Below are 72,089 nucleotides of genomic sequence, written 5' to 3' on the forward strand. Positions count from 1 at the left end.
AGTGCCAGAGTGTGAGATGGGCACAGTAAGGACCATTTCACCATGTTCCCCTCTCTAGACTCTGCATGGCTCTTGATATTTGGTGGTGGCAGGATCATGCATTTATGAAAAAAATTATTTTGCTAGGGGACACTGGGCAAGTCACCTTATGCCACTTTACTGGATGGGGGAGGGGGATGAGACCCAGCAGGATCAGGACCTACAGGCTAGTATGTTGACCAGCCAGAGTCTATATAGAAACAATAATGTATAACATTGAATTAATTATTGAATGTATTACATGATACGACCGTGCTGCCATTTTTTCCCCTTTGTGTTCCCTGTATGTAGAATTACTAATGATATCATACCTGCCAGCATTGACTTTTATCACAAAATACACTTTGTGATTGCAAAATTTTATTACATACACTGCGAATGTTCGCAAAAGCCTTTCGGATGAAAACCTTGCGAGGAAATCATAATCTATCAAAAAGGACACAAACATGGTCTTTAAAAATGTTTTTTGTGCTACTGAACTAACTTATTATACCAATAAAACATACAATACTTATTATATTCCTGAAATATCAGTATATTACTTTACGTATGGAAGGGTTGTGTTACTTTTACATAGTGAAATACAGACAATTATAGTTTAGGGGGATTGAGAAAGCTGTGCAGTAAGTATTGGCAGCCCTGGACTGTGTTTCCCATTTTGCTGATGGATTCAGGAGTTTAAAGGCAACTTTGTTAATCATTACAGAAACCCCACGCTCACCCATCTAAGGTTGCCTCTCTTCCATTCGCAGGTGAATTGGCTTCTATTTACTTACAATGAATTTCATGATTATTTTAAAGAACAAGAGTGAAATAAAGACAATTACAAGTTCAATTATTAATCCAATTACAATGCAGACAAAGCCATGATTAGCATGCAGGGGAGCAGTAGGAGATCGGATAACAGAGGGTCAGACTATAAAATGCACTTGTGTTACAAAGAGAGTGAATATATAGCCACATGTAGCATAGTCCTTCCATACATCTGCAATAAATAGTCCCGTGTAGTATAGTCCTTCCATACATCTGCAATCTATAGCCCCATGTAGTATAGTCCTTCCGTACCTCTGCAATATCTAGCCCTATGTAGTATAGTCCTTCCGTACCTCTGCAATATATAGCCCTATGTAGTATAGTCCTTCCATACATCTGCAATCTATAGCCCCATGTAGTATAGTCCTTCTGTACATCTGCAATATCTAGCCCTATGTAGTATAGTTCTTCCATACATCTGCAATCTATAGCCCCATGTAGTATACTCCTTCCGTACAACTGCAATATATAGCCCTATGTAGTATAGTTCTTCTGCACATCTGCAATAAATAGTCCCGTGTAGTATAGTCCTTCCATACATCTGCAATCTATAGCCCCAAGTAGTATAGTCCTTCCGTACCTCTGCAATATATAGCCCTATGTAGTATAGTCCTTCCATACATCTGCAATCTATAGCCCCATGTAGTATAGTCCTTCCGTACCTCTGCAATATATAGCCCTATGTAGTATAGTCCTTCCATACATCTGCAATCTATAGCCCCATGTAGTATAGTCCTTCCGTACATCTGCAATATCTAGCCCTATGTAGTATAGTTCTTCCATACATCTGCAATCTATAGCCCCATGTAGTATAGTCCTTCCGTACAACTGCAATATATATCCCTATGTAGTATAGTTCTTCCGCACATCTGCAATGTATAGTCCAATGTAGTATATTCCTTCTGTACATCTGCAATGTATAGCCCTATGTAGTATAGTCCTGCTGTACATCTGCAATGTATAGTCCTATGTAGTATAGTCCTTCTGTACATCTGCAATGTATAGTCCTATGTAGTATATTCCTTCTGTACAGCTGCAATGTATAGTCCTATGTAGTATAGTCCTTTTGTACATCTGCAATGTATAGTCCTATGTAGTATAGTCCTTCTGTACATCTGCAATGTATAGTCCTATGTAGTATAGTGCTTCTGTACATCTGCAATGTATAGCCCTATGTAGTATAGTCCTTCTGTACATCTGCAATGTATAGCCCTATATATTATCGTTCTTTTGTACATCTGCAATGTATAGTCCTATGTAGTATAGTGCTTCTGTACATCTGCAATGTATAGCCCTATGTAGTATAGTCCTTCTGTACATCTGCAATGTATAGCCCTATGTATTATCGTTCTTTTGTACATCTGCAATGTATAGCCCTATGTAGTATATTCCTTCTGTACATCTGCAATGTATAGTCCTATGTAGTATAGTCCTTCTGTACATCTGCAATGTATAGTCCTATGTAGTATATTCCTTCTGTACATCTGCAATGTATAGCCCTATGTAGTATAGTTCTCTGTACATCTGCAATGTATAGTCCTATGTAGTATAGTCCTTCTGTACATCTGCAATGTATAGTCCTATGTAGTATAGTCCTTCTGTACATCTGCAATGTATAGTCCCATGTAGTATAGTCCTTCTGTACATCTGCAATGTAAAGTCCTATGTAGTATAGTGCTTCTGTACATCTGCAATGTATAGCCCTATGTAGTATAGTGCTTCTGTACATCTGCAATGTATAGCCCTATATATTATCGTTCTTTTGTACATCTGCAATGTATAGTCCTATGTAGTATAGTGCTTCTGTACATCTGCAATGTATAGCCCTATGTAGTATAGTCCTTCTGTACATCTGCAATGTATAGCCCTATGTATTATCGTTCTTTTGTACATCTGCAATGTATAGTCCTATATAGTATAGTCCTTCTGTACATCTACAATGCATAGCCCTATGTAGTATAGTCCTTCCGTACATCTGCGATCTATAGCCCAATGTAGTATAGTCCTTCTGTACATCTGCAATGCATATCCCTATGTAGTATAGTCCTTTCATTATTTTGATATTGAGGAGCCTATGTATATATTTGTTTTTTTTTGGATATTTTAGATGTTGTTACCCTCTTGTTGCTGTGTTTTATAATATGTCACATTGCACTTATTAATTACAATATATGCACAATCCACTCAAATTTATGAATATTGTTAGTGTTTCACAGTAGGAAATTTAGTATGTATTTTCATATTAAAAGCATATTGCAGCTGTGTTTTTGAAAAATATTGTACTACATTTTATTTATTGTATATGGAGTATATATTATTTAATGCATTGTACTGTTATCATTTGTTCTATTTAAAAACTATCTATCTATCTATCTATCTATCTATCTATCTATCTATCTATCTATCTCTCTCTCTCTCTCTCTCTCTCTCTCTCTCTCTCTCTCTCTCTCTCTCTCTCTATCTATCTATCTATCTATCTATCTATCTCTCTCTCTCTCTCTCTCTCTCTCTATCTATCTATCTATCATCTACCTGCCCAAAATGAATGATATGAGTCTTGCTGTGATTGTAAGGTATATGACTGACAGCATATGGTGCATGTACACTGGTGGAGAAGCACCCCAAACTGCCCCTCCTGCATTCCCTTCACTAAACAGTGCCAATACAATCTGTGTCCAATCAGCCTACATAGGAGTAGCAGCAAATAGATGATCAAGATTATATTACCCTTCATGGTTTGAGAATTCAATGTTTGACCTGCAGATGGCCAGCTTCAGATTGGTTGGTCTGGAGCCCACCAGGACTGCCTCCTTAGCCCCCGTGCCAATGAATATATAATGTAATGAGCTCAAGCAGATCCTGCATCCATGGGTCAATGTGCCCAACATGCTGCTACTTTAACACTTGGGCCAAAAAGCTTCTTAACCAGTGTCACAAAAGAGCCTGTGTGTGGGAAGATAAGTAATCTACAATACACCACTGGTTAATTAAGAGAGATATTGTGTTAAAGGTTAATCACAATGTGACTTTGGACCACTGAATGGATTTCTGATATATGGTGTTTGTGCTTTGAGGTGATCGCTGACCAGGCGAAAAAAGTAACTATAGAGTTTCCCCAACACTTAACAACTTTACATTATATTACATGCTGCTGTTTTCAAGTACAAGAAAACTGATTTTATTCCGACAACACCATCCCCCTTAATCACATTATCCCCAACTTACCTGCCTAAAGAATACATCTCCCTGCTTAACCTGATCCCTGGCTCCAGCGACTTGGAAAGAAGTGGAGCGTGACCCACCGCAGCTCCCATTAATCCTACAAGGGGAAGCGTTAAGATCCATGGAGATGTTCTCCTGAGTGTAATGCACAGATAACACCTCTGAGAGCACAAATGTAGGTTCCGTGTATGAGATTTCACTGGATTAACAGCACAGATCTGAGAATGCATTTCTTTCTAGAACAAGTGTCCTAGTTCTTCTCTTACACCCTCCTTGACTATAAGTGTGCTCATTTCTAGTTACCAGATGCTGTGCAGAGGCTTTTATTGCATTTGGCAACAATACACTCACTGCTCCTACATTAAACTTGTTGTAGACCAGGTGTTAAGTCCATGGTTCTTTCTGTTCAATTAGAAACCGTGTTAGAGTATCCACCCACCTACATGACTCCCATAATGACTTGGATGCAACTAGGGCACCATTACATGAGTTTTGTGTCTGTATTCAAGTATAGCTTCCACAAAGAAAAACCCACAGAAATACTGATGTTGAACCAGAAGTTTCAGTTGTTATGCACACTGTCTGGTTTAAAACTGCCTAAAACCCACACAAAGCTTTAAAACTGCCTAAAACCCACACAAAGCATCTTTGAGAGGAAGTCCTGAAATGCATCAATCCCTGTCCAACACTGTCCTGCTTCCTTACATCAGCACCCTGATGTCATCACCTAGCATAACAACATCATCTGCCTCCTGTCCAGTTTCAACAAAAAGCAAAATGTGGCACTTAGAGTGGGCCCAGGGGTGACAGGTTTTCTGGTGGGCCTTATCTAAAGCTAGCCATTCCCCCATGTGTTCACGTGGACCACATGGGGGAACCTTATAGAGCCATCAGCCTCCATCTGCATCAACAGCTAATTGTGGACTTCTGATGAAGGGTGCCTTTATTTACTTACAACAGTGAGAGCGATAACAAGAAGGTCACATAGGCGCAAACACCCTGTTAATTTTACTTGTAATCTAGAGGTCCTCCTATAATTCATCTTCTTAATAACTCTATCCTTGGAACATGCTTATGAGTCTAGAAATGTGTATATGTTTTATCACCATGATAACCTGCAGGTGTTCCTCTTTCAATAAAGGGCAGGGGGATCTCACATGTTTATTATGATTACTGGCACTGCTTCGCTTCCTCTGTTCAGATAATCCCAACCAATATTTGCACAAGTTCAGACAATAGTGGGATCATTTCAGTAACAGATCCAATGTCAGGTCTCAATGGGCACTGCACAGTTAGGAAAGAGGGATATCTCTAGAGAAGGACAGGTCAATCACAGTAAACAAACCAATACTTACCAAGACTTCACCTTTAGTCAACACTGCCTGTTTGCGAATCCTGGAGAAAGTAGCCCTGGTATAAAGATCTGCACTCATATCAGAGGTGTTTCTCAAACAAGTTAAGGTGAGAACTTTTCTCAAGTGGCATCATCTTAACAGGGCCAGCAAAAACTCACTCACAGGTATTATTAAGTGTCAAATAAAGCCTTGAAATAAATATGTTGTATTTTATATATGGAACTAATATCAGCTGGGATAACTAGAAAACAGATTTGTTTGTTACTGCACACTTCAAAAATGTGTTATCCTGTACTTCTCCTCTTTGCCCTTTCCTGCTTCCAAAAAACATTTTTTGCCACCTCCTCCAATAAGTCACAAAGGTATAGAAGTTCAGCCTTTCTACTTTCCTCTCCACACATGAAGTATATAAAGTACTCTGTCAGGTAACTCCTTTCATTCATTCAAACTTCGAACGTACAAATCGCACTCTAACTTAGCTAATATCTCCTTTCTATTGCTGGCAGCTGGGGACATTTCCGCCAAGCCTTTCCCTTACCCAATCCCAGTTCTATCATGGCCACAGTCTCCTACCTTTTGGGGTAAATTCCAATGTCACAGAACTCTTATCCCTATACTCAAGAACCCAGTTAATGTTGACTGTGCTCTCTCTGGAATGCCCGATCCGTTTGCAACAAACTCACCTCTATACATTACCATTTCATCACCAATTCCTTCAACCTACTTGCCAGGGCCGGGCCGCACTGCACAGGCGCCCAAGGCAAGTCGGCGGACGCGTCGCCAGCTTAGCCCAAGTGCGCATGCGCAAGGTGGCGCTCGCATGCGCATGCACAAGAAAAGCGGTAGTTTTTACTTCTTTTGCACTTCTGTGCATGCGCAAATTGCCGACAAATACATTCAGGCGCATGCGCAGGAGCACAAGAAGAAGTAAAGACTACACAGAGTCGGGCACCGGACTGGGGGTAGGCGACAGAAGAGGTGCGTGCCTGGCGCCCTAGGCACGTGCCTACTCTGCCTACCCCTAGTTCCGGCCCTGCTACTTGCACTTTCTGAAACCTGACTTTCTCCTACTGACACTGCTTTACCTGCTGCCCTGTCCTACAGGGGCCTACACCTTACTCATACTCCCAGACTTGGAAACAGAGCTGGGGGTGGGGTAGGATTACTTCTCTCTCCCCACTGTACTTCTAAAGTTCTTCCACCTGTTACTTCTCTGTCATTTTCCTCATTTGAGGCTCACTGCGTTAGGCTCTTTTCTCCTGTATCACTTCGCATTGCTGTGATATATTGACCTCCTGGACCAACCTAACAATTTTTTGACAACTTTGCTTCCTTATTTCCTTTCATCTGACACCCCAACCATCATATTAGGAGACTTTAATATCCCAGTTAACAATCTTAATAACCCTGCTGTCTCTAAACTTCTTTTGCCAACATCCTCCCTAGGCTTATCTCTGTGCTCAGACTCCACCTCTCACTCCAATGGTTACTCTCTGGATCTCATATTTACCAGATTCTGTTCAACCACCAATTTTAATAACTCACCATTTCCCCTTTCTGATCACAATATGCTCACATTTCCACTCTCACTAACTCCCTCCTCACCCCCTGCTATTCCCCAAAAACATACCTACTGTGACTTGCAAGTACTAGACATGTTGCATCTCTCTTCTTCCTTTGACTCTCTTCACTCTAATACAGGAATGCCCATACTTTACTAATGCTGTGTCTACATCCATAATAGCATTGTTAACATTCTGTTCCATGAAAAATATTACTTAAATATTATATTGATTTATGAGAGAATTTATATTGCTATATTAAACAACTATTTCTCATGTAACCTTAACATAATAAATATCTGAATGAAAAGCATGAAACAGGAGGGGGATTTAGACAAGGTGTTTGTGGACAGTGTCTTGAGATCACCAGCTAATGGTCTACTGGTAGATCTCGATCTAACTTTCAGACACCCCTGCTCTAATATCTCAGGCACCCCCTGTACTAATGTGGATACCTCTGTCTACTACAGCACATTCACTAATGAGCTTGCTCCTGCCAAAACTAGATGCACTAGACCCAAACTGCTTCAACCTTGGCAAACTGCTCATGCAAAAGCTCTCCAAACATACACACATGACTTGAGCATCGCTGGTGCAAATCCCTCTTAGAATCAGACTTCTTGAGCTACAAATCATCTACATCTCTGAACTCATCTCTAGAAAGCACCCCATTACTTACTACGCTCCTCTACTGACCTGCTCCTCAACTCTTCTTACATTACCTCCTCACATGCTCGCATTCAAGACTTTGCAAGGGCTGCACCCCTCCTCTGGAACTCTCTCCCACAGTCTGTCCAACTTTCTCCTGACCTGCTTTCTGCTTTCAAAAGATTTCTTAAAACACACTTATTTAGAGACGCCTACCCTTGCTCTGTTTAGCTACCAAATGCAATACCATATGCTACATCTCTCACCTGCTTATTTCTGATCTTGCCCACTCCCACACCTTGTGTCTCACTACCTTCCCCTTTAGATTGTAAGCTCTTTTGCACAGGTCCTTCTTCACCTTTTGTACTGATTACTATGTATATAACTCTGTATATTCTATGTATGTAATTCATGTGATTTTTTTTATACATTGTAACACGTTTATTTTACAGCGCTGTGCAATATGTTGGCACTCTCAAAATACATGTTAATAATAATAACTTACTGTACTAGAGTAGAGGTTCATCAGACTATAACAATGTTGATTTAGGCCAGGGCTGTCCAACTGGCGGCCGACAACCCCCCCTTCTGTGGCCCCCCACATGCTGTGTCTGCTTACCATATGTAACCTTTAAAAGGTTTCACTACAGAGATTAAAGGCGACCCGTCACCCAAAAAAATTATTCAAAATCCTATTTTATCACATTAGTCAAGCAAAATTAACTTTAATTACACTATGTCAATTATTTGAATCTTGCTTCATTCAGTCTGGGATTTCAAAATTATAGCAAGCAGGCAGCAGCCATTTTGTGCACACTGTTATTAAGACAAGACTTGCATCATCTCAGAATCTTGTTTGTGCACCAGAATGGGGGACCCCATGTCCATCCCTATACCCTAGCTACACAATTAAACGGTGAAGAGAACAGGGGAATATGTGGAGAGCAGTGAAATCTAGAAAGTGCTGAATGGAAAGTGAAAGTAATTGTCTGCTCCGCCTCTATGCCCAGGGCTGCCTTCCCTCCTTGCGTGCCATTCTCTGCTTGCCCAGTGCTGCTTGTGTATCCCATTCTCTGCTTGCCCAGTGCTGCTTGTGTATGCCATTCTCTGCTTGCCCAGTGCTGCTTGTGTATGCCATTCTCTGCTTGCCCAGTGCTGCTTGTGTGTGCCATTCTCTGCTTGCCCAGTGCTTCTTGTGTATGCCATTCTCTGCTTGCCCAGTGCTGCTTGTGTGTGCCATTCTCTGCTTGCCCAGTGCTGTTTGTGTGTGCCATTCTCTGCTTACTCTGTGCTGTTTGTGTGTGCCATTCTCTGCTTGTACAGTGCTGCTTGTGTGTGCCATTCTCTGCTTACTCAGTGCTGTTTGTGTGTGCTATTCTCTGCTTACTCAGTGCTGCTTGTGTGTGTCATTCTCTGCTTACCCAGTGCTGCTTATGTGTGCCATTCTCTGTTTGCCCAGTGCTGCTTGTGTGTGCCATTCTCTGCTTGCCCAGTGCTGCCTGTGTGTGCCATTCTCTGCTTGCCCAGTGCTGCTTGTGTGTGCCATTCTCTGCTTGCCCTATGCTACCTGTGGAATGTAAGCATGTTAGGGGTTTGTTCTTGGGGTTTGTTAGCATTTGGATATTGTTGTTAAGGGCCCCTAAGGTGTTTAATCATGTGTTGGGGGGGGGGGGTTGTTGTATTATCCACAGGGGAGGATGAGGCATATGGATATAAGGGTATGTTTTAACATGACTTCAATTTTTCACATATGAGTGATGAGGGATTTCCCTGCAGTGAGCACCAACCATTTGGTTTTTTGGTGTGCTATCCAGTGCCGATTCTGACTAAGGAGCCGCCTGAGGTGGCTCCTGCAATGCCGCCCCCCCTCACCAACTTACATGTTGGGAGGGGAGGCAGAAGCACTATTGTGGAGAGCGCAATTGCGCTCTCTCGCAATAGTACAGCCGAATTTCCAGTTCAAAAACCGGAAATTCGGCTCTTAAAGGTGCAGGAGCGGCTTTTTGCCGCCCCTGGAATCCTTTCAGGCGCTGCCGCCTGAGGCGAGCGGCTCAGCTCGCCTCATTGGCGGCGCGCCCCTGGTGCTATCACCATTAATGTGGATATGATCTTAAAAGTTCTTGTGGTAACATGGGTTTGGTTTACAGTGGGTGTGGTTTAAAAGGGGGAGTGGCCAACACTGACTTCTATTTTCGGCCCTCCACCACATAGGCCAGTAAAATGTTGGCCCTCTGTACCATAGAAGATGGACAACACTGATTTAGGCCTTCAAAGTTGTCCACAGAAGCTCCCCATCTTGGGAATTGTGACACTGTAAAATGTGTAAATGCTCAGTGAGCTCTACACTGGTGTTGAGAAGTTAAGCCTGTAGCAGGCCCATGCACAGTAATTTTCATGACAGCAAGAAAAATATGTTTTTATTCAATCCAAAGGCAGTGAAGGTAAGGTGGGATACCAGTTCCAATTGTCCGCTGTACTGGTTATATCTGCAGTGTGACAACCAGGTTGGAATACCTTCACAAGCCTTGGTTCTCAGTTTAAGAGCACAGTATATATACTCAAAGCTTGTCCGGGGCAATACCAGCCAGAAGTAAAATGGGGCTGTGCAATGATGTCAGGAGAGGAGTAAGGATATGGGGGTGGAGTCATGATGTAAAGATTTTAGAGCTGTGACTAAAAAGATGTTTTCCAGGAAATATCATAATTGTAACATCTATGGCCACCTTTTAGAGTGGGCGGACTGGATGGAGATTGGGTGAGTAGGCAAGGTTATAGAGCTGTTGTGGTGGATAGGGTGGTATTTTTCTAACTAGGCTGCTAAAATAATGGGCAGAGAGGGCTGAATCAAAAGCCTGGTTCGAAAAACTGCTATATCTTACAAACCAATGAACATAAGTGGCAAAAATGCTTGAGGTAGCACTTAGAGTAAGTTTACATCAACTCATTTTTGGGCTTTAGATCAGTGTGTACCCTGAGACCTGTGAATAACTATAACATCAGGTAATCTGATTAGAGGTTTCTCAGACATAATTTCTCTTCAATAACCTTTAGCTTGCATGTACCATTGGTACAATGTGATCTCCCGCACCTGATTAATAACACCATTATGTTCTTATAAATGTTTAATTACCTGGCTTTCTTTGAGCTCAGGAATGACACTTAAAGATCCTCCTAGATAGATAATCCCTAGAATATGTGAATAATTACCAACTTCTGATTAGGTTTTGGGAACAGAACTGCCTTATTAAAGGGATCCTGTCATCGGAAAACATGTTTTTTCCAAAATGCATCAGTTAATATTGCTACCCCAGCAGAATTCTGCACTGAAATCCATTTCTCTAAAGAGCAAACAGATTTTTTTATATTCAATTTTGAAATCTGACATGGGGCTAGACATTTTGTCAATTTCCCAGCTGCCCCTGGTCATGTGACTTGTGCCTGCACTTTAGGAGAGAAATGCTTTCTGGCAGGCTGCTGTTTTTACTTCTCAATGTAACTGAATGTGTCTCAGTGAGACATGGGTTTTTACTATTGAGTGTTGTTCTTAGATCTACCAGGCAGCTGTTATCTTGTGTTAGGGAGCTGTTATCTGTTTACCTTCCCATTGTTCTTTTGTTTGGCTGCTGGGGAGGGGAAAGGGAGGGGGTGATATCACTCCAACTTGAAGTACAGCAGTAAAGAGTGATTGCAGTTTATCAGAGCACAGGTCACATGACTTGGGGCAGCTGGGAAATTGACAATATGTCTAGCCCCATGTCAGATTTCAAAATTGAATATAAAAAAATCTGTTTGCTCTTTTGAGAAATGGATTTCAGTGCAAAATTCTGCTGGAGCAGCACTATTAACTAATTCATTTTGAAAAAAAATTTTTTTCCCATGACAGTATCCCTTTAAGTATAACAAAATGAACATAAATGCTTCTTTGAACAAGTCTGACGAGTGACAGGCGACATGCTGATCAATTTAATATGGGGCACTGTCATGTCAGATTTTACCCCTCTAAAACACAAACACTGGTTTTCTGTCAAGAATTTTCTCCATATGCATATATATATATTTTATAGCTTTTATAATCCTATTCCAGAGCTGAATGGCCTGCTGGTGAAATCAAATGCATCTAAAGCACAATTGCCCCACTGGGATGCGTCTTAAGCTGGAGGCTGGATACTGACTCTGGGCATGTAAAAAGATATTATATGTAATGACTAGTGATGGCTGGGTGAATTTGTTACAAAAAATTAGCAGAACACGAATTTTGACGCACACATCAATTTTGACACCGGCGTCAATGGGCGTCCGAATAATGTCGTCGTGCAACGGTTTTGACATGAGTGATTTTTCTGACACGCGTCCAAAAATTTTTTGACGCTGGTGAATTTTCACAAATTTATTTGCCGGCGGCAAACATGGAAATTCGCTGCAAATTTGTGCCTTGTGAATTTATTTGCCCTTCACTAGTAATGACCTTCGGATGAAGCCTTCTTTCTACCCTGGTATTCTGAACAGAAAACACATCTAAAGATGGTAACTCAATAGGAACACTCATCCCCATCCCACACTCCAATGCAGGCATCATAATTTTGCATATGTGGGGGCAATGGAAGTCCCCTTTGCAGCCCCACGTCTCTGTGGATAGAAATTACCATTAAACTGAAAATAGTTGGAGTTTAACAAAAAAATAAACTGTCTGCATAATGATATGAACTCACAATGAATATCAGAAACCATCACTAGCTATTGAATCAGTACTGTATAGTAAACCAGTCTGATTGACATTAGGCCAATTTTCAAATAAGCCACCAACTCGGGCTGAAGGTGCCAAATTGGTAGCTAAAATCTCTGCCTTTAGTCTTCACATAGTAGAGGACATAATCATCCTGGAAAAGTCCTAATTTTTCCATAAATTAAATTTAAAAAAATCAGCAATATAAATGACAGTGGTTCTCAGACTGTGGGGCAGGCCCCTTATGGAGCCTAGAGCAGTAGCAAGTGTGGCCAGCATGAAGTCTAGTTTGGGGAGATCTGGAGACAATGCTTATTTGCTTTTCTAGATACAACTGAAAGCCTAGTTTGAAAGTCAACATGGGACAAGATTTGGAATGGACACTTGCTATCAAAGATATTTTTGGAACTATGGTTAAATAGCTGATACTCCATAGTTTTTCTACGTCTGTTACCTTGCGAAGACATATGGTAGGACCTTGATCTGACAATAAGCTCATGAAAAACACATTTGAAGCTTCTGATAAACTCTGGCTCCCATGGATGATTTCCATAAGCTTCATACAACTGGGTAGTTAAGATTGACCGATCTTTCAACCAAAATGTGTCATTATTTGCACGCGTGTGTGTTTGTGTCCATACAGGCCAATGTCTGATTAGAATCCGCTTGGTACTGGAGTGTATATAAAATCATTGCCAAAGTTTAAGAACTGCACTCCAACCTGATCTGTTTGTTCAGGAAAATGCTGATTGGGTGGCTGTGGGCATTTAGTAGTCAATTTGGCTGCCAGTGTGTACAGCCAGTTTGGCCTTATGTATGGTATAAGGCAGATTATAAATGTAAGGGTGTCCTCCCACCCCATGTTAAAGGGATTCTGTCATGATTTTTATGTGTAGTTTTTATTTCTAAATTACACTGCACATAATTAATTCTACCATTTAAATTCTATTCCTGAACTGAGTGTATTTTTTTTAGTTGTAACATTGGTGTGTAGCAGCCATCTCAGGTCATCTTGCCTGGTCATGTGCTTCATGCACTTCATGATGGAACTGCTTTCAGTTAAGCTATTGTTTCTCCTACTTAAAGGAGAAGGAAAGGCTTTGTGCACTTGGGGGTGCCAAATGTTAAGTGATTGTATTGACTTACCTGAAACCCCAGGCCGGTGCCCCTATCAGCAGAAAACTGCACAGGCCCAGGGTTATACCAGTAGCATCGATCCTCTTCTGGCTTCTTCTTTCTTCAAATTTCCTGGGGCAGACGCATGCGCAGTTGAATGAGACAACTTTTTAGTTAAAGTTCAGCCTTTCGTTCTACTGTGCATGCGCAGCTGTGCGAAGAAAGAGGAAGACAGAAGTGGATCGCTCCGTGGTGCTCACTGGTATAACCCTGGGCCGGTGCAGTTTTCTGCTGATAGGAGCACCGGCCCGGGGTATCAGATAAGTCAATACAGGTATGGGACCTGTTATCCAGAATGCACGGGACCTGGGATGTTCCGGATAACGGATCTTTCCGTAATTTGGATCTTCATACCTTAAGTCTACTAGAAAATCATGTAAATATTAAATACTCAATAGGCTGGGTTTGCTTCCAATAAGGATTGGTTATATCTTAGTTGGGATGAAGCACAAGTAACTGTTTTATTATTACAGAGAAAAAGGAAATCATTTTTAAAAATTTGGATTATTTCATTATTATCACTTGGGGGTGCCTAACATTTGGCAAACCCAAGTGCACAAAGCCTTTCTTTCTCCTTTAAGGGTCAGGGCAAACAGACTAATCTCCCCAAACTGCCTCCCCTACCTTCCCGATGGCTAAAATGTAAATCGCTGGCAGAATAGCACGCGATTCATTACTTCGAGTGACTTCGGAAAATGAATTGCGCCAAGTGCCATCTCACCGGCGATTCGCATCTTAGCTGGCGGGAAGGCAGGGGAGGCAGTTTGGGGAGATTAGTCCCCCCGAAGAAGAGGAGATTTGTCGCCCGGCGACTAACCTCCCTGAATCTGCCTGTGTGTCCAGACCCTAATGTAACTGACGCAGTCACAGGGGGACAGCTGTTATCTGGTAACCTTCCCATTGTTTTGCCACTGGGGGGAAGCAGGTGGTTAATATCACTCCAATTTGCCGTGCAGCAGTAAAGAGCGACTGGAATTTATCAGAGCACAGGTCACATGACTGGGTGCACCTGGGAAAGTGACAATATGTCTAGCACTATGTCAGATTTCAAAATTAAATCTAAAATAATCTGTTTGCTTTTGATAAACAGATTTCAGTGCAGAATTCTGCATATGAGCACTATTAACTGATGTGTTTTAAAAACAAAAAAAGTTTCCATGGCAGAATCCCTTTAAGCAAGGCTAGTGAACTCTATCCATCTAGGTGCAATTGTTAATGTCTAGGGTGATATTGGCTACCGTCATTACACAATAACCACCTTGTTTTATTAGGCTATTCATTTGTTTTTTTACACAGGTTTTGATAGAGCTGTTATTTCTACCAAATTAGAAGTTCAGACCTCATATAGAGTTAATTATTTGAAAAGGTCAAAGAGTTTTGTTTGCCTGGATTTAGGTAATCCTTGTTATCATTTCAGTTTTTGTAACTCCACCAGCAAAATTCAGGGAGGTATTACAATGTGTATTTCAATTCTAAGTTACCTATTAAGCAATGCCCATGATACTGAGTGTAACACAAGAATGTCTGCCATAAAGTAAGACAGAACCGTTGGCTTCTGAAGATTTAGCCAGGAGAAGCAATGAGGGGCTAGGTGTGCAGCTGAATAAACATGGCTGCATTTAGAGAGGAGATCAGCAAACACTTCAATAAAAGCAACAACCTTGGCTCCAAGTAATCTATTGGAATTGCTGGTCATTACAATTATATGCATGCTTGAGTGGGCACAGCACTTATACACACGGTGCATCAGTGGTTTGTGTTTATGTCATGCAGCACTGATTTCTGTAGGACCTGGAATGCTCAGGACCTGGGGACTTCTGGATAAGGGGTAATTCTATAATTTGGATCTCCAAAACATAAGTCTAGTAAAAATCATTTAAATGTTAAAAAAAAACAAATACGTTTTGGGCTCCAATAGGTATTAATTCTATTTTAGATGGGATCAAGTACAAGGTACTGTTTTATTACTACAGAGAAAAATATATATCTATCTATTTTGCATACGCAGTGTTTTCCCCAATAATTCTGGCATAACTGTGGCCACGCTCCCGGTAGCAATTACACCCGATGTGTAAAAAAAAACACCAGGGCGCAAGGCTTGATTGATAAAATCCATTATGGTAATGGCGTTGCTACCGCCAGTTTTGGGGTGACAGTAGCACCAGGTTTCCCCAGTGTCAAAAGGCCAGTTGGGAATTATTCATTAGAAGAGGCGGAATGGTTGCAATAGACGCATTGGCAACAATTTGGAAGGGCAGGAGTGTGTTTACACACTCCATTGTCCACTTTACAGCAATCTCTCGAAAATGATCCCTTATATGTTGCTGATATAAAAAGTCAAAGTCAAACATTTGAAATATAGGATCCACTGGCCAGTGCTGTGTTGGGGCAACTTCAGTGCTGTGTTGGGGCAACTTCAGGGTTCCAGCAATAGAGAATAAATCTAATCCTGGAATTTAAGTTAAGGTCACACTGGGCGATTCGGGAGATTTAGTTGCCTGGCGACTAGTTGCCTCGTCTTTGCGGTGACCAATCTCCCCTAATGCCTTACCTCTGTCTTACGCCGGCTAAAATGAAAAATCGCCTGCGGCATGGCACGCACGTTGCTTCGTATTCAGAAGTCGCCCGAAGTTGAGGAAACTTTGGGGGGACCGGAATACCAAGCGACGCTTGTGCCAGGCCGCAGACGACTTTTCATTTAAGCCGGCGCAAGACAGAGGTAAGGCATTCGGGGAGATTGGTCGCCGCAAAGACGAGGCGATTAGTCGCCAGGTGACTATATCTCCCCGAATCGCCCAGTGTGACCTTACCCTTGGAGGTTCCTTGCACAAGCACTAATACAGATGAAAGGTTAGCAGCTCTGGTGTCAGCACTTTGTTGTTTATACTGTATGTGCTGGTATAGGAATTATTTGTAATTATGTATGTGTAATCACATCTCTGGTTACACATGCTATTAGACCAGTAAGACCAGACACCCCCACAAAGTTTAGTCACTAGTGCGTCAGAGATTCTCCCTGATTCTGGTTGCTGAAAGGAAAGGAGTGACATGGTTGGGTGCCAGTCAAACTTGGTGACAAGCAGCCTCTTGGGATAAACTATTGTAGTGTATGGAAGTAAAAAACAGATTATGATTAAAGTGGTTATTAGCGCCCCTCCCTGGAAGATGGTTCCTAATCCAAATCCGCTGCCCCCTCCCACTGCTGACTTCTCCATCTTTAGCTGCTGCTATTTTTGCACGTGGATTTTAGAAGGTACAGCATGTATAATTTGGTTATATTTCCATGGATAATTGTATAGCTGCCTTGTTCTAGTAAAAAAACAACTTGAAATAATAGAGTCCGACTCAGTAAATGGGAAAATCAAGCACCTGAAAGCTTCATCTAATTATAGAGTTTTATACATACAAAAACTTGTTTTGCAGAATTGGACTAAAATATAATAACCCACGATAATATGATTTGCTGAACATTTATAGAAAAAAATGCACACTGGGGGTCATTTACTTACCAAGTGCAGGAGCATGCAATTTAATGCTGATTTAGAAAGCACTTGTTTCCAGGGCCTGGCTGTGCTTGCTGAATGACAGGTTAGGGAGATGATAGGGGTTGGTAAGGGGTACACCTACACAAGGCCGGATTTACATAGCGGGCCCCCCTAGGCCGGCTGCAGTTCATCGGAGCTGTCCCTTCCCTTTCATTCGCTCAAATTTTCATCATGGGGACCGGAGAAATGGGGATTGGCACAAGGGAAACTTTAAAAACTATTGTATCTCCTGCGTTTCCCCAGTGTTTCTGAACCAATGTGGGTGTGGTTGGGCAGCATGCCGCCCCCTAAAATCCTGCCACCCTAGGTCCGGGCCTTGGTGGCCTTTCCACAAATCCAGACCTGCACCTACATACCTTCTCTTGTCCTCCAGGAATCAGACAGTAAAGCACAAGGACCTGCAGCAATCCTTCCAAGTTTAGGACAAAGCATGGCGGATTGCACCCATTTAGCAGAAAGATCTTACAAAGATGCCCTACTTGAGTCTACCACAGGTTGCTGGATATCTTGGGATGTTGTCAACAGTAATATAACAAGAGACAAAGGGATGCAAGTTAAATACATCCCAGCACTAGAACATGCTTTGTTCAATGAGAGAAGATTAACTTTGGGTATTTCATTAGGGATGTATTGTTGTATATGGACAGTAGGACAATCCTCTTATGTCTAGCTAAATATCAAGTGATTTGGATTGCTGACAGTCCTGCTGCTTGGTGTTACACAACATAGTGTCAATAAACCCAAGTCTGATCTATCCAAAGAACACAGAAAGATCTGCATGGGCTTAAGTATGTCAACAAACCATTCTATCATCCCAGATAGTAGGAGGGGATTACAGCTAGTTTCCTTAGGGAGGCCCATATATGTGTATATATAACGTCTCTGGACATGATCTCATCTTGTTAAATCTCTTGCCTCTCCTCAGCTCCAGGCACGTACAGCTGGCAGAACTCCCTGCTCATTCAGACAGTGCCACACTTGCTGTTCTCAGGTGTGTTCACTCTTGCTTTCCACCAGACATCATTGATATCAAGCCATCTAAGTATAGGGAACCTGGTTCTGATAACCTAGTCAAGACGTAGGAAGCTAACCAGAGAAAGACTCTCCAGACCTCAACGACTTTATTAAAGAGTTTTGATTTCAATCATGGAGACTGAGCAGGGCACCCCTAGCAACCAATCAGCAACTGTCACCAATTCTGAGAGCAAGAAAACCCAAGAAAAATGGAAGAAAGGAGGCCGGCTATTGTCTGGACTGGTAGGCTCCAACGTATTGCTGTTCAGCAGCACTTTGGTGACCTGTGTCTTTACGAAGGACTTGGAAATCTGGGAAACCGATTTGCTAATATTTCTGTGCATTGTGTTGATTATGTGCACCGCGTGGATGATCTTTCAGATGTATTTCTCCTGGAAGCACAAAAATGCCATTCTGTACAAAGACGGCCATGCGGGCCCAATCTGGATGAGAGGTTAGTGGAAGTAGGACAGGAGGGTTAGGGATAGGGAGTACTAATTTAACTAAACATTCTAGGATCCCATAGCTACCCTCCCTCCTCTGAAAACCTATGGTAAGATTATATATTGAGTACATGCACAACTGTGGATCAGTATAGACCTAACTGGACCCCCCCCCCCAGAAAGTGTTATGTTTGCTGCCTGATTATGGGAAATCGGCTAAAGAACATGACTGTTCAAATGTTAGTAGACAAGATGCAGCCATAGTTGCACATATCCAGTCCTCAGTCCTATAAAGTATAGCTTCCCGTCATGATGCTATTAGACCACGTATGCATGTAGTCTTAGCATGAAAGTCTCTGCTTAGATTATATGGCACTTCATTAAACCACTATTTACCTTGTTCCCACACCAGTAAATCCCTTCTATTCTCTTTGAACTCTGATTGCAAGTCATGGGAACCTCAGGCAACCTTCTGGAAACTTTCCTTATTCCAACAAAATGGAAATTAAGCTTTGCAAAAACACAACCAAATGTTTTTTTTTTTCTGGCTGAATATACCTAAATGAGGGTTGCAATAATGTTATTTCCATATCAATGTTTAGTAACATACGCTGCCAGTTCCTAGCGGTGAATGAAGCATCAGCTAAGGATTTCAGTGAAACAGCCCCCCCCCATTACTAAATTAGCATGAAAATATGTTACTTTCCAGGTTTACCCAAAGAAAAGAAGTAAGTATATTCTATCAGTGAAGTGGCATGATAAATGTGGGGGTTATTATGCAAAAGATGAAAAGCACTTTGCTCCATTGTCCTGTTACAGTAGGTAACAAGGTAATGCACATTACTTCATTATTGGTTACATGTAAAAAACAAACCCTCACTCCACACCTATTATTGCATTCACAGTCTGTCCCTGGAGCCTGAAACTTTCATTTTCAGTCCCTCTGTCATGCACCTTAGTCTCAAACTGTTTAAGGGGTATCGTGAGGGGCTCAAGGGTGCACTGTCAATTAGTAGACTGTTCAGAAAGGCCATGGAGATTTGTCTGTATTCAATTTAATATATTTACTAATCAGCATGAGCATTGGCAGCTAATAGAGTTCAGGTTTTGTCTGCTGACTGCCATGAGGGGGCACTAGGAGACTGCACAACCCAGCCCCAAGGATAATCCAAAACCTGGTGACAGATCCATACCTCTCCTTACACAGTAGGTAAATGTATAAGGGAGCTCTACTACATCTGTTGTGGGTATAATTGTGTCTGCCTGGGCAGGTTATGAGCAAATATAGGGGATTGTCCTGCTGAACTTACCTTTTGGGATATTTCAGTACCAGACACCATGGGGCAGATTTACTAAAGGGCGAACTGGCTAACAATAGCGACTTTTCGCCAACTTTGCCACCCACAAGAACATCGCCAATTCACTAACAGGCGCAGACGACAATTCGCTAGCAAACTGGACCATCGCTAGTGTTCATTCGCACTCTATCGCCCGGCGACTTTTCGATCTGGTGAACGATCGTTACTCCACAAATTCACTAAAGTGAGGATTTTATTGAGCTTTACCTCTTTCGCCAGAGTTGACTTCGCCGCCTCAGACCATGCGAAGTTCTAAAAAGAAGCTAGATCTTCCTCAATCTTCTGTCACTTACAGAAGATGGCGACTTTTCCTCTTTTTTAAGCGGGATTGGCTGCAAAAGTCCTAACTTTGTTTTTTGGGTAACCAGTTTCTCCTCACATTTTATAACATATGGAACAATTAATTTTACAGTGGGCTCATGTCTAGGGCATTATATTAACTCTCTTGTCTTTATTAAGGTTCCCTGTAATAAAAAGTGGTAACAAGCATTTGCACCAACATTTATATAAATTAAAATTAAATTAACTTTAAAGCGCAAGATGACTAGTGCATCTTTGCTATGAAATGCTCGCACTGCCGAAGTAACACTAGCGAAAAGTCGCCCACGTTTGGCACCCAGGACGAAACTTCGGATATTAGTGAATTAGCATAGTGTTTGCGAATTTGCGTCTGGCGAAGTGATGCGATGTGTGCGATGTGTGCGATGTGTGCGATGTGTGCGAATTGCGCTGGCGACAATTCACCATTTAGTAAATCTGCCCCATGTCTATCACGTTAAAGAGATAGCTCACCTTTGAGTTAGCTTTTAAAAGGATAAAAAGAATGATATTCTGAGACAAATTGCAGTTGGTCTTTATTTTGTATTGTATGTGTTTTTTTTTAAATAATTTCAGTTTTGGTTCAGCAGCACTCTAGTTTGGAGTTTCAGCAGCTATCGTGTTGCTAGGGTCCAGGTTACCTTACCAATCAGGGAGTGGTTTAATTGAAAGACTGGTATATGAATAGTATAGGACCTCAAAATTAGAACAATTTCGAAAAAGTAACAATAACGATTAACTTGTAGCCTCACAGAGCAATAGATTTTTGGCTGCTGGAGTCAGTGACCCCTATTTGAATGCTCGAAATAGAAAAAGAAGGCAACTAATTCATACACTACAAATAAATAATGAAGATCAGTTGAAAAGTTGCTTAGAATTGGCCGTTCTATAATATGCTGAAAGTGAAACACCCCTTTAAACCACCTGACCAAGAACATCTTAAAGAAAGAATTAAAATCCATCCATAGAACCTGTACCTTGCTGGCCCCTCATTCTGTTGCAGCAGTTAAGTGTATACAACCCACACATTCTTCTAGGCTCTTCTTTATCATCAAGGATTTGTCTATTCAAGTTCTTTTCCCCTTCATCGTGGCACAGGTTGGAAAAGTGTTAAAGTTTTACTTGTCTTTTCCCAGGAGGCATTGTTCTATTTGGAACAGGAACCCTCATTATGACTATTCTAAGGATTGGCCATGCTGTGGAATATCTCGACTGTGAAACCCCTATGAAAATCGTTCATCCTGTTATACAAGCAGTGTTTGTTATCACACAGGTGAGCCCAAACCTCTATGTCTTCACGTCTTGCTCAGAGTTTCTAGAAAAATAATCTTTCTTCAATGCCTAATATGAAGGTGGAAGTTGCTCTGGTGAAGATTATATTAAGACTTCTTTCTTCTGAATATCCATTTGTCCTATTGTTGCTAGTGCCTTTAGCCTGAACAAATACACCAAAGTAAGTGCGTGTGTGTGTTGGTCCCCCTATAGCAGGGGTCAGGGCCGCGGACCAGTGGTGTGCCGCGGGCTGTGCCGAACTGGGCCATCTCTGGTCCCAGCTGCAGTCTATAATAGCTGCAAAAACAATGAAAAAGGCCTTAATTACATGCAATCCCAGCTTCCTCATGTGCCACTGACATGACAACAGCTGTGTGAAGCCCAGGAAGCTTTCTACTGATTGGGATAAGGTCCAAAATACTGTTTGGACAGTTTTTTGGTAAGCCTGAAATGCATCTACATCCTTTCCTCCCCTGGTCCTCATAAAAATTGTCTTGCTTGAAACTGGTCAGTGATGCAAAAAAGTTTGAGGGCCACTGCCCTACAGTGCAGAACAGTGCCGTGCAATGGCGGCTCTGTGGCTGTGCGCAAATGAGGACACGCGTGCATCTCCTTTTTCAGTGGCGGACTAAGAGTAGGCTGCTTATGAGGTACGTGCCTTGCGCCCCCCAAACTTTGCGTCCTAAGCACGTGCCTCTTCTACCTACCCCTAGTTCCGGCCCTGGTGCAAAAAGTAATGTCCCCAATGGTTCAACCCTTATGTATAGTTTTACTCCCTTCGCTTTCATGCAGCCAACTTCCATTGAAAATGTTTTCCCTTGTAGACATGCTTCCTTTGGGTCTCCTGCAAACACTGTGTCCAGATCTACATGAATGCCACCAGGTAAGGAACTACTGTAACATCAAGATCCTGCTGCATAGGGAATGTCTGTATAAGTTTAACATTGTCTCTGTACTGACTAGGAGCAAACCTGGAGGTCTTTGCCAAACAAGGTGCAGGGTAAAAAGGACTAGACTATTATTATGCAAGTTGTTTAGTTGGGTGCTAATATGTTGAAGACAATGTTTTTCCCAGTGATTGTGTGTGTACAGAAAGTGTACCTGTGATGAAATATGAAAATATCGATGTATTGTGTTTCCCGCAAACCACATTATCTCCAATGTCCCACGTGAACTGGTCCTCCATATCTGTGCCCATACTACAGAGATGGGGATGGTCACTGCCATGTTTGGCTAAGTCATTTCCATCCTCCGGTTCCACATTGGGGATGGGTGACCAGAAACATGTTATTGTAGCTGACCTGTTGTCCTGGCCCAGTGTGCATTCTCTTGCTTGCCAATTCAGTGCTGTGGCATCTGAAAACTAAAGTAATGTGGCTAAACATGGGGGCTGCCAAACCTACTATGCACAGGACCAGTTTATTTGGGGGAAGTTGGGGTGATGCAGTTGGAGAGCAAGCAGCAGGGGCTGTGCACTGGGGTAACAGTTATGATTTCATGGTGGGGGTTAGTTCACCTTTAAAGCCTTCTTAAGACTCGGGCCATAGCAATTTTAAGCTTCAGGACAGTGATAATCGTATTTATTGTAACAAAATTGTTATGTTGTCCTTTTTTTATATGAGGTAATTATTCACTATTGTTTTGATAGCTTTAAGCAATATGAGCTTTGATTTCTCTGGCTGGAACATTGTAGCCCTGTGCCCTGCAGGAGAGGCTCTAAAGCAGTGTCACTCTGCCCCGTGCTGTTTATACAATGTCGCTGTCAAATCCACAAAGCACTCAAATGTCTGCATTGCTTATAATGTCCCCCCATGACTTTACACAGCTTCTAGATCAGCATTTACAATGCATTTAACTAATGGAAATGTATATATTTTTCTTTTGATTTCTTCGTCCAAGCTTCTGTGCAATTGCAACTGTCTCAGCTTGCCGATTTTTGGCCCTGCCTTATCAGCAATAGTCTCTCTGGCTTATCACAAACTATCTCAACCCGTCCCTTAGGTCTCCTATTGTGTTATAAGCACAGTACAAGAAACTAGACGTTCAGAAATCCAGAGTGCGTGAAAACCACAGTCCAACAGTCCACTCTCCATAGCCATAACTTTCTTGTAGCCTCTAGAAACATACCATAACTCTGTATAAAAAACCTGCAGAACATTTGAATGGAGGTCCTTTAAATATTTCAGGATTATCTGCACATCCTATCAGTCCCATATTCTGTCATTTTCCCCCAAGTTAAGTAAACATTGTTTCATTACACAACAGGGCAAAGAGCCGGGTCTTGCTACAGACCAACATTAGCTCATTCTCTTCCTGGCAACACATTCCTAACACAGAACCCCTAGTCTTGGTTTCCTAGCTAAGGGTCCGTTTACTAAAGCACGATAAAAATATTCGCACAAAATATAGACAAATTTGTCTCCAAATATGTTTTCGCCAGTTTACTAACCTGCGGTAAATATAAATTTGCGAATTTTCTTGAGCAAAAAATGTTTTCGCCAGTTATCGCATTCTCTGAAAATAACGTTACGTACACATTAACGCCTAGTTTACTAAACCGCGAAATGTGCAAAAGACTACATTTACGCAAGAATATTCGCAACATTTTACTGCCACCTATGTAGTGGCGCAAAAGTATTTTTTCGCTAGAAAATTCCCAAGGGGCAGGAAATATCCCATAATACATTTTTTTTTTACCCATCATTCTTTGCTGACAGGAGAGAGATCTGTAGCTATTGCTGACAGAATGTTTTGGCTTCTGCCTTTATCTGCTGCAACAGCAGCAGTTTCAGCTCAAAGTCGTATTATTGGCAGCGGCCATCACAGTCCAGGTATCGTCAGTCTACGCTTTTTTGGTTTCAATGTGATTGGCTACATTAAACTGTGCATTTCTATGAAGCAAAGAGATTGACTGGTATAATTTCTTGTTCATGAGACTCTATTGGCAGAAGGGTTTATATGATGCAGACATGTTTGATTGGTGTTACTCTAGTAATGTTGTTGGATGGTTTAATCATCAGTCAGTAAAGTTTATGAGTTTTGAAGTTGCATTTCTGGCCATAAATGTCACAGTAAAAATTGCCATAATAACCGCCATAAAACAAGACTATTTTATAGCATAAATATTTGCAAAAACGTAATTTGTCGCCAGAAAATTCGCAACTCGCTAAAATTACCACTAACGTAAGCTGGTTCGTTAACGTAGTTACCGCAAGTGATCGCAATGACTTCTGAGCGCATCGCTGTTTAGTAAACTTAGTCGCTGCGAATATTCTGGCGAAAAAATATTCTCATCGATAACATGCGGAAACTTTAAGTAAGATTTACCGCACTTTAGTAAACAGACCCCTAAATATGATGAGAGCCGGTGTTCCTTTTTATTATTCCTTCTGCTTTTCTATACCACCAACACCACATTCAACTATACTTTTAGACCAAGTCTAGACCTGATTAAAGCATTTCTCTGATATGATGTTATTGCTGAGAGTTATCTAAAGTACAAGGCACAATCAGTGTCTCCTTTTGATTTTACTTCTGCTTCCAGGTGCGGTTTGATGGTTCTGATGTCCATAAATCTTATCCTGTGGGTGATAGCAGTGACAGAAGAAGCTCGGTATCACACCATTGAAATCCAGAGATATCTGCAGAGGAATGCTACCCTGAACAACAGCAACGAGTCAGAAGGTACATGAACCTTTTCCCACAAGAAAAAACAATACTTAAACACCCCCCCCCCCACCGGTGATATCAGCAAGACCCTTCCTTAGATTAATGAGAAGTTGTCAGCCGGTAAATGAGACCCGGTGTTGTAATGAGTCTAGATGAGCTTAGCAAGAAACAAAAGCTCAGTTAGTTAAATTGGCCTTTAGCGAGTCATGTTGCCCTACGATCAATGCGACAATGATGTTTAACAAAGGACCGAGTATTCCTTCAAAAAGGTTCAACCTTTAATAGGGAACAGTTATCATAAAATAACAGCTAAGTGCACATTTTTCCTTCTTCCCCTATAGATTTTTGTTAGGCCAACTGCCAGTTAACGTCACAGAGTTTAAAAAAAAAAAAAAAACCCCAAAAGGATGACTAATGCTCCAGGTGAGCTTAGTTATTTCTAACTTCTAGCTAAACCAGAAAACAAAAAAACATTTGAAGCCATTTTAGTTTGGGCTCATAAGGGAAAAGAAATTCTCCATTTGTACAGGACCAGTTCTTGGATCAATAATGTACAAATTAGATTATCTAGTGGCTCCCAAACTGTGGGACTGAACATATTTGTATATGTTATCCTAGATATTCCTGAAAGTCCTGCTTAAAAAGTAAATAAAGGGCAGAGGCACATGCTCAGATTCGGGGAGATTTAGTCGCCCGGTGATTAATCGCTTCTTCTTCGGGCGACTGATCTCCCCAAACTGCCTTCCCGCCGGCTAGAATGTAAATCGCCGGTGGGATGGCACTCGGAGCGCTTTGTTTTCCGATGACACCCGAAGTTTCCTCGTGAGGGCAGAGACAGACAAGAAGATTCGGGGAGATTTAGTAGCAGGACGACAAATCGGCTCTTATTCCGGTGTCTAATCTCCCCCCAAACTGCCTCCGAGCCATCTAGAATCTAAATCGCCAGCGGGATGGCACTCTGAGCGCTTCGCTTTCTGAAGTTGCCTCACGAGGAAACTTCTGGCAACTTCGGAAAACGTAGCGCTCCGAGGGCCATCACGCCGGCGATTTAGATTCACGCCAGCGGGAAGGCAGTTTGGGGAGATTAGTCGCCTGAAGAAGAGGTGATTTGTCGCCAGATGACTAATCTCTCCAAATCTCCACGCGTGTCTCTGCCCTGAGGCAACTTCGGGCAACTTTAGAAAATTAAGCTCTCTGAGTGCCATCCCACAGGTGATTTACATTCTAGCCGGCGGGTAGGCATGGGAAGGCAGTTTGGGGAGATTAGTCTCCAAAAGAAGAGGAGATTTGTTACGGGCGACTAAATCTCCCCGAATCTGAGCGTGTTTCTGCCCTAAGGTGAGGTTTGAGGTTTGAGATATTCTTATAACTATAGCTAAATGGATGAGTTAGCAATTTTTAACTACTGTATACTATAGTCTTGTTATGCTCTAAGTAGAGCTTGACCAAAGGTCTACCTCCAGTGATGGCTTCAGTGTAAAAAGACAACCAATGCTGTAAAGAATATCCCTATTGCTTTGTTCTATAATAATCCAGCAGATAAAATTATCATTTATAGCTCATAGCTTACTCTAGGTCTCCCCATAGTTTGGGATCCTATGCCTTAAATAACACAGGGCCCCAATGGCTAAACCTGTTCATTTCCCGTTTTATAGATGGGTGTCCAAACTATGCTCTGTATTCAAGATAAATCTTCTGTGATCCATGGCACACTCTTATTTCTCTCCACAGAGGCGATAGTTCATGTGGAAGATGAATACAGTTGTAGCTGCCAGTCTGTGTGCAAGTTCTTACCCACTGAGTATTATTACCTGTACCCTTTCAACATTGAATACAATCTCTTCGCTGCAGCCATGTTATATATTATGTGGAAGAACGTGGGCCGTCAAATTGATGACAGTGGTTCCCAGCACTTTGGGTTGGGCCCTGGGGTGCGTAAACATATCCCCCTTTTTGGACTGGTCACTGGAGTGTCAGTTCTAGTCACTGGCCTGGTGATGTTTATACTATACGAAGTGGGCAGAGAAAAAGCTGCAAAGCGATGGCTGTCCTTGACTACTTTTTATATTTTCCATGTGATTTGCTTGGGGCTGATGTGTACAGCCAACCTGGTGGGCATCATCATCTTTAAATTGGACAAGAGGAGTATGGACAATGAGAAGAACCCCAGCCGCACCCTGGATATGGCTCTGCTGCTAGGTGCCACCCTGGCTCAGTATGGGATCTCATACTACTCTATCATAGCCATGATTGCCACCACCCCATTTACTGTTCTGAACTTCCTGACTCTTGTCTATTCACTTTTAATGATTATACAACACTCCCTTCAGAATGTTTTCATCATCAAGGGCCTATACCGTCTCCCACCCATCTATGGACATAGACAAACGGAGATCAATAAATTACCAAAATACCCAGAAGCCATCCAGGAAAGTACTACTGAGGAAATTGAGGGCCCACACTCCGTTACTTATGCTCCCCAACCTCAAGACCATGTCCCAGTTCCAAGAATGACCAGAAGAGCCACGCTGGCAGCCCAGCTTAAGACACATCTAAAAAAGAGAAAAGTAATGAAGGATATTTACCTCTTCCTCTTCCTCAGTAACATCATTGTAAGTTCTAGGGGATCTTCACCATATGGTTTCTATAATTTAGAAGTGATAATATTATAGCATCATTTTATAAGCTTAGGTGGGAATGCAAATCAAAAAAGTTGTATTCTATATTCTTTATTCTTTTCTTCTGTATTCTTTATTCCCATTCTTGCCTGCACAAGGGCAGACATACAAAGCAGATTTCAGTGAACCAATGTGCGAGTTTGCATTTCGCAATTTGTGCCTGCACCCGGGCCGACAGGTAAATATTCTCTCACTGAATCTGCCACCTTATCTGTCTGCATGAGAAAGTGTAGTTTATGTTGGTTACATCAAGTTAGCTATTACAATTCCAACGAAAAAAACTTTTTTAACCGGCACCAAAGTCACAGGAAATGAATGTCTGGTATTGTCTATGGGGCTTTGTACCATATTGATGTTCTTCATTGGTGGGAGATACTACCCATTACCATATGCTTTATATTGGCTTTATAAAGTTGCTCTAACTTGAATCTGAAAAGTCAAATCAACACATTTCATTGTGTGATATGAGCCAACAAGTTAAGGTGGCCATACATAGTTATAAAAGGAAAACAAAAGCCCAAAGGATGTAAAGAGCATATAGACCATTAGAAACATTGGGTTTTAGCGCCAAGCCCTAAACCTATAGCCAGAGGTAGTGGATTAGACCATTTAAAAAAAACATGAGCAATTAATAATAACTGCCTTACAGCATGAAACGCGTAAGGCTTTTTAAAGACATGTAAACAAAATAAAATATATTTTTTACTTTATTTTGTCCTGTCACTTTGGATTGATTGAGTGCCTGTTCACATTTTTTTATATGGTCTAGGCCATTGATCCCCATCCAGTGGCTCATGAGCAACATGTTGCTCACCAACCACTTGGATGTTGCTCCCTGTGGCCTCACATCAGGTGCTTATATTTTAATTCCTGGTTTGGAGGCAAGTTTTGGTTGCATAAAAAAGGAGGTGTACTGCAAAACAAAGTCTTCTCGCCTGCCAGTCCACATAGGGGCTATCAAATAGCCAAACACAGACAATATTTAAATTTGACTGGATATGAGTTCCCTTGGCCCATGGGCCAAACAGCCAGATAAGATATGAGGGGCTGCACACAGTACTGCATGCCTATGATTCCAGTCGCAGATTAAATGTTCCTGCCCTATTCCTGAACTAGCCAGTCAGCATTTTTAATGGATAAAATTCCAAATCTTAAAACTCGGGTCTGGGGCAAGAAATGAGGCAGCAAAAGGAGAAGAAGAAGGTGGGAATAAAACTGGAGCATTCTAAAGAAGAGGCAATGGGAAGCAGAACAGTGAGATAGGAGAAAAGGAGGAGAGAAGGTATAGGGTGATAGTAAAAAAGGATAGGATAAAGGCAACACAAAATTAAAGAGCAGAACATAAAAAATGCATGTGAATCTAACATAAGAGAAGGGTACAAAGTTTTCTGGACATATATTAGCAATACCAGCAGATTATACCAACCAATACCAACAGATTTTAAAATCTGCTATTAATTAACCCAGGAAAACTTTTATTTAATGAAAAAAAAAAAAAAAAGAACAACAGAGGGCTCCTTTGTTTGTTGGAGTGACCTTAAACCTTAGGCAATAAGGCCTAGACCTGTTCACGAACCATGACATCATAGGGTAGAGATGGACCCCCTGGTTAAGCAGAGGTTAAATGTCAAATTAAGGCGTGCTCTGCATTGATTTCCAAAATCAATCTCATGAGTCATGGTCTGTAGGGAGGAAGAGACTCTGGTGCCCCTTTGCAGGCACAAGTCATTTTTCATGTCTACATCTTGTGTATTTCATCCCACAGTTCTGGATCATGCCTGCTTTCGGAGCCCGAATCATGTTTGACACAGGGATGGAAGTGAGGTTTTATGGATTTACTATCTGGGCTGTGATCACAAACATTTGCCTGCCTTTTGGAATCTTCTACAGAATGCATGCGGCAGCCAGCTTGTTGGAGTTATATAGCATGTCCTAAAGGTGGGGCAGAACCCAAGCCTTATAAACTGATCCTCTGAAAGACTTTGTTTCAAGACCTCTAAATGGTACCTCCACGAGGATGAGATTTAGGAAAAGCATGGACAAATTGAACACGTCTATGGGAGGAGTAAAAAGCAGAAGGAAGTGAACTCAAAGACAGGCAAAGGAGTTTGTCTATTAGTTAAGATAAATGGTGTTCAGGCATTCCTTTGTCTATGTTTACTACTGCACCATTTCCAGGCAATTTCATTTAGAAAACTTGTCGGCAAAACCTTGAGGAGGAGGCAACATGAAGATCTTCAAGGAAGAAGACCACTATGGAAAGAAGGTGAGGTGTCCACCAAACAATGAAGAATGCATCCAAGTACTTCTTCCCTTTTCTCCATTGTGCATCAGTCCCATCATCCTGTCCTGCTAACAGTGGAAGATGTATCATTGTTTTGTTAGTGTACACTCTGATCTGCCATATTAAATCTTTGCTAATAGGAGAAAAACCATCTAAGCCCATGCCCATGATTTTTGATAGACATAAATTGTGGCTCTCTGGCTGTTTCTGATCTACAATTGCCAACTGCAAAGCATTGTAAACTGATAGTGGCTAGAGATTCATTGGCTGCTGTTCTGTAATTTGTCCAATTTTTTTTTTTACTTCAAACTCAAATGTGACACCTAATGGTCACAAGACAGTATTACTAACAGCCTTCCAATGTTCTCTTGCTCTCTCTGAATATTCATTTGTTTGATGTTTCTTTTATGGTTAATTGAATACTATTCCTAGTTCAAATATTAAAATATAAAGTTCCTATTTTTGTAATCCATAATGATTAGTAAAATACCATAATATTGGAAAACTGTTATTTGGAAATGTTATAGTCACTTTTTTTTATTTGAATAAGGTAGTATATTTCCTGTAACGTGTTTCTGTCAATCTCCTAACGTGCAGCAGTCCTGCCCTGCTTTATGGCTGAGATTCTAGCTATCTTTATAACAGATCCTATGTGAAAGCACCTGTTTACAACCAATGTAGGTTTTTAGCATCCTTATGTCTAATAAAATCTTTGGATAAAGGTATTACTACAAAGCATGATGCTGGGACTACAAAATTTCTCAGTAAAATGAGATCAATCAATAATCTCATTGCTGAGCTGCAGTTTCTTAGTGGGATCTCAAGACACAGAAAGGTTTAAACAATTTGCATTGATTGGGCCACCCCATGTTTCATTTGATTTCAAACCCCATTCAACAACACTAGCTCACACATTATTGAAAAATAATAATACTTTAGAGGGCTATGGGATATGATAAGGAAGCCAACCTGAAAATAAAATAGCTTGGAATGTAGGAAAAATATAATTTATGGGTTTGAGTTGGTTGGGGCTCAAACCTCAACCCCCCACCCATTGGGCACAGCTTGTTTTTCCCAACAATTTCCCTGGTATCTTCAGAACCCTAAATCACAGATGATGTTTTCTCAGTGAGAAGAGTTTATAAGGCTGTGCTATCATGAAGCATAAATCATTCCCTGTAGGAAAGTATAAATGTGGCTTACTAAATAAAGAGGAAGCTCATCCATAGATAACAGAGGCCAGCGCAGAACATAGCATCCTTCCCCAATATCCTGAGAGAACAACAGAGAAGACAGCACCTGATTTTGAAGACCTCATAGATAGTGGCTGCAACCAGATCTGGAGAGGTAGTGGTCATCTTTGCAACCAAAAACAAGAAACACTTTTTATTCATATACCTCTATCCACAACCTGAAAGGTAAGAATCAAGGAGACCTCAATCTAAAACTGCAAAGGACGAGATTAGAAACGCATATAAGGAGCTATATGCAGAGACCTTCAAAGATGCTAAACTTCTGATCTTTGGAATAACCAAAAGGTTCCAGTCCAGGTCACACAAAAGTGTATTATTGAATATTCTCAGCCTAAATCACAAAAAAACTTTTAGATATCTAAAAAAGTTTAAAGGAAAGGTGGCCCAACAATAACATTAGCCATTGACTGGGTAAGAAAAGTCTCCAGTGTGAAGAAGCACAATCCAAATCTACACAGTTATCTCTATTAAACTAAGGCTTGAAGACAGGTAAGGCAATGACTGCATTATCTATATGTAATATAATAATATGTAGTGTTGGAATCAGTAAATTGCTGCTCTTTAGGGACACTGGGGTGACACAGCCTTCTGTTTGGCCCTTAAGGGGAAATATAATAAAATTGGCTGCACTCTAGTGAGAACTTCAGACCAATGAGCAGGCAGAACCTAACAGTAACCAGTTTGAGAGCAAGTGACAGATTGAATGCCATGGGCTAGTAAATCCAGTGCAAATGTTACAACATTAGTGTGTCATCAGAATTACAAAATCTGGCAATGCTTGTCTTGCAGACAGTTAAAAGCTCATGCATAGACTCTATATAGCCAATAAACCACATTGTGCCATGAGAATGGAACGAAGATATCAAAATAGTGAAGAAATATCTACTCCCACACCTTATAATACTCACACACTGCATTGTAATCATAAAGTGCACAACACATCTCACTACATCATGTTGTAGAAGGTGCATATACTACAGGGAACTTAAGTTCTCTTCTAAAATAGAGGATTATGTATAGGTTTTGTTTAGAAACTTTTCCATCCTCTTGAAATGTATGAGAAATTATTATTGGCACACGAAATAAGTGATTTTTGCCTGTGACTTTGTTATTGTTTCCTCTAGTTCTTCACATGCATACAGGATCCACCAAGAAGGATCCTGAATGCTTCCTCGTTTCCTGAAGGTAGCACAGTTTTGGGTTTTGTATGTTAATGGTATGATTGGCCTTTTGAAAGTAATATTGAATCCACTTTTGTGCATGTGAAATATAGTCTGAACTAAGGAGTCATTAAGACACTTATAAAGAAGTACATGTTTTACAAAAAGAAGGTTTTACAGCTTATACCCCCCTTTCAAAAACCGACACACACGACTACATAAAACCCCTTTTCTTTCACAAAAAAAAAACAGAGGATATTGGATGTTGCAGGTCAGCAACAACTCAAGGGACACAGGATGAAGACCTGTCACTTTAGGCACATCTATGTATGTATATTTTTATTTACATATTTATTATCCAACCACACAGAAATACTCAGCAGACAGACACACAAACGCCCATGTTAATAATAGAGAGGAAGCAACCAGCTGTTTCTTTAATGACTTGATGCTGTTTGATGATGGCTCTCAAAGCAAGTTTTGGACTAGCATAGCCTTTCTGAAGTGGAACATGATCAGGAGTTCACTTATAATAATAGTGATCATCCTCTACAAAGTCCACAAGATGCTGGCTACTGCCACCCACAGGTGGCAAGTGTCCATACACAGCTGTGCTTATCTTCAAAGTATCATAGTTTTGTTGTTGTTGCGGATTAATAGTGTAAATATTCATATCAAGCCACTGATGTAGACATAAGATCTTGTATTATGCAACTATAAAATTATCGTATTGCAAAACCCTTCAAATGCCGAATGATGAGTGATTTGTGTACACTTGGGAAAGGACACACTTGCCCAAACATGATTTTATATTTGCATACCAAGAAATAACCCTTTAACCCTTCATTCCACTAGAGTAACCACCAAGTGGGACTATGAAAGGTTAACCACAACAACCCCTAACAATTAGCAAATGCTAGGCGCACATGAGGTTACATCCTCGGTGGAATAAGAGCAGAAATATAAAATGGTGAACTGGTTACTGTTTTGCTCATCAACAGCAATTTCTTTTAATCAAATCTTTCTGCAGTGGTTGAACATGGGAGATCTCTCGCCTGCAGAAACCTCTACTGCTGTTAAAGTCCCTCCAGCAGATCCCACCTTTGAGAAGATTAGCTTGGGAGAGCTGTCCGCAGTTTCAGCCGAGCCCCCGGAGATATGGAAGAAAGGAGGCCGTCTCCTCTCGGGGATGCTGGGAATAAATATAGTTCTGCTGGGGTGCGGGCTGGTTAGCAGCGGTGCATTTACAGCTGTTTCAGTGGCAGAACGTGAGGTGCTGTCCTTCCTCAGTGTCCTCATGGGGCTCACTAGTATCTGGATGGTCTCCTACCTCCTGTGGACGTCAAAGCACAAAAATAATCCCAAACTGAAAGATTCACATGCTGGGCCTATCTGGCTGAGAGGTGAGAAGGAATAAGCCATGTCCTCACTTTTTGGCTCTTACATTTTTGCCTGTCATCTGAGACTTACATAGCCACATTCTGTCTGTACTGAAAACTCACAGTTACACCCTACAATTCTATCTGTCATCTTCATTCTAAATGTTATATTATTTCTTCTGCTATTATTTTTCGTGCACAGTGTCTGTCCCCTAAATAAATTCTACCTTCAGTACTGTCTAGTTTATCCAGAGCAGGATGAAAACCCCATTTCAACCATTCATGAGAATAAATACTTTCAAATTTAGTGTCAGTAGCCTTTCATTTTTCTGCATGATAAAAAGGCACAAATAAACTTTCTTGAAACTGTCTACTGTATCTGCCAGTACAATTGCTTCAAGAAGTATTCAACAACGTTACACCTTATACTATAAGCAAAAAAAATTTTTAACCTTGAGAACCTTCAGTCCTCTGTCCTTTTGGTCCTTACTTTGATTTCTCTTCACTCAAGCATCTAATGGTTATAGGGTCCTTGGTATTTTCTCTTGGCCCGTATATCTTTGCATAGCCTTCTTCTCTAGGTTATATGGCTTTCTGTACAGATCTTTCTCTTTTCTGAATACACCTTGAGCCTCTCATTTCTTTTTCTAGCTGTCTTGGCACAATAAACAGAATGCTCAATTACTCCTCTTCTTCTTGTACTGGATACGCATAATACAGTTCCTCCATGATGTAATTTATTGTTCTGTGTATGGCAGGGGGTCTGGTGCTCTTTGGAGTGTGCAGTCTGGTTCTGGACATTCTGAAGATTGGTAAATCGGTCACTCTGATACATTGTGAATCACCAGTCAAAATTGCCCACCCTGTTATACAGGTTGTGTTTGTGGTAATACAGGTAAGGATGGAAACCCATAATTTAAATTTTTTGCTCAATGCCTTTTAATGGAAGCTGCCTCACAAGGAAACTTTGGGCGACTTCGGAAAACGAAGAGCTCCGAGTGCCATCCCGACGGCGATTTAGATTTTAGCTGGTGGGAGGCAGTTCGGGGAGATTAGTCGTCCCGAAGAAGAGCCGATTTATCACTGGGCTACTAAATCTCCCGGCATCTGAGCGTGTGTTTCTGCCCTAATGGGACCTGGATGAAAAGTGGGCTCAGCAAGGGACACACTTCATGTTGTATTACCACCCCTCCTGGGTGGGTTGGGGAAGAGAAGTTAGGGCAGAGACACACAAATTGCCTCTAATCTCCCCGAATCTGAGCGTATGTCTCTGCCATTACATTTGCAGAATCTGCTGATGTGGAGCTTCACCACTGCTGTCCTGTACATATCTTCCAAGCTATATCTTCACACCAGTGGTTTTCATACTCTTTGCCTCCAAACCTGGCCAGGTCCCTCTTTATCTCAAGTCAGTTACAGATATATTAAGAGATGGTTGTGTAAGCTTATTTTGCTATAGTTCAGTTCCAGAAATATGTAGGTGTTCATTGTAAATGTAACTTTCATTTGCTTACTGATTGGGTTTCCAGCAATATGAAGGAAGGAAAATTAGCATTCTTACTTCATTCATTTTTAACTGGACCTCAGGCATGGCTCCATATACACTGCTTTTGATCCCCATTGGGTTGAGTCCCATAGTTTGATAACCTATGTTCTTATAACGCATACAATAACCCGTAAAATATATATGCAACAATGTACTCTCTGTTAGAAGCCACAGAGGCGTTCGATGACCAATTATGTAACACAAGCAACATCATTATCCACAGATTATAACCTAGACACCACTAAGTACTAATTATAAGGATATACTGTATTTTACAGGTTAATCGCCCCTTTTGTGTACAATACCACTTGTATCACATGACATTTCAAAACTTCTATATTAGAAGAAACTACATTCAAAGCATTCAAACTCAACTGTATAACCTCGGTATACACAGTAACTTCCTCTTTTACAAATGTAGCGGGACCAAATTAGCTTTTTACAGGTGCAATTCTTGTACTGTATTATATTATGGAGCATGGGACAACCAACATTCACCCTGTTCTTCCAACCTGTCTGTCCAATATTTATTTTCCCTGTTTGTAGCTGTTTTAATAGGTTTCGTTAATAACTGCACCTTTCAATTCCATCCTACCAGGCTTTTATACAGTATGTCTCTATGCTGCATGTCTGCCAACTCTCTCCCTCTACTGTACTGTATATATATATGCTCCTAAAGTTCACTTCAAGGTAACCCTTGTGATATGCAACCACGCCATTCTATCTGTGTCTTATGCCAATACATCTTGATTCTCATTACAGACCTATTTTCTTTGGGTCTCCTGTCAGGACTGTGCACAGATACACATGAATCTCACCAGGTATGGTTGATATAAGCAGATACTCACTTGGATAATAACAAATAGTAGACAGTACAGCAATAATTTACTTACCTAGTCCATTACATTGGGCTGGTGCATTGAGGTATCAATGTCAGAAGCATACAAATTATCTTAAGGCCTTTAAGTCTGGGCTGTGTTTTTCGTTTTTTATTCCTTGTAAAACATATTGTAGATGTAAGGGCCTCACCATACAGAAAGCTGGCTCAGCAACTACTCGTGGGCCAAAGATTCATAGGGGGACTCATTGGGGTACTGACTGATAAGCAGTTTCATATGTTTTTTACCAACTGTTATGGATGGGACTAAAATAAATTTACTGTGGGGCCCATTAACTTCTGGTTACAGCACTTAGTGGATGAGTTTAAAATGTAATGTTGTTGTTGTTGACAGTTCTGGTCAAAATTAAGCCAAAGCACAATTCTTGCCTGCAATAAGGAAGTCTATAAAGGTCTCTTCCCATGGCAATAAAATCGCTATAATTTTTCAGCTTGACAGGTTTAGACAGCGCCTGCCAAACCATTTGCACATCCCACTCTTAAACAAAATCAAAATGTACTAAACATGGCACAGGCCAAGGATAACCGTGGCGCTGTATCTTCAGGTGTGGCCTCATGATAACTCTCAGCACTAACCTGGCAATATGGATGGCGGCTGTAACAGACGAGTCTTTGCATCAGACACATGAGTTAATTACGGGTGTGAACCATACATCCAATGCTACCACTGGTGTTAGAGGTAATTTTTTTTCTGAATGTGTTCGTTCAGACTTCCAAAGAGGCAGATCCAAATGTTAAACTAAGAGGACGGGGAGGGGGCTTGAAAGAAATGGTTGGCGGGTCACTACACTTTTTTATATATTTTTATATTTGCCTAATGAAATCTAAGTCAGATGTAAAATAATGTTCTACACAATTTTACCCTCCCAGAAAAGTGTCCTCAGCTTTCCTTATTATGTCCCATAGTCCACCTATTGTGTTATAATTACTTTATAAGAAGGTAGAGTGACCTAGAAGCCAGTGATATCATGTAATGTCTCTTGGGTAGGCCAAATAGACCTCTAAGGCTAGGGCCAGACGATCCTTATGAAAGCTGATTATACGCAGGCAGAGAATTCACTGTCCTGCTGCTCCCCTTGTCTTTCCACTGTGTCTGCCTGCACCTGAGCGGAAACAATGCATCTGGGTGCAGGGAGCGGAAGAGCAGCGGTGCAGTGGATCTGCAATAGTCTGGCCTTAGCCTTAAGAGAACTTTCCATAGCATGGAGAAAAGGATTTTTATTCTTAAGCAAGATAACTACAGCCCTCCCATTGGGTCATGTCCCATCCATAAAAACTATATAAAATATCCATACAGTAATTCATGTCCCGCAATGTGTAAATGGATATTACAGGAGTAAAATTATATATATATGTTTTTTTGTTTCCATAGCAGCTGGTGGAGGATCACATGGATGTGATTGTGTAACCCAATTGTGTAAAACCTTTCAGAATGGCTATTATTATCTGTATCCCTTTAATATCGAATACAGCCTCTTTGCTTCGGCCATGTCCTACGTAATGTGGAAGAACGTGGGGCGAGTGACGAGTGAACACCACCATCACACACAGCACAAGTTCAAAACTCGAAATCTGTTTGTAGGACTCCTTTGTGGTATCGGAGTCCTTGTTGCCGGTCTTGGAGTCTTCATTATTTATAAGATTGAGGTGGACATAGAGGACAGCAAATCACAAGCAATTACCATGTTTTACATTTTTAATATCACAGCCCTTAGCCTAATGTCCATTGGTTCACTTGCTGGAACCATCATCTATCGGTTTGACAAAAGGGACATGGACAACCACAAGAATCCCACTAGGACTCTAGATGTGGTCCTGCTTCTTGGGGCTGCCCTTGGGCAATATTGTATTTCCTATTTCTCCATAGTAGCTATGATAGCCATGCAACCAGGAGAGCAGTTGCACACCCTGATCTTGGTAAATGCTTTACTCTTGATTGTGCAACACACCCTGCAAAACACTTTCATTATTGAGGGCTTGCACCGGCATCCCCACACAAATAATCACCACCCTGCTGAACTACAGGAAAAAGATCTTTCCCCCCATGTCTATATCAACCCAGCAGCCACTGACTCCCACAGCAATCACTCCCCTTCCAGTAATGGAAAACATGAATATGAGCTGGAGACAAAGCACAATAGGACTCCCACCATCTTCCCAGAAAACTCTAAAACTGACTGGAGAAGGAAGATCCTGAAGGAGATTTCTTTGTTCCTCCTCGTTTCTAACATCATAGTAAGTAAACCCTTAAAAGTGAGGTACAACATCTAATTTTACACTTATTACAATCTGATAAAAGCTGTCAGAATTTCAGAAAGTAGACAGGTCATGTGCCAGTAAATATCTTCTTTTTCACTATACAATGAGAATTAAAAGGCTGCCATGTTGTTAGCTCATTCATATGCCTAAAATATCTCACCATTAGAAGTGCAGTGTGAAAATCCTAAATAGACACATGACAATGACAAAAGGGATGGAGGTCAACACAAGCAGGAAATAGAGAGTTGAGCCCCGGGCATATTTGGGTACTGCAGGCAGTTTGAACTGTTCTTAAATAGGGATGTAGCGAACCGCCGAGTATGTGTTCGCGAACGCCGTTCGCGAACACCGGCAAAAAATGCGAACAGTTCGCGAACTGTTCGCGAACTTCAAACATCCGAAAATCGTTCGATTCGAACGATCGAAGGATTTTAATCGTTCGATCGAACGATTTTCGTTCGAATCGAACGAAAATCGTTCGATTTTAGCGATCGAATGGTCGAATGGTCGAACAATTTTGACGCGAACGCCTATTGGCGAACGTCGCGCGACGTTCGCGAACTTGCGGCGGATGCGAACAGTTGAAGTTCGCGCGAACTAGTTCGCCGGCGAACAGTTCGCTACATCCCTATTCTTAAACCTATGATTTCTTACAATAACATACTTTCTTTCTTTTTTCTTCTCAGTTTTGGATTATACCCGCTTTTGGTGCCAGACCTCAGTTTGACAACGGCTTGGAACTTCAATTCTACGGGGACAACATGTGGGTGGTGATTGTCAACATTGGTCTTCCCTTTGGGATCTTCTACAGGATGCACTCTGTTGCCAGCCTTGTGGAAGTCTATATCATGACTTAACCAGCCCTGTGGAATGCCATTGTGATGTTTGAACCCATATGACTGAGCTCATCCAACTAAGACTAAAGTTCTTTTCTTATTGCCAAACACAGCACCTACCTTTGCTCAGACACTAAGGCCTCTCAGTTATTCATGGACAAATCACAACTACTTTCTGCATTCCTGTCCAAGGTTATTCATAAATACAGCACGGATACGAAATACTGGAAGGAATGCTGCCATAATATTTACTGCCTAATCCTATTATTTTTTACACTAGTTATAAAATCACACTGTTGTTTTCCACTGCATTTGATTTCATATATTTATGTAATTTAAAGTTTAATCGTTGTGTTTGTTTTGTCTCAGACAAGCTCTTATCTCTTCCACTTATCTAGTTGAATAAAACAAAGACTTCTCTGGCAGCAATGTACTAAATGCAAAGAAGCCTTTTACTTTCTTAATATATTTATACAGTTTCCTTTAAAAATAGTCAAAGATCCCTTGCACACCCCTTGTATTGTCATGATAAGGTTATGGCACAGTCACAACAAAGGGTGAAGGGAAGGGGTTGTATACTGGTAATCTAATTCTCTGACTCACAAGAACCAAACATGGAGTAGCTTCAATTTTCCTGTTTGCCCTGATTAGCTCAAGAAATAACAAAAAAATGTAAATTTTTTGTGATTTAAACAATAGGCAATAACTATGTTCAGCACATTGCACTCAAGTTGAACAAAGGGGGTATACTGCCCCTTGAAAAAAAAAATATATATATATATATGTGTGTGCAATTTCAATTTTCTCAGCATGCCAAATACATAAAGTGATAAGAGAAAAGTGAATTGCCAGCAATACAGGCAGAGAGGGGAAACACCTGAATTCAAGTGAAAGAGGGCCACATTTAGTGTTTGTACAAACATGAATAAGCCAGCATGCATGGCAAGGCAGTGTCCTTAGCATCAGATCTGAATTAGTTTAACAGTGATGTCATCCCAAAAGCTCTGAATTACAGGAAGGCAATCTCCCATAGAGTCAAATAATTCGAATTTTTAAAAAGTATTTCCTTGATTCTACCTATGATACAATTCATCCTCATTGGAGGCAAAACAATCCTATTGAGTTCTATTAATGTCTAAATTATTTTTAAGCAGACATAAATTACGGAAAAATCCCTTATTTGGAAAACCTCAGGTCCCAAACAGGTACAATACCTGTATATGGCATCCATGGCATAAAGCATGACAGGAAGAATACAACACCAGGCAAGCACACAGTGTGATGTGGGGCTTCTGTAACACGTGCTAAACTGCCCCAGTGCTGTTATCCATAGTAACCAATCAGATCTTTACTTTTATGTTCTCTCTTGTAGTAGACTACCCAATCTAATTGCTGATTGCATGCCATCGGCCACTACATGGGTGCAGTTTAGCACCACAAGCACATTGGATGCAACTGACAATTATGCTATAACTGTAAGGAAAAAAAACACTGCATGCTGGTATAAAGCATGGCAAATTGCATCCGAAAATTGCACGCTGCACTTGCTTAGGTAAACAACCTTTACAGTCTTCTGAAAGTACACTCCATTGTTCAGTATGAGTTTTTGCTTTCAGGCATAATACAGTACATATATGGGACCTGTACCATGGGATCTCCATACCTTAAAGGAAAACTATACCCCCCAAACAATGTAGGTCTCTATTAAAAGATACTGAGTAAAACAGCTCATGTGTAAAACCCTGCTTCATGTAAATGAACCATTATCATAATAATATACTTTTTTAGTAGTATGTGCCATTGGGTAATCATAAATAGAAAATTGCCATTTTAAAAAATAAGGGCTGCCCCCTGAGATCGTAAGATTCACTGTGCACACATACAAACCACATGTAAGGTCACATGAGCCAATTAACAGACAGAGTTCTGCCTTTTGCTTCCTCACTTCTTCCTGTTACAGTTAGTGTTGTAGTATTTCTGGTCAGGTGATCTCTGAGGCAGCACAGATAGAGTCACGAAATGGTGGTTCAAGGCAAGAGATGTAAAAGGGCAATATTTATGTAAATATATATTCCAGTTTGGTAAGATTCTTTAATATGCCATTCAATTTGATATACACTATCTGTTGCTTAAGTATTCATTTTGGGGGTATAGTTTTCCTTTAAAGCTAGCCATAGACACAAAGATCTGATCATACGAATCGGTCATTTGGTCGATCGGACAGGTTAAAAGATTTCTGACGGCTGCGGGTAATATCTCTGCATGTATTGCTGATAGTACAATTTTTCAGAGGGAGACTGTCACTATCTTTGGTCAGACATAACTTTCGTACGATTGCTGTCAGGGGCAGAACATTGGCTGATCTTTTCTTTTGTACTTTATTTGATCGGAATGGTTAGTGGCAGGTCGGGAGATGGGGAAGTCCGATCGTACGTTGATTCGTACGATCGGATCTTTGCGTCTGTTGCCAGCTTTAGTCTACTAAAAAGTAATCTCAACATTAAATAAACCCAATAGGCTGGTTTTGCTCCCAATAAAGATTAATTATATCTTAGTTTGTATCAAGTACAAAATACAGTTTTATTATTACATAGAAAAAAGGAAATCACTTTTAAAAGTTTTTATTATTTGGATAAAATGGAGTCTATGGGAGATGGCCTTCCCATAATTGTGAGCCTTCTGAATAATAACAATTAATAATAGATTTATGAAGAATTGTAAAGAAGCACTGAAAATAAATTAATTCTGCATAAGCCTGTGATATGTTTAGGAAGAAGTACCTGTAACTGTGGGTTAATGTGCCGGTACTATATAAGAGTATTGCAACACTGAGCAATCTGGTTCTTTTGATTGTGAGTGAGTAGAACACTTGCTGGGTTCTTGGGAGTGTCTCACACTCGTTACGCCATAAAGAAACAAAAGTGGCGTGGGTTGGCACAGGAAGGGCGTGAATTTATACAGCAAATATTGCTGATTGTGTCCTTACCAGAAGCGGCGTATAATAAACCAGCGCAATCATCTCTAATACACTTTTATTTACAGATCATCAATAAAGAGACAAAGGTCCACAGACAACACAAATCTTTATTTAAACATCCAGCAAACTGGTTCTTCTTAATATGTGCCCTGATGTTTACAGTAGTATTTGGGAACGATAAACACTGGCAAAATTATTCCTAATAAAGCATTCTAATGTTTAAAGCAGCCATCATTACCATAAATGTACAAAAAAAAAAAATATCCTAAATGTACAGGTATGGGACCTATTATCCAGAATGCTCGGGACCTGGGGCTTTCCGGATAATGGGTCTTTCCGTAATTTGGATCTTCATACCTTAAGACAACTAGAAAATCATGTAAACATTAAATAAACCCAATAAGGATTAAATATATCTTAGTTTGGATCAAGTACAAGCTACTGTTTTATTATAATAAATAAAAAGAAAATAATTTTAAAAAATTTGGATTATTTGATTATAATGGAGTCTATGGGAGACGGCTTTTCCGTAATTCGGAACTTTCTGGATAACGGGTTTCCGGAAAACGGATCAAAAGATAGGCTGAGTCAAAATGTAAATGCAGCCCGGCTATTAAAAGGATTAATTATGATTATCATAAGGGCAGAGAAATAAGCAAAGTTAACTATAACAAACATTCAATCAATTTTTCTTATTCAATGTACAGTTACCAAGTACAGGGATGGGATCCATTATCCGGAAACCCATAATCCAGAAAGCTCCGAATTATGGAAAGGCTGTCTCCCATAGACTCCATAGATTTTACTTAAATAAATAATTTTAAAAAACGATTTCCTTTTTCTCTGTGATAATAAATCAACGGCTTGTGCTTGATCCAAACTAAAATATAATTAATCCTTATTGGAAGCAAAATCAGCCTATTGGGTTTATTTAATGTTTAAATGATTATTTTAGTAGGCTTAAGATATGAAGATCCAAATTACAAAAAGATCTGTTATCTGGAAAACCCATAGGTCCCATACCTGTATTATTAAACAGTATGTATACGATTTGTACCATAAAATGAGACAGTCAATCAGGATAGTATGGTGCCTTATCAGTTTACTCCCAGGCCCGGATTTGTGAAGAGGCCACCAAGGCCCGGGCCTAGGGCTGCAGGATTTTAGGGGGCAGCATTTTTCCCAACCACACCTACATTGGTTCAGAAACACTGGGGATAATGTAATGCTGTTATAGTTTTAATTTTTTATTTTTATTTGATTGTATGTTTGTGTTCGTTTCACCTCTGTGATGTATGGCCAATATAAAGTAGACCACGTGGGCATTTCATACTATAAATACTCTTTATACTATAAATTAGTATTAAAAGTAAAATAACAGTGCAGCTCCCACACTGAGCATAGGCAGCTTGGTAGTGACCAATGGTGTCTCTTCTTTCACATTGCACTAATAACCCTGTCTCCCAGGATTTTCCCTCTTTTATGGCAAAACATGGGTACATCATGGAACAACTTACCATACTGTTGTCGCTTTTTAGAAAGGACCAATGCTTGCTAAGTATATTTTTAAGATAGAAAGAATGCTAGCCAAATTGGATGATACAAATCTCAGATTTTTTTAGATCTGCTCTATTGTCTTGACCACAATATGTATTATTTTTGGTTCACCAGATTTATAACCTCTCTACATCTAGGGTTGCCACCTTTTCTCCCGATGGAGGCCGGGCAGGGGACTCGACCGTGACATTTGAGGGGTGGGACCATGATGTTGAGGGGTGGGGCCGTGACGTGGGGATTGGCAATTGACCGTTCGCCATGTCAATCATGGGGAATCCTACCCGGTTTTCCTTATTTGAAAACTACAGAAATGTGTCCAAACTTTCATAACCTGCCAAATTTTGTAAAATTTTACAAATGTAAAATAAATACATCTTAAAGGTCAGGTACAGTGGTGTAACTAGATTGCGCTGGGCCCCCCTGCATAAAAATCTTCACAGGGGCCAAGTGCACTCCGATCCCCATCCTCCCACCCACTTCCCGCCTCCTCCCACTTCCTGCCCCGACTCCATCCCAACTCCACCCACTCCCCGTCCAGACACTGCCCACTCTCCCACCTGTGTTTCTGATTTCCCGTTGCAGGTAAAAGAGTGGCTGGGGAAGGATGGGTTTCTTGTTAACTATTGAGAAAGCAGACCCTGCGGTTTGGGTCCCCCTTTTCCATGAGCCCCCCTGCGACTGCACGGTCTGCTTCCTCTTTTGTCACGCCACTGGTCAGGTACTTCCTTATAATACACAAAATCTATGAAAATCTTGTAAATTATATCCTTATAAACGGTGCGTACTGATGTCATCAGTTATAAATGATGAGTTCTGATGTCATTTATGTCACATGACTCACTGAAACTTGTGTATTATAATAAATAAAGTACCCCCTGTTGCAAAATATATGGATATTAGAAGTTACCTTGGAGTTCCTTCGGCCTCGTGTTTTTATATGGTCATGAGACTCCTCGGTAACTTATAATATCCTTATAATTTACAAGAGGGGCGTACTTTATTCACTATATAAATCCGATATCGTCATCATGCAGAATAGAGATGTTTACATTAACTGTACACATTATCACCTCAGGTTCTAACACCATGACATTATCAAGTGCATTGAGAAATGAAGTGGTATCTCTGAGGTATGTATCCAATTGGCCCCCCACCAGTTTTACGCCCTAGGCACGTGCCTACTCTGCCTACCCCTTGGCCCTGCCCTGGTGTCCCCTGCTTTCATAGACCTTCCCCCAAAACACCTCCCGCCCCACCCTTGACATCATCTGCCTTCCCCCAACATTTTTTGCTTCTGCCCGAACCACAAACCCAAAAAAGGTGGCAACCCTATTGCTGTGGCACCTCAGATACATAAAAGTGAAGTGGCCAGTGTAGAGGACAGGACACTGATATGTGGGGTATGTGCCCAGGCCAGAAAATTTAATGGCGCTCTACTGACTTCTCTGTTGAGCACAAATCAATGTAATAACAATGTGAGATTTAAGGAGACTGTAAATGTAATTGCTGGAAGTGTGTAAATCAGGAAGGAACTTTTTATACCTCTAAACATGAAAATAGAACGCTATAAATCAGAGGATTCCACTGATACTGTTAGTATGAAGGTTATCATCCAATAAGAGATTTAAAGATAGAACAGGTTATGAAAATAGCTCTGAGGCTGCCAATCAGCTAGAAAGCAACACCCCCCACACACACACAAACACACACCAAAGAATCCCACACCCTCTTTTATATTCATACTACTATATATAGACACAAAGCTTGTAAATTATTGCTGCAATTATATATATATAGAGAGAGAGAGAGAGAGAGAGAGAGAGAGAGAGATTTAAATGCATGTCAAGGAGGAACCAGGAAAAAAAAGGATTTTAACAAAGCCATTTTTGCTCAATGTCTCAAGGCACCCAGACCTGTTCATCCATCATATTGCAAAACTGTGTGCTGTGATTCCTTTTAATAATGTCTAGTTTGTTTCCTACCGAATAAAATAGGAATGGGGTAGTTCACCTTTAAAATAATTAAGTACTGTATGATGTAAACAGTTATGTTCTGATACAGTTTGCGATTGGTCTTCATTTAAATTTTTTTGTGTGGTTTTTGAATTTTACAGCTTTCTGTTCAGCAGCTCTCAAGTTAAGAATTTCAGCAGCTTTTGGCTGCTAGGGTGCAGTTTACCTTAGTACCCAGGCAGGAGTTTGAATGAAAGACTGGAATATGAATAGGAGAGATCCAGAATAATATAATACCAAGTAACAATAGCATTTTTGCCACGCAGAGCAATAGTTTATTTTGCTTGTCATGGTCAGTGACTAGGGATGTAGCGAACGTCGGAAAAAAAGTTCGCGAACATATTCGCGAACTTGCGCAAAAACGCGAGCGGTTCGCGAACCCCATAGACTTCAATGGGAAGGCGAACTTTAACATCTAAAAAAGACATTTCTGGCCAGAAAAATGATTTTAAAGTTGTTTAAAGGGTGCAACGACCTGGACAGTGGCATGCCAGAGGGGGATCAAGGGCAAAAATGTATCTGAAAAATCTGCCTGTGTGTGCTTGGAAGAGATAGTGTAGGGGGAGAGCTGTTAGTGATTTCAGGGACAGATGATAGTAAGTTTGCTGGCTAGTAATCTGCTTGATACTGCTCTGTATTGGAGGGACAGAAGTCTGCAGGGATTTGAGGGACATTTTAGCTTAGGTAGCTTTGCTGGCTAGTAATCTACTGTTCTCTTTAAACAACTGCCATACGTTGACCTTGTAGGCATTGTTTGCCCAGTTTTTTTGGACGCAGCCACTGAAGCACAGTTGCCAGAAAAAATATGCCATATAAATGCTGAAAATAGTCATTTTTTGCCATATACGTTGAGTCAACGTATGGCAAAAAATGACTATTTTCAGCATTTATATGGCATATTTTTTCTGGCCTCTGTGCTTCAGTGGCTGCGGCCAAAAAAACTGGGCAAACAATGCCTACAAGGTCAACGTCGTTGACCTTGTAGGCATTGTTTGCCCAGTTTTTTTGGCCGCAGCCACTGAAGCACAGAGGCCAGAAAAAATATGCCATATAAATGCTGAAAATAGTCATTTTTTTGGTCGCAGCCACTGAAGCACAGTTGCCAGAAAAATTATGCCATATAAATGCTGAAAATATAAATTTTTTTGGTTGCAGCCACTGAAGCACAGAGGCCAGAAAAATTATGCCATATAAATGCTGAAAATATAAATTTTTTTGGTTGCAGCCACTGAAGCACAGAGGCCAGAAAAATTATGCCATATAAATGCAGAAAATATGCATTTTTTTGGTCGCAGCCACTGAAGCACAGTTGCCAGAAAAAATATGCCATATAAATGCTGAAAATAGTCATTTTTTGCCATACGTTGACCTTGTAGACATTGTTTGCCCAGTTTTTTTGGTTGCAGCCACTGAAGCACAGAGGCCAGAAAAAATTAAACCAGTAGGGTTTGCACCCTAGTTTGTAACGGTGGCGGAGGGAGGAGGACGCTAAAGGACAGCTGTGTGTGGAGTCATGAGGCTTGAAGAGAAGGACAGCTGCATAGAAGTCAGAACAAGTCTTCCGGCGTGCAGTAACCCTCCGAGATCCACCCCTCATTCATTTTAATAAAGGTCAGGTAATCGACACTTTTGTGACCTAGGCGAGTTCTCTTCTCAGTTACAATCCCTCCTGCTGCACTGAAGGTCCTTTCTGAGAGCACACTTGAGGCTGGGCAAGACAAGAGGTTCATGGCAAATTGTGACAGCTCTGGCCACAGATCAAGCCTGCACACCCAGTAGTCCAGGGGTTCATCGCTCCTCAGAGTGTCGATATCTGCAGTTAATGCCAGGTAGTCCGCTACCTGCCGGTCGAGGCGTTCTTTGAGGGTGGATCCAGAAGGGTTGTGGCGCTGCCTTGGACAGAAAAACATTTGCATGTCTGACGTTACAGACTGGCCAAAGGGCTTTGTCCTTGCAGGTGCGCTCGTGGCAGGATTACTGGCACCTCTGCCCCTGGAATGTTGATGAGTTCCTGAAGTGACATCACTCTTAAAAGCATTGTACAACATGTTTTGCAGGCTGGTTTGTAAATGCCGCATCTTTTCGGACTTGTGGTATGTTGGTAACATTTCTGACACTTTATGCTTGTACCGAGGGTCTAGTAGCGTTGCGACCCAGTACAGGTCCTTCTCCTTAAGCCTCTTGATACGGGGGTCCTTCAACAGGCATGACAGCATGAAAGACCCCATTCTCACAAGGTTGGATGCAGAGCTATCCATCTCCGCTTCCTCATTATCAAGGACTGCATCATCCACGGTCTCCTCCCCCCAGCCACGTACAAGACCAGGGGTCCCCAAAAGGTCACCACTAGCCCCCTGGGAAGCCTGCTCCTGTTGGTCCTCCTCCTCCTCCTCCACAAAGCCACCTTCCTCCTCTGACTCCACTTCTGGCACCTCTCCCTGCGTTGCAGCAGGTGCCTGGGTTCGTTCTGGTGATTCCGACCAGAAATCGCGCGCTTCCAGCTCCTCGTCACGCTGGTCTACAGCCTCATCTGTCACTCGTCGCACGGCACGCTCCAGGAAGAAAGCGAAGGGTATTAGGTCGCTGATGGTGCCTTCGGTGCGACTGACCATATTTGTCACCTCTTCAAAAGGTCGCATGAGCCTGCAGGCATCGCGCATAAGCACCCAGTAACGGGGGAAAAAAATCCCCAGCTCTGCAGATCCAGTCCTACCACCCAGTTCAAAAAGGTACTCGTTGACGGCCCTTTGTTGTTGCAGCAGACGTTCCAACATAAGGAGCGTTGAATTCCAGCGAGTCTGGCTGTCAGAAATCAAACGCCTGACTGGCATGTTGTAGCGCTGCTGAATGTCAGCAAGGCGTGCCATGGCTGTGTAGGAACGTCTGAAATGGGCCGACACCTTTCTGGACTGGGTGAGAACGTCCTGGAATCCTGGGTACTTGGAGACAAAACGTTGGACTATTAAATTTAACACATGTGCCATGCAGGGCACATGTGTTAAATTGCCCAGTCTCAACGCTGCCAACAGATTGCTTCCATTGTCACACACCACTTTTCCGATCTGCAGTTGGTGTGAGGTCAGCCACCGATCGGCCTGTGACTGCAGAGATGACAGGAGTACAGATCCGGTATGGTTTTTGCTTTCCAGGCACATCATCCCCAAGACAGCGTGACAACGGCGTACCTGGCACGTCGAATAGCCTAGGGGGAGCTGGGGGTGCACAGGTGTGGAGGAGGAGAAGGAGGACCCAGCAGCAGAGTAAGAAGAAGAAGAGGAAGAAGACGAGGTAGAGAGCGATGGAGGAGTAGAGGTGGTGGCAGAACCGCGTGCAATCCGTGGCGGTGACACCAACTCCACTGTTGTTGTTGAGCTACCCATTCCCTGCTTCCCAGCCATTACCAAGTTCACCCAGTGGGCAGTGTAGGTGACATACCTGCCCTGACCATGCTTGGAGGACCATGCGTCAGTAGTCATATGGACCTTTGGCCCAACACTAAGTGACAGAGATGCGGTAACTTGGCTCTGCACATGTTGGTACAGGTGTGGTATTCCCTTTTTAGAAAAAAAATTGCGGCTGGGTACCTTCCACTGCGGTGTCCCAATTGCTACAAATTTGCGGAAGGCCTCAGAGTCCACCAGCTGGTATGGTAAAAGCTGGCGGGCTAAGAGTGCAGACAAGTCAGCTGTCAGACGCCGGGCAAGGGGGTGACAGTCAGACATTGGCTTCTTACGCTCAAACATGGCCTTCACAGAAACTTGGCTGGTGGCAGATGACTGGGAATGGGAACAGGTGGTCAAGGTGGAAGGCGGAGTGGAGGGTGGTTCAGACGGGTCAAGGAGAGCAGAGGTAGAGCAGTAAGATGCTGGACCAGAAGGAGTGTGGCTTTTAGTTTGCCTGTTGCCTTTGAGGTGTTGCTCCCAAAGTGCTTTGTGCTTGCCGCTCATGTGCCTTCGCATAGAAGTTGTACCTATGTGGCTGTTGGGCTTACCAAGGCTCAGTTTCTGACTGCACTCATTGCAAATTACAATGCTTTTGTCAGAGGCACACACATTAAAAAAATCCCACACTGCTGACTTTTTGGAAGTGTGCGATCTGGCGGTAACAGTAGAAGTTGGCGGCATTGGCGGCAATGGCGGGTGCGTTGGCCGGCTGAACACAGGTGCCGATACATGTTGTTGCCCTACTGATCCCTGCGGGCTGTCCTCCCTGCTTCTTCTAAGTCTTATTCTCCTACTGCCTCTCTGACTCTCCGTCTCTCCATCTGAACTACCCTCCTCTTGCTCTCTTCTACTAGGCACCCACAAAACATCAATCTCCTCATCATCATTCTCCTCAGATGCATCAATTTCTTCTGACACATCACAGAAGGAAGCAGCAGCGGGGACCTCCTCCTCATCACTCATTATGTCCATCTCTATCGTGTTCTCTGCCAGAATTAAATCTGGTGTAAGGTCCTCATCTCCTTCATCTTCTTCTGGCAATAATGGTTGCGCATTACTCAGTTCAAGAAACTCATGGGAAAATAACTCCTCTGACTCCAGTGAAGAAGGGGCACCGGTGGTGGAGGAAGTGTTACGTGGGGTGGCCATAGCAGTGGAGGATGAGGAGGATGTTGTGGTAAAGTTAGAAACGGTAGAGGATGGGGTGTGCTGTGTAAGCCAGTCAACTACCTCTTCAGCATTTTGGGAGTTCAGGGTCATTGGCTTTTTAAAACTGGGCAATTTGCTAGGGCCACAGGATTGCATAGCAGCACGGCCCCTAGCACGGCCTCTGCGTGGCGGCCTGCCTTTGCCTGGCATTATTTTTAAAAAAACAACAACAACAAAAACTCAGTTGGTTTTTCTGGAAACGATAATACACACAGCTAGATGGCAGTTTGAAGAAAACAGTGTGCAAATAATGCCTACAAGATCAACGTATACACTACTACAGCGGTGGATACGGATTACGTAAAATATATGAATGCTGCTTGAAAAAAAGTAACTCAAGTGGTTTTTCTAGAGACGATAATATTATCAATATTTAGACAAAATGTGAACAAGCTCACACAGCTAGATGGCGGGTTGAAGAAAACAGTGTGCAAATAATGCCTACAAGGTCAACGTATACACTACTACAGCGGTGGATACGGATTATGTAAAATATATGAATGCTGCTTGAAAAAAAGTAACTCAAGTGGTTTTTCTAGAGACGATAATATTATCAATATTTAGACAAAATGTGAACAAGCTCACACAGCTAGATGGCGGGTTGAAGAAAACACTGTGCAAATAATGCCTACAAGGTCAACGTATACACTACTACAGCGGTGGATACGGATTACGTAAAATATATGAATGCTGCTTGAAAAAAAGTAACTCAAGTGGTTTTTCTAGAGACGATAATATTATCAATATTTAGACAAAATGTGAACAAGCTCACACAGCTAGATGGCGGGTTGAAGAAAACACTGTGCAAATAATGCCTACAAGGTCAACGTATACACTACTACAGCGGTGGATACGGATTACGTAAAATATATGAATGCTGCTTGAAAAAAAGTAACTCAAGTGGTTTTTCTAGAGACGATAATATTATCAATATTTAGACAAAATGTGAACAAGCTCACACAGCTAGATGGCGGGTTGAAGAAAACACTGTGCAAATAATGCATACAAGGTCAACGTATACACTACTACAGCGGTGGATACGGATTACGTAAAATATATGAATGCTGCTTGAAAAAAAGTAACTCAAGTGGTTTTTCTAGAGACGATAATATTATCAATATTTAGACAAAATGTGAACAAGCTCACACAGCTAGATGGCGGGTTGAAGAAAACACTGTGCAAATAATGCCTACAAGGTCAACGTATACACTACTACAGCGGTGGATACGGATTACGTAAAATATATGAATGCTGCTTGAAAAAAAGTAACTCAAGTGGTTTTTCTAGAGACGATAATATTATCAATATTTAGACAAAATGTGAACAAGCTCACACAGCTAGATGGCGGGTTGAAGAAAACACTGTGCAAATAATGCCTACAAGGTCAACGTATACACTACTACAGCGGTGGATACGGATTACGTAAAATATATGAATGCTGCTTGAAAAAAGTAACTCAAGTGGTTTTTCTAGAGACGATAATATTATCAATATTTAGACAAAATGTGAACAAGCTCACACAGCTAGATGGCGGGTTGAAGAAAACACTGTGCAAATAATGCCTACAAGGTCAACGTATACACTACTACAGCGGTGGATACGGATTACGTAAAATATATGAATGCTGCTTGAAAAAAAGTAACTCAAGTGGTTTTTCTAGAGACGATAATATTATCAATATTTAGACAAAATGTGAACAAGCTCACACAGCTAGATGGCGGGTTGAAGAAAACACTGTGCAAATAATGCCTACAAGGTCAACGTATACACTACTACAGCGGTGGATACGGATTACGTAAAATATATGAATGCTGCTTGAAAAAAAGTAACTCAAGTGGTTTTTCTAGAGACGATAATATTATCAATATTTAGACAAAATGTGAACAAGCTCACACAGCTAGATGGCGGGTTGAAGAAAACACTGTGCAAATACTGCCCACAAGATCAACGTATACACTACTACAGCGGTGGATACGGATCTCGTAAAATTTATTATGGCTGCTTGAAAAAAGTCACTCCGGTGTTTTTTCTGGAGACGGTAATATTATGGATATTTAGACAGAATGTGAACAAGGTCACACAGCTAGATGGCAGTTGGTTGAATAACACACTGGGCAAAAAATGCCTACAGGGCAAATAATGCCTAAAAGGTCAACTTATACACTACTAAAGCGATGGATACGGATTACGTAAAATATATTATGGCTGCTTGAAAAAAGTCACTCCGGTGTTTTTTCTGGAGACGGTAATATTATGGATATTTAGACAGAATGTGAACAAGGTCACACAGCTAGATGGCAGTTGGTTGAATAACACACTGGGCAAAAAATGCCTACAGGGCAAATAATGCCTAAAAGGTCAACTTATACACTACTACAGCGGTAGTAAAATAAAAAAAGTAAAATAAAAAAAAAATGAATATAAAAAAAAAAAATTAAAGTTGGTGCTGCTGAACTACTAGGAGCAGCAGATTAGCACACCAGTCCCACTCCCCAACACTGCTAGACTAATAGCACTGGGCTCTTATAGTAGTAGTAGTAGTAGTAGTAAAACAACAAAAAAATAAATAAAAGCAGTCCTTACAAGGACTACTGTTATTGCAGCAGTCAGCAGATGAGATCAGAAGCAGGACAGCTGCCCACTGCAGCTACATACAGAGCACTGCAGTAGAAGGTAGATTACTAGCCAGCAAAGCTACCTAAGCTTAAATGTCCCTCAAACCCCTGCAGACTTCTGTCCCTCCAATAACAGAGCAGTATCAAAACGATTACTAGCCAGCAAACTTTCAACTGTCCCTGAAATCACTAACAGGCAGCAGCTCTCTCCCTACACTATCTCTTCAGCACACACAGGCAGAGTGAAAAAACGCTGCAGGGCTTCGGTTTTTATAGGGAAGGGGAGTGGTCCAGGGGAGAGCTTCCTGATTGGCTGCCATGTACCTGCTGGTCTGGGGTGAGAGGGCAAAAAAAAGCGCCAACAATGGCGAACCCAAAATGGCGAACGTCGCGCGACGTTCGCGAACTTCCGGCGAGCGCGAACACCCGATGTTCGCGCGAACAAGTTCGCCGGCGAACAGTTCGCGACATCTCTATCAGTGACCCCATTTTAACACTGAAAAGCCAGATACAGATAAGCAAAAGAAACAATTGTAACCATTTACAGTAAGTTTTGCAGGTCTCTTGGGGAAACTGACTTGCAGCATTTTATCTTCATTAGCAACATTTTAATAACTGAAAAAAACTTGTTCGGACTTTCTTAACCTGCCAAATTTTAGGGAATGAACATGGTAATTAGGGTTTGTGGCCACAAAATAGGCGTGGTCAAAAAATCTGCAAATCTTTTTGTTTCTCTTTTAAGGTTGCCACCTTTCACACAAATTGTTACTGGCCTGGACAGAGGCGGGGCAGATCATGATGTCACAAGGGATGGATGATGTCAAAAGGGGTGTGGCTATGCCGCAGCAGGGATTTACAAGGTGGAGATTGGGAAAGGGAGAGGGTAAGTTCTGGGCTGGTTGAGGGCTTAGGTGGGCTACATGAAAGTGCATTACAGATTTACAGATTTACTACATTGCCGGTAAATTTGTAGTACTGGCTCTGGCCTGGGAGAATGTTTTACCAGCCAGGCCAGTAAAATACCAGCCAGGTGGCAACCTCTTTCTATTTCCAAAATTTTGGGAGGTATGGGGGTGGTTGGAGCTGTCAGTGCTCCTCCAAAGATTTTTTTCTCTCACATACTCACAAGCAGATTTGGCCTACCCCCCACACTAAAGCAGAGCTGTGTTTTAACACAGCATCACACTGTCTCACAGACACCCCAGGGGACCAACACCACCTCTCACAGCTCTTGCTGTTCCCACCCCCTGCTATGTACACGGATGACCGCGGCTTTTTCAATAAAAGATCAAAATCAAAGTTGAAAACAAAGCTTGAAACTATGGATGTACCTAATCCAGGATTCAGCCTTTTTCAGCAGGATTCGGATTTGGCCAAACTAAAACCGAATCCTAATTTGCATTTGCATATGGGAAATTGTGTATCTATTTGTAACAAAACAAGGAAGTAAAAATGTTTTTTCCCACTTTTCCCTTCCCGTCCCTAATTTGCATATCTGAATCTTTCATGAAGGATTCGAGATTCGCCAAATCTTAAATAGTGGATTTGGCACATCCCTACCTAGAACCCCCACCCCTGCACTGTGCTTTGCCACAACTTTTAGCCATAATTACCCCAACATGGCAGTTATATTACTGCAGAACTGCATTATGAGCACAATAACTACTTTCAGACATGCAAAAAATGAACAATAAACACATCCACCTCCCAATATGCCAGCAAGATCGCTGCAGAAAATGAGTATATTGAATGTGTTTTCAAAATGGCACAAACTTTTCTTCTTTCACAGTGCTTCCTGCTCCCAAGCTGCTTGCAGTGCTTTGCCTCCTGCATAGCTGAAATAAAGATGGCCATGTGTTCGACAGTGCAATGCACGGCCATCTTTATTTTTTTTCATCCTAAGAAGAGAGAGAATTTCAAGATTTTCCAGGCAGTGGGTAGCCAGTATGTAGGGTTGCCACCCAACCAGCCTGGTTTATCAAGAGGCTGCCCGGTTCATTACTCTCTACCCAGATTTCAACATTCTGAAAACCTGGCAGAAAGCTAGCCAATTGTGTAGAGGAAACACTGTAACCCCGCCCTGGTGCGGCACGTGCAGCCGGGCCACCCACCCCTCCGTACGTGATTTTCCTATCAGAATCAGCGGTTCGCAAGCTGCCGGGGTGCCCTGAGAGGGTGCAAAAAGATCCTGCATTATTCCAATCAAAGAAATATTAAAAGGACAACAAATCCCTGCTGTAGACTTATTATGTTCTGAATCTGGTACCAGATAACTCCAGGGTATCATTTATTTATCCAGAAGAGACTGTCTAGGGCACTGAGAGTGCTGGTTCCAGAAATGTCTTGAGGCTTTGCAGCAATGGCATTTTTCAAGGATTTTATTAAGATGTTACAGGAGAAAAAAATCCTTCCCACTCCTGTACTGAACTGCAACACCCATCCATTACAACAGCACCCGGTTACCCCATACATCACAATAAAAAGCAGAATTGCAAAGGTAAAGCCTTTCATCACAAGGTATGGGGAAGTTAACCATATTAAGGTTCCTGAGGCAATGTTATGTTTATTCATGTTATGATTAAAACTTGTTATAATTAAATTCAGAGCTAAAGGAGTCTATGGCAGGGTGAAGCGAACTGGTAGTGCCCATCAATCAGGGAAAACAGTGTAAATGCTATGGAAACATATTTGTTGGGGTAGCAGTCTGTAACTGAGAATTCTATTTTGCAGAGTCATTGATTGTGCTGTACAGATGCCTGACCTGTGAGCAGTACAAAAGAGGAATATTTACTCCTTGTCTGGGGAAAATCAAATGTTTTCTTTACGTGTACAGAAGGAAATGCCAGATTCAATGGCCTTGAATTTTTTGCCGTGTTTTTTCTATTATGAGCTATATATCAGTGTTATAATGCCAATTTACTTATCATAACCCATTGTATGTTACATTGTCTTAATAATCAATAGGGAGGGATAACATCACTATTTGTCTTTAGGAAAAGGACACAAATTTCTCACCTTTTACAGGATAATAGCTGTATCATTGAACCTGTGGGGGGAGGGGAAGGTGCATTTCAAGCAGATAATCTGGAAAGGTAAATGTGATCCCAGCAACTCCTTGCAAAAAACAAAAGCAAAATTAAATATCTTGAGACATAAAAGCACACATCTTTGTTTTAGTATCAGTGTGAAACACTGGTGGTAAAATAATTATTTGCCTTCTTCTTACTTCTCTTTCCAGAATTCAATTTAAAATGTCCAATGACCCTTGTACGCAAACAGCTCACTTTCTGTGCAGCCACTTGTGATTGTTATTGTATTTTAAAGCTTTATTTTTTTATATAGGCCCTTTCCTATCCATCTAACATTCTGGAGAACTGCAGAACAAAAAGTTAAAAAAAGAGAACTCGCAAAAAAAGAGACAGTCTTAAAATAAAAGTACAACACACTAAAAACAAAATTTAATGTAAACTACACCTTTAAAGTAGAAGTGGGCAACACTAGTAAGTTAAGCTATTTTGACTTTAAAATGTCGACAGTAGTGATATAAGGAGGCCTAGTAACCCAATGATGGTAATGGGCAAAAGTGGTGAAATCGGGGGGAGTGTTAAAGTTAAGTCTAAAGTGGCAGTAGGCAATAGTTGCAAAAACAGGGTTGATGTTGTTGGCCCTAAATGACATTGGGATACAGAAGAGAAATGGAAGGTACCATGTTGCTAACATAACAGTGAGGGAGAGTAATGAAATCGAGGGGGGATGGCTAAAATATAGAAACAGGTGATTTGTGGCAGAAATAACTGGCAGTTGCAAATGGATATGGATAGTGGCCACAACCATGAAAGTATGGTGGCCTTAAAGCAGCAATGGCTGTTTAGAAGATGGGTTAGGTATGGGGATTGGGGACCCTAAAGCTGCAGGTGGTAACAGATGACAAGAAAGATGTGTGGGCCCCAAAGGTAGCATTGAACAAGAATATACAAGTGTAGGGGAGCTAACATAGAAGCAGAAGACATAGCAGATATAGTGACCCACTTCAAAACCTATTGGTGCTTCAGGATTATTAAAATTTAGAGTAAACAATGAGATGTGGCCATGCTAGTGCTATGCCTCCTGGAGGCAATGTCCTCATTTACAGTGTTGATTTGTTGCGAATACATATATGCCGAAAATCTGTATTTTTAGATAGAAAAATGCTTATAGAGAGCGAAATAATAGAGAAGGCAGACTGTATAACTGGGCCAACAAATTACAGCGGCCCCCACTATTCCCAAAGTTAAGGTGGGCCATAAGATGATTTTGCCATGGGGCTCAATAACCTCCAAGTAACTTGTTTAAACAATGCATTGCGTGTCTGCTTTTCCAGTGCCACCATCTTTGCTGCTTTGTAAAGATCTGCCCCAGTCCCAACTGCAGTTATCACAATAGGGGAACAGAGGGGTTTGATCTTTTTTACAGGGTTACAGGGATCCCATTGGGAAGAGCAGCGCCTGGGCAAATAATATCCATTCAATCTGTTTTAATTACCTCTTTTAATGTATTGTTCCTACTGTATGTGACTGCTTTACTGCACTTCATTTTACTAGGCACACACAGGGCGAGACATATTATGTCACTGTAATCCACCCTGTTATGATAAAAGACATATAAAAACTAGGTTACACTGGCCCAGACATAAATGGTTTTACAGCTGTGTTCCCTAATTGAAACTGTCTCTGTGCCAAATTGTCCTTATGGGCGTGTTTTATGTACCTGTATGTATACATTTGTGTATTGTAAATATTGCACCCTACACAGGGCCGGCCTTAGGCCTGTTGGACCAATTGGGCCCAATAGGGCCCCGCACCTCTGGGGGCCCCGCACCACAGGGCAGCACAGATAATATTTCGCTCAGCACATGATGCTGCCTGGCCTGCCCCCAACTTTGAGAGTCCAGCCCATCCCCAACTCCATAGGTCTAGCCTGCCCCCAACTCTCATAAGCCCAGCTTTCCTCCAACCTTGATAGGCCCTGCCTGCCCCCAATCCAACCAAGCCTGCTCCCAAGCTGAATCGGCCCAGCCTGCCCCAAACTAATTGGCCCAGTCCACTCTCCTATTTCCTCCCTCTCTCTCTCTTACCCTGTGTGCCCCTATTATGTGCCCCTATTTCATCCCTCTTACTCTCTTACCTTGTCTGCCCCTTTCCTTTCTATTTTGTGCCTGTATGTCCTTATTTTCCTAAATACTTGGTGTGTCAGTAGCCAGCAACACTTTGTCTAGGGGCCCCGCCAACATGGTCCCAATTGGGCCCCACATTTGATAGGATCAACCCTGACCCTACACATCTATTTATGTTAGGTATGAGGAAGCCCAAACGGACAGTGGTCTACAAAGATATGAAGTAAATTTACCACTCATTGTGTGTTTTATAGATTTATAGATGTTAAAGGTTAAGATCTAACTTTTAGTATGATACAGATGGACCTATTATAAACAGCTTTTCGTGGATTCTGAACTCACACTTTATAAACTTGTAAAATGGGAGTTACCGGTGGGTAAGCATAGAGATATTGCTCCACAGAACAGAAAAACAAAGAACTGCTCCTACAGCCAGTCACGTGGCTCTGCCCCTCGAACCAGGGTACTAGTGACCAATGCTAGCTTGAGAACATAATCCATCCAAGTCAGGGGGCTCTACAGGGGAATCACATAATTGTGTTCTCTTTCACAGAAATAAAGAATTAATCTGCCATGCTGAATTCCTGTTGTTAGAGTATTTAGCCCTCGCAACCAGATAGCATGTCCAATCATGACTGCTGCAAAAAAAATAAAGTCTACAATGTACAACGCGTTAATTTTAAGGCAAAAACACCTTTAAATTGAAGAAAAAAATTATTTATAACTGAACACGTCAGAACTAAATTTTACAATATGATTTTACCATCAAAACCACAAAAAGACTGGACCCCCCTGTTAGTCAGGAGAGAGCCCAGCAGAAATGGACAGTCCAATTTGTAGCACAACAAGTGGGACTTTCAACAGAATTGGCAGTGGTTTGGGTGGAATTGGGTGTCTATGAGAATAATGGACTTTGGTCAGGGTTGATCAAAGACATGATAAAGCTTAAATTTTATGTCTTATTGTACTTGCACAGGTCCCACTGCACAGGCAGTCACGGACAGGGTTGGGCCCTATTAACTAAGTATTGTGTACCCCATAATTTCTAAAGGCTACCCTGGCAGTTGACTTTGCATATTACAGGTAAATGAATGCACCTACACAGGGTTAAACATCCCTGCCTGCAGGTACAAGATCTACTCTAGATAGAACACGGGGCATGCCTGAGATTATTTACAAACTGGAAGATAAAGTGGCGCCTCCCTAATAATAGACAAGGCAGGTTATGCCAAGATCAAATGGCAGCAAAGTGAAATGGGTTACATGGCAGTAAGTGGGAATCAGTATGCATAAATACAAATACGAAGAGAAAAAATGTTCTGGGCACACAATAAGCTATACCTTCATACTGTGCTGTCTAAGGGAAACATTATGGCACCTCCTACCCATATGTATACATACACCGTCGGACTGGGGGCCTCAACCTCTCTTAGCTCTGAGTATCTTATATTATCTTGTGCCACGATGGGAGCCGGAGTGGATGTAAGAATGCAGCCAGTGTCAGACTGGCACACTGGGGGGCTCACTGGGGCTGTGACATGAAGGCCCCTCCTGCGGCCACCACATCCCCCTCCCAACATCCAACCTCCCCGTACTTCACCCTGCATCTATTTCCAGTGTCGGACTGGGATGCCAGGGGCCCACCGGAAAACCTTAAGACTGTGGGCCCACTTTCCAAACTATTATTCCTCCTCTCCTCTCTCAACCTCTTATTCTTCCAGTCTTTTTTTTTTATAAATTCTTTATTTACGTGTTTTGCAAAATATAAAAAGTACAATGGCATGAGATTCCTGCAATAAAGAATTCAAGCATAAGATAAGATACAGTGGTTGAACATATGGTATCCCAATACAAAGATTATTAAAAGACACCAGCAGGTTATATATCTCGTAGGCGTACTTTGTGAGTTAGAAACCATTAAACAAAAAACAGAAAAACAAACTATGTTGGGCACATCTACAATCCAGCAGATAGTAGCAAAATGGTGGGTGGAGGAGTAAGCACAGAAAGGATAGGGTGGGAAGCACCATACATTAACTGAGTATCGTGATCATATATCAATGAAATATCAATTGGATACCAGGGGTCTCAGGGAAGCTATGAGCCTACAGTGGCCGTATCAAGAAGTAAGGGTCCGGTATTCTTGCGATTCAGTAAACTGGAGCCAATAGAACCATATCTGTGTCAAGCTTTCTTGGTATTGCGGATTACTCGTCTCTGTTTTGTATTGTTCAAATTGGCAAATTTCGTTTACTTTAAGTGCCCAGTCTTTAGGTGTAGGGATTACTTTCGATTTCCAAAATAAAGGTGTCAAGGATTTGGCTACTGTAATTAAAGTTGAGATGAGCGCTGTGCGATATCGTGCTGGAGACATGTCGTTACAATGCAATAAGAAAAATGACGCCGAGTCCGGTATTGCCAAATCTGTGAATCTGGGTAATAACTGTTTTATTTGAGTCCAGTACGGTTGTAGATTGGGGCAATGCCACATAATGTGGCTGAGAGTTCCACTGGATTGACCGCATCTCCAACAGGTGTCAGGAACAGTTGGGAATATTTTAGATAGTACACTCGGTACCCTGTACCATTGCGAAAATAATTTATAGTTGTTCTCCTGTAACCTGGCACACAAAGTAGATCTGTAGGAGTTTGTGACAGCAGTCCTCCAGTCCTCGAGTCTGTAAAGGTGCATTGCAGTTCTCTTTCCCACTTTCGTTTGAAATCACTCGCTGGTGTAGAGGAGCGACTGAGCAATAGTTTATAAATTATCGCAATTGCATGCGGGGTATGTTCGGTTCTGGTGAACAATTGTTCAAACAAGGTATCCTCGGATCCTGTGGCGTCAGATATCATTTTAGTATTTAGAAAATGCCGTATTTGATGCAGCCGTAATCTCTCAAGTGGCGTAATCTTTTCCGGAGGCAAGATATCCGCTAACGGTTTGATGGATCTACCATTAAGCAATTGAAAAGCCCATAAAGTTTCTGTTTGCGTCCAGTTCTTGAAATGCATGGGCAATAATCCTGGAGGGAAATCCTTATTGTACAATATCGGGGTTAACCGGGAGTGCGGATTAAGAAGGCATTTTTTATGTTTCAATGCATCCCAAGTGTTGGCGATTTCATTGATAATTGGATTAGGAAATGTTGGCTTGCAACGGTAAGGTTTGGGTAACCATGCGTAGACTTCCAGCGGGTACTCATATCCATCTTGTGCCACTAGTGGCCATAATTTAAGAGTCGTAGACTTCATTAAGTCTATCATCCGTTGTAAGACCGCGGCTTTGTAATACGCCCAAAAGTCCGGCAAACCTACCCCCCCTGCCTCTTTCGGTTGAGTAAGGGAATCAAATTTCTGTCTGGCTTTCTGACGCTTCCAAATAAACTGAGAAATGAGAGAATGTAGTTCTTTGAAAAGCGGTCTGGGTATCTGGAATGGGATCGTCTGGAACAGATATAAAAAACTAGGAAGTATATTCATTTTAACAATGCCGATGCGTCCAAACCAGGAGAAGCCCGGTTTGTCCCACTTCTGCAAGTCAGTTTTCACTGTTTTGAGAAGTGGGTACACATTCAGGGGGATTCCATCTGTAAGTTTAGCCGAAATCTTGAGACCTTTTTCCAGTCTTTTATATCTACTTACTATATTTTTCCATTATTATGCATTTTCCCCCATAAAGAAATAGGTAAGGATCATGAAATGGGCTAAATGGCGAGAAGCAAGAGGGCCCACTGACACCTGGGCCCACTGGGACTTTTCCTGGTATCCCAGTGGGCCAGTCCGACACTGTCTATTTCAGTACATCAAGTACTGGAGCCAGAAGATTGGGGGAGCAGTTCTGGTTTTTCCCTGTGTCCCACCAGCCCAGTCTGACCCTGTATACAATACAATATACAGAAAAGAAATTGTTCAGGGCATACAATAACCCTCATACTAAACATACTGTCAAGGGTGGCAAAGTTTCAGAGGCAGCATTCCAGCCACTTATATTGATAGGTATGCACCAGCTTTCAAATGCACTTTTCAAATGTCCCTGGTGTGTTTTTCAACTAGGGGCAGAATTGTGGGTTGAAGGGAGTAGGAGGTGGGCACAGCTCCTGAGCAGTTTGTGCACATGCTGGGGGTAGATTAGTATGCAATCACAGCTCAGCCTAGGGCCAAATAGATTTGAAGCATCTGTGCAGTAACCTACTTTTCAACAGGGCATTCTGTTTAATGGATGCTTAATGCTGCACTTAAGTGGCAAGTAATGAGAGAAGAGATGCTGAAAAATAACTGTAGGGCAAACGTGGAGTCAGAGCAGCAGAATGAAATACTGGAAATAAGTGGGTAAAACTGGGGGAGTGGAAGTGAAGGCTTGCCCTTGACTAAGTTATCCCTGGGCACTTTTGTATTAAAACAAATATGCAAGCATTAAATTGCTGACCAACAAATATTCAGATAAGGCCTCATTGCCACCCTGGCACATTCCTCAATACAAATGCAGTGACACATTCTGTGTAAACACCTGCTCACAACTGCTTCAGCACTATCTCATAAATTTGTACTCAAACGGCAACCCTCTTTATTATTGGAGCTGCAATCTACGAACAAATCATAGACTGATTAATTGCTGTTACTACATTGCTTACTCCTTGATTCATCAACAAACAACAATGCCCTGAATAATCATATTTAATTGTGAAATACAGATTTCCCCCCCCCCAAAAAATGCAGACTCATTTAACTTCACTAAAATGGGAAATGAATCCCTAGGCCAAATTCTCCTGAATTACTTTCAATACGTTGGGCTGGTGTACAGCTTCCTATTTCCTATTTATTGCAATTTCATTTTCTTTCATTGTCTTTTATGTCCCATTTGTCTGCTTCGCTCTTCCTGAGGTACATTTGAAATGAAGAGTATGAGATGTACATTTTGGGGGGCTTTAAATCCTGTTTAATGGGAAATTAACACTCTAGCAATATATGGGCCTTCAAATGTCAGGAATATTATTAAGTGACGAAGTACTGATTTACAGATTTAGCAGCAATACTCTTTCTAATTCGAATAACTTCCAACATTTTGAATATCAGAAATCGAGACATTTTAGGCCACGTCCTGATTCTCCCTGGACATGCCTAGTTATGCCCAGACCCTACCCCTAAGTAATTAAAGGAGTATTGCCCTTTAGCCAGTGTCTTTTTTTCTTTTTATTAGCCATGGGACAGGAATCACATAAGTTATTGTTCTTTTAGCTTTACCAGGGCATGGCTTTTCCAGGCATTCAGGTTGTCTACTGTTGAATAAAAACCCCGGCAAGGGGCCTCTCAAAGGAATTTCCTGACTTGGGGGTGGGCACCCAATGCGCTGCAGTTGCCTACCGGTTGTGACATGGAGAAGAGACCATGTTTAATATGTAGAAAACCTATTCCTTAAAAAAAAATTGTTAGAAATGTTTAAGTAAAGAATTGAGTGAAGATCCAGCTACAGTTATCCTAGAATGGATTAAAAAAGATGTTCAAAAAGGAATTATTGGGGCTTCAAAACCATCCAAAAGACATAAATTCTAAAATAATGGAGGAAGATAGGCTTCAGCTGGGACATTGTGTATATTTATGTGTGTGTGTGTTTATATATATATATATATATATATATATATATATATATATATATATATATATATATATATATATATATATATATATATATACATAAATATATCACATCAAATTGACAGCACTCCGAGGAATATTCCAAGAAATAGGTGAAACAAAATCAAGGTTTATTGTGTCCAACGTTTCCATTCCGCACAGAAACTTCCCTGACAAAGATATGTAATCTGATGCTAAATTACTGAGACCTCTTATAAAGTTTTTTGGTGGAACCTCATGGAATAAAGAACAAGATCACAAGGAAAGTCTTCAAAGCACAGTTTCTGTAATAATTTGACAGCCCATATTTCCAGATTGGCGTCTAAACCTTTTTTCAGGGACTTGAGCTGCCTTCTTGACTTACCTGAGCACAATCACTACTGAAGTCATGATAGATTTGAAGCCAAAGATCCTAGGAACTTTGGCTACTGATGGACAACAAGACTACAGTTGCATATTGGGAAGCAAGGAGCAACTAGGAGTCTACTAAAAGAAACAGAGCAAGATACTTAGGGCAGGAGCACATGGGCAGAATCTGGAGATTTAGTCACCTGGCAACTAATCGCCTCTTCTGCAGGGTGACAATCTCCTTGAACTGCCTTCCCCCTGCCTTCTGCCTGCTGTTTGTGAGTTCAGAATCCATTGAGCTTGTGTCAAATAAACTTTGTCTTTCACCTCAAGTGGTCCTTGGTTCCTGAAATTCACCTGTACCTCTGATTAGGCCCTGACTGCCATTCTGTAGATTTTGGCAAATGCCAGAGGGGCTGTTTGGACCTCTGCATACTTGAAATGAGCTTACTACTCTTTCAGAAGATACAATGGCTCAAAGCCTCAGTGACAGCAATAATTACATTTACATTTGCCCTGACACCTGCAGTTTCTGCTCCTGTGGAAATTAATTTGCAGTCATCCATGGGCACTTTCACAAAGCACAGATCTTGTGATGCAAGGCCAAATTAATCATCCAGCTCCTCAGACTCTGAGACTGATGGCGTGGAAGTTAATAGTCAGTGTTTAAAAAAAAGATACAGTAATTTCAAATGTGTTATTAACATGTTATAAATAAACAGAAAACTGTCAAAAGTTGGAAAATAATCTAGAATATATCAGGTCTTCATATCTTGGACAATGGATTGCATCTACAAGTAAGGAATCTTATACCTAAAAGGGGCTTCAAATACCCAATGGATTAAGAGACCCAACATGTTCTATGGCTTCTTGGTCTTTGTGGAGGATAGTTCTGAACCATTATAAGCTGGATATTAAATCAGCTGCTACAGCTTCTATTGGACAGTGCTAAGAACAGCTGCATGAAAAGCATTTCATTAGGATATTTAGCAAATCTCTTTAATGTCATGGAGAATGCTGGGAAAGCAGGAAATTCCCTTTAATAATTACCAGCTATTTTCCATGTTAGCACAGTATTCCGTCCCAATATGGGGTCATGGCTAGATATAATGCCTGTAAAAGACACTGAGGGCTTCTATCCCACTGCCAAGCAAGGAAACATACCTGTTACTTGGCTGCAATGGAGCATAACTGGAAAACAAGTAAAACTATTTTCTATTTTCCTACAGTCAGTTAGAGATTTTCTTGTAATGTTATTGTTTGCAAAATGCTTACTTTAAGGTGATCACACTCTTTAAAGGCAAAATAAGAGATTCAAGGCATACAGTAAGCTGTGCCTCTGTACCCTATTATTATACATTTTATCCCCTTTTCTAACACCACATCCCAGAGTATTGAAAGTTCCTGCTTCTGCCATGTATCCTGATCTTCTTTTAGAAACATGTAAAAAAAAAATCCTAAAATGTATCCTTATTTTAGTCCTGTTGATGTCCAGTTGGGCACAGCCTTATATAAAATGGGTGTGGTTGTAGAGGCGCATTGTTTCCCCTTTCTATTCTGTATGGAAGATATTAAATGGAATACATAAAACATTTTCAAATATAATATATTGTCATTATTGTTTTTCCTACTACTAGCCCCTTTTGATTCTGTGCTGCTTTAACTTGTATTATAAATGATTATTATTGTATGTTTTACGTGCATGTGAATTGTGAACTACCTGAACTCCCTTGCTATTGTCAGATCTGTCAGTGCAAGGTGCCTTGAAGTATGACCTTTTTCCTTTTCCAAACATGAGCACGGGATGTATGCCACATAATACGTATGGTTCTCTGTCATGCCCCGGGGCACGCCAGGGGAGGATAATCCCTAATGTATGCAGAGAAAGGAGGGGCAAACTAGCGGCAATTGCTTAGCAGGGAGCAAACGGGCAGCCTGATGAGGCAATTAATGTAATGGGAAGATTGTGATGAAAGTAAACAAGAAGTAGAAAGAAAAAATCAATCAAAGAAAGTTGCGGATATAAAGAGAAGAAACCACTTGGAGCAGTCAAGAGGGAGCCTGCTATATCCCAGGGGTGCCAGCACGGAGACATCACATATCACAGTTATAATGGCATCCGCAAATACAGGTAGGCAAAAATAAAGGGTGTAATATATCTCCAAGTCTATTCTTTCAAAGAACTGTTCTGTACACAAGATGCCTTCTCAGACTAGAGGTGTCTGATATACTGTGGATGACAGCCATTAGGTATTGGAGTTTGGCAACAGGTAGAAAGACATGCTTGTTTAGGATACTTGATATTTATGTATTAAGACAGAAAGCAGAGGTTTCTTTGTACAGTTTGGTTGATTTGTTACTGTCTGTGTTTGTCCCTTACAATAATCAAAAAAAGTGAGAAAAAAATGGAATACCGGACCCACCAGTGACCCGATATGATGGATTTATTTGGTCCTCTATGGACTTGGAACTACAGTTGCTCCGAGCAATGAGACCAGTGGGTTCAGTAACCCATCTGTGTGTCCCTCTTCATTCTATTTGCTCTGCTGACTTATAGATTCTGAATTACAGTAAAAGCCTCATGTTTCATTCTCTTATTGATCGAGGAGAAATATAGCATAGAAGATGGACATTTTAAGGGGTTGTTCACCTTTGAGTTAACGTTTAGTATGCCGTAGAGAGCGATATTCTGAGACAATTTGCAATTGGTCTTCATTTTTTATTATCTGTGGTTTTTGAGTTATTTAGCTTTTTATTCAGCAGCTCTCCAGTTTGCAATTTCAGCAATGTGTTTGCTAGGGTCCAAATTACCCTAGCAACCATGCGTTGATTTGAATAAGAAGCTGGAATATGAACAGGACCTGAATAGAAAGATGAGTAAAAACAAGCAGTGATAACAATAAATTTGTAGCCTTACAGAATGTTTGTCCTTAGACTGGGTCAGTGACCCCACCCCCACATGGATTTGTAATAAACAGAACATATCTATAAGCAAAAGTTACAGCTGAACCTTAATTTTGAACTGACAAAATTGATTTTTTTTTTGCTTTTATCCCTCAAAATTCATTTAACTTGCTTAAAACAAGCTTTAATTATATGTTATAGAATAGCAAATTCGAAACAACTTTTCAATTGGTCATCATTATTTATTTTTTATTGTATTTAAATGATCTGTCTTTTTCTGAGTGTTTCCAACTTACAAATGGGGGGCATTTGTAAAGATCCAAAATATGGCAATACCATTTTACATAGTGTACTGTTCAAACAAACAGTTCTTATTTTCCCTGTAGCAATAAGACGGTACCTTGCACTTGATAACTATGCTTCCATAAATCCATGTTGATGTCAAAGCAATTCTAATTTTTTTTTGTATGAAAATACCCTTGATCTAGGAAACCTAAGTCACGGCATTCCAGACAATACCTTCCATGCCTGTTCCCTTTTATTTTAAAGTAACAAGCATGAACAGGAAAATATTAACTGCATAAACAAGAAAAAGCTTTCTTAATCGTCACTTTTCTTGCCAATTAAAGCAGGATTAAAGATCTGAACAGTTTTATTTGTAAGACATTATGATATATTCTATACTCAAATTAATTACAATTGCTTCCCCGTGTCTACAGCAAGTTTCTCTAATATAAGGCTTGTAGGGAAGCACCCTAATTAATTTTGCTGTATGACGATTGCTTCATGTCCCTTCATTATTAAATAACTGAATATATATATATATATTTATATATGTATTGTATTGTGTTGGGTTCAATTCACATATAAATAAGTATGTACATTATTATAAGTTACAGTGTAAATTACAGGAATACTCAATCCAAAGAACACGGGTTTCTGTGTGCTAACAATTAGTTTCGCTGCTGCATAGTCAAATACTAATCCATGAGCAGAGAGCAATCCTCAGCAAGATATGTTTATTGAGAGAAGGTACTTTAAGCACAATGGGAAAGCAATCAGCACATCCATCAAGCAAAGTATGTATCCTGGGGTGAGGTGAAGTGTGCTAAGCCTGCAGACGGCAAGCCTGATGCAACTCACCTACCCAGAAGCAAGAAGGATTTGTAGGATCAAGTATTTATGCTGTTGAAAAACGTTTCTATTCAAGCTGCATGGAATTAGACATGGTCATTGTATAACATAGGCACAGAGAGTACTGGGTCTCTTTTGTGGGCAATGATGTAGGATAATGAAACAAACTATCCGCATTGTGGCCAGTGCAGACTGACAGGGTTACAAATGTTTTAGGTGGCCCTATAAGGCTCAAGGTGGTGTTTTATGATGGACAGAGGAGAAAGAAATTGTCTAGTCTCTAGATCAGGGGTCCCCAACCCGTGAACAACATTCAGATGTAGAAAGAGTTGGGGAGCGACGCAAGCATGATAAAAGTCTCCAGGGGTGCCAGATAAGGGCTGTGATTGGCTAGTACGTCCTATATGGACTGGCAGTCTAAACGAGGCTCTAACCTGGTTTTTATGCAGCTAAAGCTTGCCTCCAAGCCTGGAATTCAAAAATAAGCAGCTGTGTTTAGGCCACCGAGATAAACATCCAATGAGTCCCTAAACCCCATAGTCCCTAAAACAGTCCCTCTAATATCACTTAGGTTGCATGCAGGCTAATGCTTGTACAGCCAATCCATATCAGCTGCCTATAGTCACTTATGCAAGTTGGTCACTTACCCCTTCCATAGTTTGGTTACCAAAGCAAATGTCTCGACTGACATTTATTGGGTGGGTTGCCCCTTATTAGAACTATGCAATCAATCTTTGGTGACAGAAGATAGGTACAGAATAGGTTAATTTTAATAAAAGTGCATTTGTCCAGGGTCCACCAAGGTAGGAAGCCCATTATCAGGCTTTTATCTTTTATAACTTTTGCATGAAGCATCATCCAAACATCGCAGGCCTCTCATTATAATCACTTAGAAGAGCTTCAAAGCTTAGTGTTTTAACTTTCTGTTGGTACAAAGTTCCTAAGGAACCTCTCTAATTACAATCTGGTATCCTTAGCTGATGATTTTTTTTCTGCTTTTCCATATGGAGGTGGGCTGTAAGGTTCTGCTAGTTTGTTTTGCAGCAATGAGCATAAAATGAGGGGATCTCTTAGTTATCTTTACTGTATGCCAGTTATTACTGCCACAAATGTATTAGGGGGCTATGGGGCCTCACCAATAATATCTTTACCCAAAGGCCCACTGGTACCATAAAATAATAATTAAGTCATAATACTTATGCTTTTGGCACAAGTACCTCCGTCATCTCTCACCCATGTACATTATACAGATCCCCCCTTGCTCTTGGCAGCTAAAACCAATAAAGTGGTACCATCAGGTGCTTTGTGCACTTTAAGTTACATACTATATTGCCTGTTGTATAATAAATCCATTAATCATCAGGTTTGATTGCTAGGGTCCAAATTACCCAAGCAACCATGCATGATTTGAATAAGAGACTAGAATATGAATAGGAGAAGCCTGAATCGAAAGATGAGTAATAAAAAGTAGCAATAACAATAAATGTGTAGCCTTACAGAGCATTAGTTTTTTTAACTGGCGTCAGTGACCCCCATTTGAAAGCTGGAAAGGATCAGAAGAAGAAGGCAAATAATTCAAATACTATGAAAAAGAGAAAATGAAAGCCAATTTAAAATTTGCTTTAAATTAGCCACACTATAATATTCTAAAAGTTCATGTAAATGTGAACCAGCCCTTGTTAGTATCGTATTAGCAAAACTATATCTGTTCACAATTTAATCTGTGTAGGTTCCTTAAAGGGATACTGTCATGGGAAAAAAACATTTTTTCAAAATGAATCAGTTAATAGTGCTGCTCCAGCAGAATTATGCACTGAAATCCATTTCTCAAAAGAGCAAACAGATTTTTTTATATTCAATTTTGAAATCTGACATGGGGCTAGACATTTTGTCAATTTCCCAGCTGCCCCAAGTCATGTGACTTGTGCTCTGATAAACTTCAATCACTCTTTACTGCTGTACTGCAAGTTGGAGTGATATCACCCCCTCCCTTTTCCCCCCAGCAGCCAAACAAAAGAACAATGAGAAGGTAACCAGATAGCAGTTCCCTAACACAAGATAACAGCTGCCTGGTAGATCTAAGAACAACACTCAATAGTAAAATCCAGGTCCCACTGAGACACATTCAGTTACATTGAGAAGGAAAAACAGCAGCCTGCCAGAAAGCATTTCTCTCCTAAAGTGCAGGCACAAGTCACTTGACCAGGGGCAGCTGGGAAATTGACAAAATGTCTAGCCCCATGTCAGATTTCAAAATTGAATATAAAAAAATCTGTTTGCTCTTTTGAGAAATGGATTTCAGTGCAGAATTCTGCTTGAGCAGCACTATTAACTGGTGCGTTTTGAAAAAAACATGTTTTCTGATGACAGGATCCCTTTAAACATAGCTAAACATCTCAGTATTAAAGAGGGTGATTGATGCTAAAGAGGCCTGTTTTTATTCTCCAGCCTCAGTTGTCATGTTTCCCCTATGCCCTACAATAATCTTCAGATAGACACAGGGCCGGAACTAGGGGTAGGCAGAGTAGGCATGTGCCTAGGGCGCAAAGGTGGAGGGGTGCCAGGCACATACTTACTCCTACCCCTAGTCCGGTCTAGACTGCCCACTTGTTCCCATCTGTGCGATTAAGCGAGTACGCATGCGTTGATTTGCGCATGCGCAAAAGCGTCGTTTCGCATATGTGCAGAATCGTCTTTATGCGCAGGAGCGTCTTTTCGCGCATGCGCAGAAGCGCGCAACCAGCCGGCGCAGCAGCCGGGCAGGCTGCCTAGGGTGCCTGCCCGGCTTGGCCCGGCTCTGGATAGACAGCACTATCAAGTATAAATTTTAAAGCCTTCATTGTAGACAGTGCTTTTAAATCTGGGACAACAGTGATGCGAAAGGCAAAGACACACGCTCAGATTCGGGGAGATTTAGTTACCCAGCGACAAATCTCCTCTTCTTCGGGGGCGAATAATCTCCCCGAACTGCCTCCCACCGACTAGAATGTAAAACGCTGGCGGGATGGCAATCAGTGCGCTTCGTTTTCCAAAGTCGCCCAAAGTTGCCTCACGAGGAAACTTCGGGCAACTTCGGAAAACTAAGCGCTCCAAGTACCATCCTGCCGCCTATTTACATTGTAGCCGGTGTGAGGCAGTTCAGGGAGATTAGTCACCCCGAAGAAGAAGTTATTTATCTCCCTGAATCTTCACGTGTGCCCTTACCCTAAGACTTCTCCCCTACAAACCAAGTTGGCAGCTTATTGGCCTGTGTACGAGGCCAAATCAGCCAGATATCTATCAAGACAGGCTTAGATATTCCATTGGGCTTAGATATTCCATTGGGCAATGACTACTTTTTTTAGGTCTACCTAGTACCCTATTATGATCTGTCCATTTTTCTGGGAGACAAACAATTAGCTCATCCTGATTTGACCTGGTGTATTGGTGGCCAAAGCAGATAAAGATCGAACTTGTATATTGCCTGAAGTTAGGAGTCTATGGTGGAAATCAGAAACAGGTAATGAGGGTTGTCCTTGGTTTGGGCCTACTATTGAGGATCGTGTGTAATACCATAATGGTCACCTTTCAATATGAACCTTATTATGCTTCTATAGATAGCTGAGCATGTTGCATATAGACACTATGGCAGCAGAGTCTGACCATCCGGATACTGAT

At 41.3% G+C, this 72,089-nt stretch overlaps 3 protein-coding genes across 8 annotated transcripts in view; all 3 read left to right on the plus strand.

Moving 5' to 3' along the window:
• Positions 1-17,990: 17,990 nt before the first annotated feature.
• Positions 17,991-30,844, plus strand: LOC108701107 (proton channel OTOP2). Its single transcript, XM_018235317.2, has 6 exons — positions 17,991-18,551; positions 21,353-21,489; positions 22,313-22,371; positions 25,033-25,172; positions 26,889-27,769; positions 29,601-30,844. The coding sequence occupies exons 1-6, from the start codon at positions 18,230-18,232 to the stop codon at positions 29,769-29,771; spliced, it is 1,710 nt and encodes a 569-aa protein (XP_018090806.1). The 5' UTR covers positions 17,991-18,229; the 3' UTR covers positions 29,772-30,844.
• otop2.L (otopetrin 2 L homeolog) lies at positions 30,013-39,883 on the plus strand. 6 transcript variants are annotated; one of them, XM_041576767.1, is made up of 8 exons: positions 31,158-31,537; positions 32,785-32,859; positions 33,563-33,935; positions 34,670-34,806; positions 36,220-36,278; positions 36,901-37,034; positions 37,728-38,590; positions 39,301-39,883. In XM_041576767.1, the coding sequence occupies exons 2-8, from the start codon at positions 32,830-32,832 to the stop codon at positions 39,469-39,471; spliced, it is 1,767 nt and encodes a 588-aa protein (XP_041432701.1). In that variant the 5' UTR covers positions 31,158-31,537; positions 32,785-32,829; the 3' UTR covers positions 39,472-39,883. The 6 variants fall into 6 exon arrangements, with proteins under 6 accessions (XP_041432698.1, XP_041432699.1, XP_041432701.1 ...); XM_041576766.1 differs by having other exon boundaries at positions 32,804-32,859; XM_041576764.1 differs by lacking the exons at positions 31,158-31,537; positions 32,785-32,859 and adding an exon at positions 30,013-30,101.
• Positions 39,884-66,329: 26,446 nt separating this feature from the next.
• LOC108701108 (proton channel OTOP3) overlaps positions 66,330-72,089 on the plus strand; it is an 11,522-nt gene continuing 5,762 nt past the window's right edge. Inside the window, exon 1 of the mRNA XM_018235318.2 lies at positions 66,330-66,525. Within this exon, the coding sequence (XP_018090807.2) occupies positions 66,507-66,525 (19 nt within the window). The 5' untranslated portion in view covers positions 66,330-66,506. The remainder of the gene's footprint in view (positions 66,526-72,089) is intronic.

The sequence above is a fragment of the Xenopus laevis genome, chromosome 9_10L, assembly GCF_017654675.1.
Source record: "Xenopus laevis strain J_2021 chromosome 9_10L, Xenopus_laevis_v10.1, whole genome shotgun sequence".
Taxonomy (NCBI): Eukaryota; Metazoa; Chordata; class Amphibia; order Anura; family Pipidae; genus Xenopus; species Xenopus laevis.

Bases quoted from the DNA above. Each gene is read 5' to 3' on its own strand.
- LOC108701107 (XM_018235317.2), top strand. From the start codon at position 18,230: ATGGAGACTGAGCAGGGCACCCCTAGCAACCAATCAGCAACTGTCACC. The intron at 21,490-22,312 runs GTGAGCCCAAAC...TTTCCCTTGTAG, and splicing joins CAGTGTTTGTTATCACACAG to ACATGCTTCCTTTGGGTCTC. The intron at 27,770-29,600 runs GTAAGTTCTAGG...TTCATCCCACAG, and splicing joins TCTTCCTCAGTAACATCATT to TTCTGGATCATGCCTGCTTT.
- otop2.L (XM_041576764.1), top strand. From the start codon at position 30,063: ATGAAGATCTTCAAGGAAGAAGACCACTATGGAAAGAAG. The intron at 33,936-34,669 runs GTGAGAAGGAAT...TGTGTATGGCAG, and splicing joins TGGGCCTATCTGGCTGAGAG to GGGGTCTGGTGCTCTTTGGA. The intron at 38,591-39,300 runs GTAAGTAAACCC...TTTTCTTCTCAG, and splicing joins TCCTCGTTTCTAACATCATA to TTTTGGATTATACCCGCTTT.